The 69,355-nt window shown below is 62.9% G+C and overlaps 1 protein-coding gene across 1 annotated transcript; it reads left to right on the top strand.

Annotated features, from left to right (window-relative positions):
- Positions 1–45,355: 45,355 nt before the first annotated feature.
- LOC122100674 (translation initiation factor IF-2-like) lies at positions 45,356–50,395 on the top strand. The gene is made up of 2 exons (XM_042671009.1): positions 45,356–47,285; positions 50,262–50,395. Exons 1-2 carry the CDS (start codon positions 45,356–45,358, stop codon positions 50,393–50,395), a joined length of 2,064 nt encoding a protein of 687 aa, XP_042526943.1.
- The last annotated feature ends 18,960 nt before the right edge of the window (positions 50,396–69,355 follow it).

The following is a 69,355-nucleotide window of genomic DNA, read 5'->3' as shown; positions in this document are numbered from 1 at the left end:
ACTGCCTTCCAGAAAACTTCTTCTGTTGGTTTGAGTTCTAAATGGTGGCTGTAGCTACTGTAAAATTGCCTGTGTGTGTCTAACATATGACCACGTGTGCCTGAGGCAGTTACGTGTGGTGTTGCTGTGTGTTACGTGCCCTTCAGTGGGGCAAAGCCCATGAGGAGGCCGGTCTGAGCACCCGCTCTCCCGGTTCCCCTGGCAGCGCAGAGCCCGGCCTGACGCAGTCAGTCTCTCTGTCCCTTACTGGCAGCTTCCGGCTCTGCTCCATCTGCAGGTCTGCAAGGTCCTTTGTGGGAGCTAGGTTCTCAGAAAGTGTTCCCCAGGCTTTCCCACAGAGTAGGTGAGGGCTGGGGCAGGCTGGCACGGGGGACTGGGTCCTGGAGGAGAGAAAAGGGGTCAATGGGAAAAACAGGTGAGCGCCAGCCCTGGCGGGCAGCTGGGTGCTGGGGAGGGGGAGGGGAGTGTCCCCCCAGTCACGCCCTACCTTGGCTTCCTGTACATCTAAGATGATGACAGAGTAAAACCTCTACTGAGATACCCTGGTGGAATGAACGTACCGACCGACACCTATGTTGCATTAGTTTTCATGCCAAGGCTGCGCACGGTTATTTCTGCAGGTAACATAAAAGCCCTGTTTGTTTTGTGTGCTATTACAGATCATGGTTGGCTGTTGCCCCTGGGATCCAGTGCTCTCTTCCAGTGTGACCGTTGGGGCCCTGTGGAGGGAGGGCTGGATGGACCGGCGGGTACAGTGCGACCTCTCCACCGCCTCGGGCTGTCGGGCTTTTCTATGACTTGGCCCAAAGCAGCCCTGGCCTTTTCTGGTGATAAAGAGTCAGAACGGAGGAAAAGTGCAAAGGAGCCAAGACACGTCCCGCAGCAGTCAGGACGCGGTGCGTCCGGCCAGCTCCGCTCCAGAGCTTTGTGTTGGCACAGGAGACTGTGTAATCGGAGTCACACACACACACACACACACACACACACAGAAGTCTGCCACGAGGCCGGTTGCCGCTCGCTCCCTGGAGGACACCGCTGAGCACTGCTTGGCTGTCCCTCTTCAGGAGAAAAGGGAGAAGGTTTGCAGGAAAAGAAGGGACATCCAGAGCCACACGCCACCCCCGCTTTTGCGTCCTCCCTGGGAGGTGGGCAGGGCAAGTCCCGGTCCCTGGACACTTCCCTTAATGAACACCGGTCATGCGTGGTCCTGCTGGGAGGGCCTTTGTCCTGGGTCATTTCATTGTAATAGGTTGAAACCCCTATTATAAGACACAAAGCTTCAAACTTACGCAAACACAGGCGCAGGGTGGGCTGGCTCTGCGCCCTCACTACGCTCAGCATCTCTCAGCGCTTTGTCTCTAATGCTGGGTCCCCCGGAGCATTCTAACGCACAGCTCCCATGTTCCACAGCTCTATCTGCAAGTACCCGAGACAGGAAAGAGCAACCTATATACTGAATGGAAAGAAAAATGAACCTATCTCTGTGAAGATGACAAAGTCGTCTGTGAAAAACACAGGGAATCTGCAAGAAAAGTGCCAAGACCTAGGCCAGCCAGGCCTGAGCAGCTGGACGGCAGGCGGACGAGCAGGGTTATTGGAAAAAGGAACTTAGAGATGGGAAGCCGACAGAAGCCGGGTGAGGATGCCCGCTGCTCGTGGCTGTCTGAGCTCCGTGCGCAGGCGCGGCACTCCCCCACGGCATGTGTTTGCCACACCTGGGCCTCACCCTGTGGTCTGTGGGTTGTGAGGGTCTTCCCCTGCTCATTGGATGCTCATTCTGGCTTAGATTTGCTGGTATGTTGTGGGAGATTTTTGCCAAAAAAAGTATTGCTCCATCGTTTCTTTCCTTGTAGTTGCTTTGACTGGATTTGAAAATAGGGCAATGCTGGCCTCATACAAGCAGCTGGAAAGCAGCCAGACATGGTGGTACATGACTGTAATTCCAGCCATCCTGTGGCCAAGCCAGCAGCCAGGGAGAACAGAAGGAGAAAGCAAGAGGAGCCTGGCACGCTTTTTAAAAAAATTTTTTATTTTTTGCCAGTCCTGGGTCTTGAACTCAGGACCTGGGCGCTGTCCCAGAGCTGCTTTTGCTCAAGGCTAGCGCTCTACCACTTGAGCCACGGGACCACTTCCAGCTTTTTCTGCTTATGTGGTGCTGAGGAATTGAACCCAGGGCCTCAGGCATGCAAGGCAAGCGCTCTACCACTGAGCCACCTTCCCAGCCCCTCATTTTTTTTTTTTTAAATCTTTCCTCCTCTCTGTCCTCTAGGCTGGATAATTTCCATCTAGATAAAATTTCATCAACTCTCCCTGTTTCATTTCTCCTCTTGTTTAGAGCTCTTCCGGCGAATCTTAACCTGCTTGTACTTTCCTTTTCCAGCCTTTCCATTTACTTCTTTTATGAAATGGCTTTCCTTTTTCTGCCAGGTCTGTCAGTCTTTCCATTTCTTCTCTGTCACAAGATGACAGCAATGACTGTCTTGAACCCTTGGTCCTCCGGTTGACGCTGCAGGTTGGCTTTCCGCTTGAGAGATTCGCAGACTTCTTTGGTTCTTTGTATGTTGAACATTTTGGGGTAAAGCTTGGCCATTTTGACACTACATTGTTTTGCTTTTTGTTTTGGTCAGTGGTAGAGCTTGAACTCTGGGCCTGGGCGCTGTCCCTACATGCTTCAGCTCAAGGCTAGCACTCTGCCATTTGAGCCACAGTGCCACACTCTGTTTTCTGGTGGTTAACACGGACTTTCCTGCCCAAGCTGGCTTTGAAACATGATCCTCAGATCTCAGCTTCCTGACTAGCTAGGATGACAAGCGTGAGCCACCAGCACCTGACTCAGGTTGTTAGATTTTTTTTTTTTTTAAAGATAGAGCTGGGGTTGGGAAGGTGGCTCAGTGGTAGAGCGCTTGCCTTGCATGCATGAGGCCCTGGGTTCCATTCCTCAGCACCACATAAGCAAAAAGAAAAAAGCCGGAAATGGTGCTGTGGTTCAAGTGGTAGAGCGCTAGCCTTGAGCTGAAGAGCTGAGGGACAGCGCCCAGGCCCAGAGTTCAGGCCACACGACCGGACCTAAAAATAAATAAATAAAGATAGAGCTATTGAATAAAGCGATTGACACAATCCACACACCATTGAATCCAGCATTTAAAGTGGACAATGCATGTTTTACTACACTCACAGGCATAGCTGTCCTCCGACTTTCATTGCTGCAGAGAGAAATGGCTTCAAGGAGGAGGGTTTGTTTTGGCTCAGTGTTGGGGGTTTCAGTCCACTGTGGATGCACTGCCGTGGGCCTGTGGCCAGACACAGGCAGGGGGCTTAGCTCCTCTTTCATAAGGCTGGATGGCTGTGGACAAGAGTCAGTCCTTCCCGGGCATGCCTCATGACCTCCTTTTCCTAACCAGGCCCTCCTCCACCTCTACCACCTCCCACTAGCACTACCAGATGCTGGATCTGTGGAGGTTTGGTAAAGCCATCGGATTCTGGGTCCATTGATTAAGTCAGAGCCCTTGGGATCCAATCATCTGGTCAGTGATGAATCAACCCACCTACAACATTTGAGCTTTCCAGGCTGCTTCACAGCCAAACTATAACAATAGTCCTCATCATAGTTGATTCTAGAACCCTTCCATCATCTCAGAAAGAAGCCATAAGCATTGGCTACCAATCCCTCCATCTCCCCACTCGGCCTTGGAGCAGCCACTGGTGACTGGCCCCTGCCGGATCCCTCCCGAGCCCCTCCGTAGTTCCAGCACTGAGCATGAGGCTCACCGTGTGCTGGAGAAGTCCTCTCCTCAGCCTCTGAAGACGCTGCTGTGTAGACACACTAGATTCAGATTTTTCAATCACCTGTTGGAACATTGGGTTGTTTTAAATTTGGACCATTATGAACAATGGTGCTATGAACAATCATGCATAAGATTTTGTGTGGACTTGAGTTAGCGTTTCCATGCATACCTGGAGGGGCTGGGCCAGAAGGGCCTGTTACAGGCAACTGTCCCAGGAGCTTTTGGAATTTTCAATGTCTTTGTAGCATTATTATTATTAATTAGTTCTGGAGTTTGAACTCAGGGTCTCCCCCTGTACTCTACCACTGGAGCCGCTCAACAGCCCTCTTCCATGCTCAAAAAGTCTTGCTAACTTTTTCCTTGGGCTGGCCTCAAATAACAGTTCTCTTTGCTTCACTTCCCGGGTAGCTGGGGTTATAGGCATGAGTCACCATGTCCAGCTTTATCTGACTTGATTCTCACGCCGTGAGAATGTGACTGGTGTCTCCGGTGGTTTTATGGCACAAACCTGATGCTGGACAGCATGAAGCATGGTTCCAGGTCCTTCCAGGCTGCTTTGGCATGCTCTTCGATGAGAGGCCTGTCCACAGTACACCCTCACTCTAGTTTGCTCTTTGGAAGTCCTGGGGTGGGCCCGGCCTTCCCTCGCCTCACACACCACAGAGCTCCTCACTTCATGAAGGCATAACTTGGTTTCCTCATTCCTGAACAGCTAAGAGTCTTTGTCTATTACATATGTAAATTCCTTATTATTTATGTGCTTTTTTGTAAGTCTCTCTTTTTTGTAAGTCATGGGGCTTGAAGTCTGGGCCTGGGTGCTGTCCCTCAGCTCTTCAGCTCAAGGCTACCACTCTACCACTTGAGCCACAGCACCATTTCCAGCTTTCTGAGAGGTTTATTGGAGATAAGAGTTTCACAGACTTTCTTGCCTGGGCTGGCTTTGAACCATGATCCTCAGATCTCAGCCTCCTGAGTAGCTAGAATGACAGGTGTGAGCCACTGGCACCTGGCTTTCTCATTCTTTAGGTTGTCTTTGCATTTAAAAAAATCATGCCATTTGGGGTTGGGAATGTGGTTTAGTAGTACAGTGCTTGCCTCGCATGTATGAAGCCCTGGGTTCGATTCCTCAGTACCACATACACAGAAAAAGCCAGAAGTGGTGCTGTGACTCAAGTGGTAGAGTGGTAGCCTTGAGCAAAAGAAGCTCAGGGACAGAGCCCAGGCCCTGAGTTCAAGCCCCAGGACTGGCAAAATAAAAAATAAAAATCATGCCATGTGGCTGGGTGCCGGTGGCTCATGCCTGTCATCCTAGCTGCTCAGGAGGCTGAGATCTGAGGATCACGGTTCAGAGCCAGGAATGTCTGTGAAACTCTTATCTCCAATCAACCACCAGAAAACTGGAAGTGGTGCTATGGCTCAAGTGGTAGAGCGCTTGACTTGAGCTGAAGAGCTGAGGGAGATGCCCAGAGTTCAGTGCCCACAACCAACAAAAAACAATCATGCCATGGAAGCCCACCGTTGTGACTTTAGTGAAGCCCAGGTCATCGGAGTTGCTTTGCTGTGGTCACCAGATCTGGCCAGGAGGACATATCACTCTAGTTCTTACCTGCGGTTGATCCGTGGCCTGAGGCGAGAGCTCAGCGTCGCCCTCCTGTGTGGGTGTGCAGCTTTCCTAGCTCAGTGGGTTTGAAGAGGATTCTTGCCCTTGGGGGTCCCCGCGCCCTTGAGCACAACTATGGACTGTTTATTGGCTTTGTTCTAGCCACTGATCTATGTGTTTGTAAGCGTGCTTGTGTGTGTGTACACGCTGGAGTTGGGCCCAGGGCTTCGCGCATGCAGGCAAGATCTGTGTCTCCTTTGTCTGCATGTCTGTCTGCCATCACTGAAATCTGAATGTTCGCCAACCCTGGGTTCAAGGCTTGGTCCCCAGCCTGTGGCACTGTTGAGAGGTGGTAGAGCCATTAGCAGTTGTGATCTCAGGGGAGGAAGTGAGGTCATAGAGTGGTGTTCTGGGAGGAAGTGAGGTCATGGGGGTGTTCTGGGAGGAAGTGAGGTCATGGGGGTGTTCTGGGAGGAAGTGAGGTCATGGGGGTGTTCTGGGAGGAAGTGAGGTCATGGGGGTGTTCTGGGAGGAAGTGAGGTCATGGGGGTGTTCTGGGAGGAAGTGAGGTCATGGGGGTGTTCTGGGAGGAAGTGAGATCATTTAGTGTTGTCTGAGGAGGAAGTGAGGTCATGGGGGTGTTCTGGGAGGAAGTGAGGTCATGGGGGTGTTGGTACCCGTGTTGCCTGGCACTCTGTCTGCGACACCGGTGCTGCCAGCAGCCCCCGGCCGGGTGCCGCCACGTATCGGCTTCTCCCTCCCTGTCCCACAGACCTGTGTGGCTTTTTGTGTGGTTTTCAGAGTACACGTCTTGCAATTCTTGTAATTTATTCCTAAAATATTTTATTCCTTTTGATGCTGTTGTAAATGGAATTGCTTCTTTAATTTCATTTTCGGATAGTTTATTGAGTTGCTGAGGTTTAAACTTCATTGCTTGGATTTGCAACTTCATCTTTTCCCCCCTCTTACCTTGGTTCCTAATGATAGTAACATAATTACTTTCATGTTTCACCCTATGATATACTTGTAATAACTTCAAAATAATAATGCCAACATTCCTATTAGAATAGGATCACCTAATGCACTTTAAGATAAAGATAATACCTTGAAGAAATCCTTTTTTGTGTGTGGTTCAGGTCATTTGTTCCAGTTACTGTTGCCTTTTTGGGTTGTCCGAATGCCCCAGTCCTCTCTGCTCCCGAGTGGAGCTAGGCTCCATGGAGTCAGGTGGCAGAGTCTCCCCGTGGCCGTGGCCCAAAAGGCCAGGCCGTGGCTGTCAGGAGAGCCGAAGCCCGGGCTGGCGCCTGCCGGCTGGAGCCTCACGCACTTGCTGCCCCGGGTCAGTGGAGGAGGGACGCCTAGTGGGCCAGCAACCTTTCTGGGGCACAGAGGCAAGCTGGACAGGACCTGGGTACCGCCAGGAGCACGCTTGGTAGGTCCTGCTTGTGTTCCACCTTGGGGAAAATAGATAACCAGACTAGGACCATGGCCCCTGCAGCGGGTGTGGGGAGATGACCCGTCAAGGCCACAGCTGAGCAGATGCTGAAGAAGCACTCGGCAGCTCAGGTGGCCGGAATGACAGCCAGCACCTGCCATGGCAAGTCCTCAGCCCGTGACGCCAGCCTGGAGCCGGCCGCTGGGATGGAGGAGCTGGGGGTTGGTGGGATGGATGGAGTGGGGTTGGTGGGATGGATGGAGTGGGGTTGGTGGGATGGATGGAGTGGGGTTGGTGGGATGGATGGAGTGGGGTTGGTGGGATGGATGGAGTGGGGTTGGGATGGATGGAGTGGGGTTGGTGGGATGGATGGAGTGAGGTTGGGATGGATGGAGTGGGGTTGGTGGGATGGATGGAGTGGGGTTGGGATGGATGGAGTGGGGTTGGGATGGATGGAGTGGGGTTGGGATGGATGGAGTGGGGTTGGGATGGATGGAGTGGGGTTGGGATGGATGGAGTGGAGTTGGTGGGATGGATGGAGTGGGGTTGGGATGGATGGAGTGGGGTTGGTGGGATGGATGGAGTGGGGTTGGGATGGATGGAGTGGGGTTGGGATGAATGGAGTGGGGTTGGTGGGATGGATGGAGTGGGGTTGGGATGGATGGAGTGGGGTTGGGATGGATGGAGTGGGGTTGGTGGGATGGAGTGGGGCTGGGATGGATGGAGTGGGGTTGGTGGGATGGATGGAGTGGGGTTGGTGGGATGGATGGAGTGGGGTTGGGATGGATGGAGTGGGGTTGGGATGGATGGAGTGGGGTTGGTGGGATGGATGGAGTGGGGTTGGGATGGATGGAGTGGGGTTGGTGGGATGGATGGAGTGGGGTTGGTGCGATGGAGTGGGGTTGGGATGGATGGAGTGGGGTTGGTGGGATGGATGGAGTGGGGTTGGGATGGATGGAGTGGGGTTGGTGGGATGGATGGAGTGGGGTTGGTGGGATGGATGGAGTGGGGTTGGGATGGATGGAGTGGGGTTGGGATGGATGGAGTGGGGTTGGGATGGATGGAGTGGGGTTGGTGGGATGGATGGAGTGGGGTTGGTGGGATGGATGGATGGAGTGGGGTTGGGATGGATGGAGTGGGGTTGGTGGGATGGAGTGGGGTTGGGATGGATGGAGTGGGGTTGGTGGGATGGATGGAGTGGGGTTGGTGGGATGGATGGAGTGGGGTTGGGATGGATGGAGTGGGGTTGGGATGGATGGAGTGGGGTTGGGATGGATGGAGTGGGGTTGGTGGGATGGATGGAGTGGGGTTGGTGGGATGGATGGATGGAGTGGGGTTGGGATGGATGGAGTGGGGTTGGTGGGATGGAGTGGGGTTGGGATGGATGGAGTGGGGTTGGTGGGATGGATGGAGTGGGGTTGGTGGGATGGATGGAGTGGGGTTGGGATGGATGGAGTGGGGTTGGGATGGATGGAGTGGGGTTGGTGGGATGGATGGAGTGGGGTTGGGATGGATGGAGTGGGGTTGGTGGGATGGATGGAGTGGGGTTGGTGGGATGGATAGAGTGGGGTTGGGATGGATGGAGTGGGGTTGGTGGGATGGATGGAGTGGGGTTGGGATGGATGGAGTGGGGTTGGTGGGATGGATGGAGTGGGGTTGGGATGGATGGAGTGGGGTTGGGATGGATGGAGTGGGGTTGGGATGGATGGAGTGGGGTTGGGATGGATGGAGTGGGGTTGGTGGGATGGATGGAGTGGGGTTGGGATGGATGGAGTGGGGTTGGGATGGATGGAGTGGGGTTGGGTGGGGATGGAGCGGGGGCTGGCAAGCACGCTGAGCACACGCAGACAGCGCAGGGCAGGCCCGAGGGCTGACACACACGCTGAGCACACGCAGACAGCGCAGGGCAGGCCCGAGGGCTCACACACACGCTGAGCACACGCAGACAGACAGCGCAGGGCAGGCCCGAGGGCTGACACACACGCTGAGCACACGCAGACAGCACGGGGCAGGCCCGAGGGCTGACACACACGCTGAGCACACGCAGACAGACAGCACGGGGCAGGCCCGAGGGCTGACACACACGCTGAGCACACGCAGACAGCACGGGGCAGGCCCGAGGGCTGACACACACGCTGAGCACACGCAGACAGCACGGGGCAGGCCCGAGGGCTGACACACACGCTGAGCACATGCAGACAGCACGGGGCAGGCCCGAGGGCTGACACACACGCTGAGCAAAGCCAGGCATGTGACTAGCACTTGGCTAAGATGAACACACACTCACTGAGATAAACACCCTCAGACTCTGCACACCTGGATGAGCCTGGCTCTCAGGGGCTTGCCTACCAGAGGAACACTCAGACACACATGCAGGGGAGTGTGCATGCTCACGAGCAGGGTCACACGATCCTGAACACACAAGTGCGCAGGCACAGCTCAGGGTCAGACAAGGAGCCCAGCAGAGCCCACTCAGCCCATCTCCACGGCTCTGGACCTCCACGGCTCTGGACTTCCATGGGCTGCGGCACCAGCGGGGACAATGGGAAGGACAGAGGCCTGGGGGGTGGGGGTGCTGGGGATGGGGGAGCTGGGGGTGGGTGCTAGGTTACTCCCAGGAGTGGTCTGGGGGGACTCGGGGAGCTCGAGGAAAGGGTAAGGGGGGTGCTCTCCTTGGGTTCTCTGCAGTGTGGAGCGCCAGGGTGTTGGGCAGGGTAGCTCTGGTATGGGGTCACTAGAGCTGGGGGCTGCTCGCTGGTGGAAGTGGCTGGAGCAGGGGATGGGAGCCTGGGGGACGGGGAGGCTTGGAGGGTGGGACACCTCCACCCCAGGGGCTTTGGTGAAGGCTGGATTGTCTGATGCGTCAGCCTGAGCTGACCGGGCACTGCCGACCGGACCGGGGTGGGGGTGTCTCCAGGTGGCAGAGCTGGGGCTTGGGCCTGTGTCTGGCAGTGGTGTGGAGGGGTCACCAGCCACCCTCTCCAAGTCCTGCGCAGCGAGTTGATCTCTGCTGTTCCTCCTCTTCCCTCTTCTCCCTGTGCCAGGGCCGGGGCCGGCCTCCTCTGCTGTGGCCACGGGCAGGGCCTCCAAGAAGGCCCCAGAGCGGCTCCTTACAAACTGCCCTGCAGAAGCCGCTGTCATTTCCTGCTGGATATTTAGACGTTCCTCCCAGGCCGGGAACCTTGCTTTCTCTGCGCAGTGGCTCAGGGTTGTGATTCTTTTTTCCTCTTTGGTCTGGATTTCCCTGGACGTCCAGGGGTCTTAGTTTTCAAGTTTCTCCATGCTGCTTGGTCTGTCCATCCCTTTTCCAGGCAGCCATGTCTCCCTCCCTCCCTTCTCTGCAGCGGTACGAGGCAGGTGCTCTACTACGTGAGCCACACCCTTGGCCTAGTGCTTTTCTGCTTCCATAATTTTTCAGATAAGGTCTCATATTTTGCCCACATGTCTGGACAGTGATCCTCCTATCCAAGGCCTCCATCAAAGCTGGGACCACAGGCTTACATCATAGCGCCTGGCTTGTGGATTAAACTGGTGCCTTTTTGCCAGGGGCTGGCCTTGAACGTCAGTCCCTCTCTCTGCTTCCTGAGTAGCTGGGATTACAGCAGGGATTACAGCAGGTGTGTATCATTATGATTGGCCTACGTTTTTCTTTAATATTGGAGTTTGAACCTGGGGCCCCATGATTGCTAGGCAGGAATTCTACTGTGGAGTCATGCCTCCATGTTTTCTTTAACATAACAAAATTCTTTTAGAATTCCTTTGAGGACTTGGAGGTGTGGCTCATGTGCTAGAGCACTGGCCTTGAGTGAAAAAGCCAAGAAGCCCTGAGTTCGAACCCTAGCGCCTGCACCAAAAATAAACATTCCTGTGAGCTTCGGTTCCGCCGGCTCTTGCCTCGCTGGCTCGCAGCACCTGTGTCCGCGTTGGCCCTGTCGCCTGTCTTCCTGTCTGCCAGCTCTCCTCCCCGCCCCATTCACTTACGGTTTCTCAGAACGTCTCTGCCTCTGGTCTCTGGCCGTGGGCTCGGGCTCCATCCTCCATCCCAAGCTGTCCCAAGCCGTCCGGACCGTCCAGAGCTCTCCAGAGCCAGCAAGTCAGCCTGCTCACGTAATGGCGTGTTTCCACGTCTGTCCTGAGATCTGTCAGCTCCTTTGCCATTTTTTTCCCCTGTTGTCTTCTTTCTTTCTTTAGCTTTTGTGTTTCTATTCTAGGCTCTTGATTCATCTCACAAGGGCCATTTTATCTGTAAGCCCACTGATTTATTTATTTGGTCGGTCGTGGGGCTTGAACTCTGGGCTTGGGTGCTGTCCCCTCGCTCTTCAGCTTAAGGCGCGCTCTACTGCTTGAGCACTTCGGGTTTTCTAGTGGTTTATTGGAGATAAGTCTCATGCACTTTCCTGCTTGGGCTGGCTTTGAACCTCGATCCTCAGGTCTCAGCCTCCTGAGTAGCGAGGATTGCAGGCGTGCACCGCCGACGTCCGCCCACTGACTTGTATAGGAAGCTTGTCACATTTTCTCTCTTCGGTGGGTAAGCGTTCCTGTGCTCCTGCATGTGCCCCGCGTCTCTGCATCTCTGTGCCGTGGGACCCCACACTCTCCACCCTCTTGGTTACTGCCACCCGCCCTGCCACCCCGCAGCCTCACCCAGGAGTGGAGGCCCGTGGGGTCCAGAAGGCAGGCCTCTCGGAGGCCCGGTGCTTGGGGTGTTTGTGAGATGTGGGGTCACAGCCTCCTGCCTCATGGGGAGGTCTTGACCCGGGACACAGGGTGCCCCCAAGCTCACAGCCTGGCCTCACCTGGGATTTCCTCCCTTTGCTCTGAGTGGAAAGGAGCAGAGCGCACGGGCCTGCCCACAGCCGCTTCTAAGCTGTGTCGTGGCTTTCTTCATTAGGGGAAGGAAAGCACCCACTCACCAGCCCCTGAGGGGCACCCAGGAGCTGAGCATGTAAATGGGAACTTCCACAGCCCGCCCCTCACCCCAGCGTTGCCCAGTGCCCTGAGGGTCTCCCAGCACCTGGTCCTGCCCCTGAGCGGCCACCAGGAGCCGTACTGCCTGCTGGGGTTCCTCGGGGAGTTCTGGAGGGTTCTGGAGGGAGGGCAGCACACCATGGGGGAAGGGAGAGGGGAAGATGGTGTAGGTTTCCACCGCGGTTTGGCTGTCTCAGGACAGGACAGGCTACTCCCATGTGAAGGCCTCCGGTCCCGGCCCTGGGTGGAGTGGCCCCCACCTGTGGGTGGAGCCTGGGCTCTTTAGCCTGCGCTGCGCTCTGATTCGTTGTCCCTGTTTGGTGCTGTGGAAGGTGAGGTTTTATTGGTTGGGTCTCAGAGCACTCTGACTGGCTGTTGACTCCTATTGGCTCCCTTCTGCACGCCCTCTCCAGGCCAGGGGAAAGACAGGGACAGGACATTTCCCTGCCAGGTCTCGGAGGTCCCAAGTGGTGCCTAAAGAGCTGCAACCTCCCCTCTTAGAGGCTCTGCACCCCGGGCCCCCCACAGCCACGCCGCCACGCAGGCTTTAGGAGGGCATTCGCAGTCCAAACCCTGGGGACAAGGGTGGGCCACGTCCCTGCCACAGTTCCCGCTGGCTCTTCTCTGTGGGGAGGGGTGGAGGGGAGGCTGGGGGCTCTCTCTGTGGGGAGGGGTGGAGGGGAGGCTGGGGGCTCTCTCTGTGGGGAGGGGTGGAGGGGAGGCTGGGGGCTCTCTCTCTATGGGGAGGGGTGGAGGGGAGAGCTGACACCTCTCTCTGTCTGTCTCTGTCTGTCTGTCTCTGTCTCCCTCTGCTTCTGTCTCTCTCTGTCTCTGTCTCTCTGTGGGGAGGGGTTGGGGGGGAGTGCTGGCACCTCTCTCTCGGTCTCTGTCTTTATCTGTCTGTCTCTCTCTCTGTGGGGAGGGGGGGAGGGGGGAGGGCTGGCACCTCTGTCTCTCTCTATCTTTCTCTGTTTCTCTCTGTCTGTCTGTCTGTCTGTCTGTCTCTCTCTCTCTGTGGGGAGGGCTGGCACCTCTCTCTCTCTCTCTCTCTCTCTGTCTTTCTCTGTTTCTCTCTGTGTCTGTCTGTCTCTCTCTCTGTGGGGAGGAGGTGGAGGGGAGGGTTCGCCACACTGGGCTGTGCTGGGTCTTCAGAGCCTGGAAGCCTTGTGTCCCCCCCCCCCCACTCTCATAACTATTGTTAATTAAGACTGTCTCCATTATGGGGCTAATTAACAATTAGCATAAACATAATTAGCCAGCACTGACATTTAACTCATTACATTGTTTCAATAATTTTCCGAAATTGCCCCGAGTGCATTCTGTCAGCCTGCAATAATGGCACCACTTTGTCATGTAAATTAAATGACATGTGTGTTGTTCTGTCCCGCACACGGGGATCTTGTCACCCAGGGGCCAGGCTGCTCAGGCTCAGCCTGGGGACGGGGACAGGGAGAGGAGTCCCAGCCCCGGCCCCCCACCCCGGCCTGGCGCAGAAGCCATGAACCTGTGGCGGATTTCCTGCTCTCCTCTGCGGTGGGCCCAGCGTCTGAGGTGTGAGGGGGTGTTCCCAGAGTGGGAACGGGAGCTCTGCACCTGATTCCAGAAAGTTCTGGGTGCCAGCACTTGAGTTTGGCATCATACTCGTTTCCCTGTTCAGAGAGGACGCCACCAGGCTCTGGCCCCCCACCTCTCCTGTGCCCTTGAAGCTCACTGGGTGCCGGGTCTGCAGGCCCTGGGGAGCTGAGGGGCCCCAACTACCACCAGGCCAGGGGTCACCCCTGTCGGGGCCAGGGGGCCGGGCTAGACAAGCGCGGGCCTTGGGGTCAGCCTGGACTCCAGCATGGGTCGTACCTGCAAGGGCCAACTTCCTGCTGCCCTGGGGCTCTGCCCTGGGACCTGAGGTCCAGGCCCAAGGTGGCCTCCTCCGCCCTGTCTTCCCGCAGTGCCTTCGCTCCCGCCTCCCCTCCCCCTGCCTTGCCACCCAGCCCTGTCCCTGGAGGGGATGGGCCACGGCTGGGCAGGGGCTGTCTGTCCCCCGCCCCCCGCCCCTCAGCCTGCCCTGCTCTTTTCTGCTGTGGGAACTGAGCCCAGCCCTTTCACACCAGTCAAGTGCTCTTCGGCCTGAGCCAGGCCTCCAGCACTTTGGTTTTTGAGGCAGGGCCTCATTCATTTTGCCTGGGCCGATCTTGGACTCCGTGCGCTGCCGGTGCCTCCAGGGTACCTGGGATCCATGCCCGGCCCAGGACGCGCCCCATCTCCACTTGGCCTCAGACGTCGGTGGGTCAGGACTCGGGTCTGAAGGTCTCTCCTCTGCTAGCTCTGCCTCTGGCTCACCGCTCCCCTCTTCCTTCTTGCTTCATTGCTGACCTTCCCCTTCTCTCTACCTCCTTCTTTCTCTGTGTCCTTCCAGGTGTTTTGACTCAGTGGACAGCGTGGAGCAGGGCTCTGGGTTCACAGTCCCCTGCGAGTCCTGCCATGGGGTGGGGACTGCCAGCGAAGCCAGGGCAGCGTCTGTGGGCCTCTGCCGTGGGTCCGGGCCACCGCCCCGTGGCTTGGGCAGGTGAGGGCCCGGGTGTCTGCCCTCTGCCTGTGTGGAGGAGGCCTTGGGGCCCTCAGAAGGCCGAGGCCTGGAAGACAGGCTGGAGCCAGCCCTGCTGCCTGGCCTCTGGGTGTCCCCAACCCAGGAGAGTCTACACTCCGGAAGTGTCTGCCCAGCCTCACTTCCAGGCTGAGTGGCCAGCAGCGGCCCGGGGCTAAATCACAGGGCCCGGGAGCTGCTGGGGACTCGTTCTGGCTGTTAAGTGCTTGTCAGCGTGCACAGGCCCCTCACGACTCTATAAAATCCCCGAGAATTATAGGAGCACCAGGGTCACATAATTCATCGCACAGCAGATTTAACCTGGCGGCCAGTAATTCATATTTGTGGCGATAATATTGTTTTCCACTTTCCGAGAGTTATCGCCGTGTCTCCCTTCCAGGTCACTATGGATATCAAAAATCAATTTGGAAAGATGGATACTGTCAGGAATAAAGCATGAAGCTCCCCTGCCCCCGCGACCACACGGAGCCCCGAGGGGCCTCTGTCCCTGCTCTCCTGAACCCTGGCGGGGCGCGGCTTGCCTGCCGGAGGGTCCACTGGAGCTGGTCAGCTTTCTCCAGCCCGGTGCCCGGTCCCTGTCCCACCCCTCAGCCTGTGGCTCTCTGAGGCAGGCCGCCCCTTTCTGGCCATCTTGGGGTGCGCGCAGGGTGTCCTGCCCCTAAGACCTCACTGAGCTGGGCCCCCGGACTGGGTGCCCAGTGACTGGCCACTGGGGTTCCCAGTACTGGACACGGGTTCAGAAACACCAGCGTCCATGCCCCACGGAAGCCACTAGGTAGAGGAAGGTCTCCAGGCCTGGCTCAGCAGGGGGCAGAGGTGCCTGCGCCATCCCGCCCGGGGCAGGTGACCCACGCTGAGCGCCACGTGACCCACACTGAGCGCCAGGTGACCCATGCTGAGCGCCAGGTGACCCACACTGAGCGCCAGGCCCTCTGTGCCCGGGGCCAGGGCAGGTGACCCACACTGAGCGCCAGGTGACCCACGCTGAGTGCCACGTGACCCACGCTGAGCGCCAGGTGACCCACACTGAGCGCCAGGTGACCCACACTGAGCGCCAGGTGACCCATGCTGAGTGTCAGGCCCTCTGTGCCCGGGGCCGGGGCAGGTGACCCACGCTGAGCGCCAGGTGACCCATGCTGAGCGCCAGGTGACCCACACTGAGCGCCAGGCCCTCTGTGCCCAGGGCCAGGGCAGGTGACCCACACTGAGCGCCAGGTGACCCACACTGAGCGCCAGGTGACCCATGCTGAGCGCCAGGTGACCCACACTGAGCGCCAGGTGACCCACACTGAGCGCCAGGTGACCCACGCTGAGCGCCAGGTGACCCACGCTGAGCGCCAGGTGACCCACACTGAGCGCCAGGTGACCCACACTGAGCACCAGGTGACCCACGGTGAGTGCCAGGTGACCCACGGTGAGCGCCAGGTGACCCACGCTGAGCGCCAGGTGACCCACGCTGAGCGCCAGGCCCTCTGTGCCCAGGGCCAGGGCAGGTGACCCACGCTGAGCGCCACGTGACCCACACTGAGCGCCAGGTGACCCACACTGAGCGCCAGGTGACCCACACTGAGTGCCAGGCCCTCTGCCCGGGGGCCGGGGGGGGGGTGGAGAGGGACGCATGCTGTGACCCGCCATGCTGTGACCTGCCATGCTGTGACCCGAGTGTTGTGACCGCTCTGGCTCTGCTCTAGGTCCCCGTGGGACAGCAGCCCTGGCTCTGGGGACACTCGGCGAGGGGTCCTGCTGCAGATCTGGGCAAGCTTCCAGCCACTGCTGCGGGAGTTGGGGCGGCCCAGGTGGCCTGGCGGTTGGGAGGGCTGGGAGGAGGGCCGGTGGACCTGGGCCCAGAGTCCTCCGGCTCTGGGGTCCCCGGGGCTCTCACCTCAGCCTCACCTCCCTGCCCCGTCCTTGCCCAGGGCCTTTGCACAGCTCTGGGCAGCCGCTCTGCTCCTGCTGCAGCCCACCGCTGTCCCTGGGCCCCGCTGCTCCGGAGCGCGCTGCCCACCCCAGCTCCCCTCCGGGGCCTGGCCCTGCCAGCTCCGCAGGCACCAGTGGTGGGGCCGGGCTCTGTGGGGCCCAGGCTCCAATCCAGATGGCCTTTGCTGGAGGAAGTTGCTGGAATCCCCAGGCACATGGCTGAAGGTCCATACCTGACCCCATACCTGCAGCGCCCCCTCCCCACCCAGGCCCCTCCCCTCCCAAGGGCCCTCCCCTCCCAGGCCCCTTCCTCTGCCAGGCCCCCTCCCCTGCCAGGCCCCCTCCCCTGCCAGGCCCTCCCCTCCCAAGGCCCCCTCCCCTCCCAAGGCCCCCTCCCCTGCCAGGCCCCCTCCCCTCCCAAGGCCCCCTCCCCTGCCAGGCCCCCTCCCCTCCCAAGGCCCCCTCCCCTGCCAGGCCCCTCCCCTGCCAGGCCCCCTCCCCTCCCAAGGCCCCTCCCCTGCCAGGCCCCTCCCCTGCCAGGCCCCCCCCCCCTCCCAAGGCCCCTCCCCTGCCAGGCCCCCTCCCCTCCCAAGGCCCCTCCCCTGCCAGGCCCCCTCCCCTCCCAAGGCCTCTCCCCTGCCAGGCCCCCTCCCCTCCCAAGGCTCCTCCCCTGCCAGACCCCTCCCCTGCCAGGTGCCCTCCCCTCCAGGCCCTCTCCCCTCCAGGCCCCCTCGCCTCCCAAGGCCCCTCCCCTGCCAGGCCCCTCCCCTCCCAAGGCCCCCTCCCCTGCCAGGCCCCTCCCCTCCCAAGGCCCCCTCCCCTGCCAGGCCCCTCCCCTGCCAGGTGCCCTCCCCTCCAGGCCCCTCCCCTGCCAGGCCCCCTCCCCTCCCAAGGCCCCCTCCTCTGCCAGGCCCCTCCCCTGCCAGGCTCTGCCCCTCCCCTGCCAGGCCCCCTCCCCTGCCAGGCCCCTCCCCTCCCAAGGCCCCCTCCCCTGCCAGGCCCTGCCCCTCCCCTGCCAGGACCCCCCTCCCCTGCCAGGCCCCTACCCTGCCAGGCTCTGCCCCTCCCCTGCCAGGCCCTGCCCCTCCCCTGCCAGGCCCCTCCCCTGCCAGGCCCCTCCCCTGCCAGGCTCTGCCCCTCCCCTGCCAGGCTCTGCCCCTCCCCTGCCAGGCCCCTCCCCTGCCAGGCCCCTCCCCTGCCAGGCTCTGCCCCTCCCCTGCCAGGCTCTGCCCCTCCCTTGCCAGGCTCTGCCCCTCCCCTGCCAGGCCCCTCCCCTGCCAGGCTCTGCCCCTCCCCTGCCAGGCCCCTCCCCTGCCAGGCCCCTCCCCTGCCAGGCTCTGCCCCTCCCCTGCCAGGCCCCTCCCCTGCCAGGCCCCTCCCCTGCCAGGCCCCTCCCCTGCCAGGCTCTGCCCCTCCCCTGCCAGGCCCCTCCCCTGCCAGGCTCTGCCCCTCCCCTGCCAGGCTCTGCCCCTCCCCTGCCAGGCCCCTCCCCTGCCAGGCTCTGCCCCTCCCCTCCCAAGGCCCCTCCCCTGCCAGGCCCCTCCCCTGCCAGGAGCCCTCCCCTGCCAGGCCCCCTCCCCTGCCAGGCTCTGCCCCTCCCCTGCCAGGCCCTCTCCCCTGCCAGGCCCCTCCCCTGCCAGGCTCTGCCCCTCCCAAGGCCCCTCCCCTGCCAGGCCCCTCCCCTGCCAGGCTCTGCCCCTCCCCTGCCAGGCTCTGCCCCTCCCCTGCCAGGCCCCCTCCCCTGCCAGGCCCCCTCCCCTGCCAGGCTCTGCCCCTCCCCTGCCAGGCTCTGCCCCTCCCCTGCCAGGCCCTCTCCCCTGCCAGGCCCCTCCCCTGCCAGGCTCTGCCCCTCCCCAGCCAGGCCCCTCCCCTGCCAGGCCCCTCCCCTGCCAGGAGCCCTCCCCTGCCAGGCCCCCTCCCCTGCCAGGCCCCTCCCCTGCCAGGCCCCTCCCCTGCCAGGCTCTGCCCCTCCCCAGCTCCAGCAGAACTGGGCATTCTCTCAGTGCTGTGGTCCAGGTCCTGTGGGACCCAGAAGTGAAGGGGAAATGTGGGATGGGGTGTAGGGGAGGATGGGGTGTAGGGGAGGATGGGGTGTAGGGGAGGATGGGGTATATGGGAGGATGGGGTGTAGGGGAGGATGGGGTGTAGGGGAGGTGGGTGTGTGTGTGTCCGTGGTGTGTGTGTCCGTGGTGTGTGTCTGTGGTGTGTGTGTCTGTGGTGTGTGTCTGTGGTATGTGTCCGTGGTGTGTGTCTGTGGTGTGTGTCCATGGTGTGTGTCTGTGGTGTGTCTGTGGTGTGTGTCCGTGGTGTGTGTCCGTGGTGTGTGTCCGTGGTGTGTGTCCGTGGTGTGTGCCCGTGGGTGTGTGTCCGTGGTGTGTGTGCCCATGGGTGTGTGTCCGTGGTGTGTGCCCGTGGGTGTGTGCCCGTGGGTGTGTGTCTGTGGTGTGTGTGTCCGTGGTGTGTGTCTGTGGTGTGTGCCCGTGGGTGTGTGTCTGTCGTGTGTGTGTCTGTGGTGTGTGTCCGTGGTGTGTGTCCGTGGGTGTGTGTCCGTGGTGTGTGTCCGTGGTGTGTGTCTGTGGTGTGTGTCCGTGGGTGTGTGTCCGTGGGTGTGTGTCTGTGGGTGTGTGTCTGTGGTGTGTGTGTCTGTGGTGTGTGTCCATGGGTGTGTGCCCGTGGGTGTGTGTCTGTGGTGTGTGTCCGTGGTGTGTGTGTCCGTGGTGTGTGTGTCCGTGGTGTGTGTCTGTGGTGTGTGTCCGCGGGTGTGTGTCCGTGGTGTGTGTCTGTGGTGTGTGTCTGTGGTGTGTGTCCGTGGGTGTGTGTCCGTGGTGTGTGTGTCCGTGGTGTGTGTCTGTGGTGTGTGTCTGTGGTGTGTGTCTGTGGTGTGTGTCTGTGGTGTGTGTGTCTGTGGTGTGTGTCTGTGGTGTGTGTCTGTGGTGTGTGTCTGTGGTGTGTGTGTCTGTGGTGTGTGTCTGTGGTGTGTGTCTGTGGTGTGTGTCTGTGGTGTGTGTCTGTGGTGTGTGTCTGTGGTGTGTGTGTCTGTGGTGTGTGTCTGTGGTGTGTGTCTGTGGTGTGTGTCTGTGGTGTGTGTGTCTGTGGTGTGTGTCTGTGGTGTGTGTCTGTGGTGTGTGTGTCCGTGGTGTGTGTCTGTGGTGTGTGTCTGTGGTGTGTGTGTCTGTGGTGTGTGTCTGTGGTGTGTGTCTGTGGTGTGTGTGTCTGTGGTGTGTGTCTGTGGTGTGTGTGTCTGTGGTGTGTGTGTCTGTGGTGTGTGTGTCTGTGGTGTGTGTCTGTGGTGTGTGTGTCTGTGGTGTGTGTCTGTGGTGTGTGTCTGTGGTGTGTGTCTGTGGTGTGTGTGTCCGTGGTGTGTGTGTCCGTGGTGTGTGCCCGTGGGTGTGTGCCCGTGGGTGTGTGCCCGTGGGTGTGTGCCCGTGGGTGTGTGTCCGTGGTGTGTGTGTCCGTGGTGTGTGTCTGTGGTGTGTGTCTGTGGTGTCTGTGGTGTGTGTCTGTGGTGTGTGTGTCTGTGGTGTGTGTCCGTGGTGTGTGTCCGTGGTGTGTGTCTGTGGTGTGTGTGTCCGTGGTGTGTGTGTCCGTGGTGTGTGTCTGTGGTGTGTCTGTGGTGTGTGTGTCCGTGGTGTGTGTCCGTGGTGTGTGTGTCCGTGGTGTGTGTGTCTGTGGTGTGTGTCTGTGGTGTCTGTGGTGTGTGTCTGTGGTGTGTGTGTCTGTGGTGTGTGTCCGTGGTGTGTGTCCGTGGTGTGTGTCTGTGGTGTGTGCCCGTGGGTGTGTGTCCGTGTTGTGTGTCCGTGTTGTGTGTCCGTGGTGTGTGTCCGTGGCTGTGTGCCCGTGGCTGTGTGTCCGTGGTGTGTGCCCGTGGCTGTGTGTCCATGGTGTGTGTCCGTGGTGTGTGTCCGTGGTGTGTGCCCGTGGGTGTGTGTCCGTGGTGTGTGTGCCCATGGGTGTGTGCCCGTGGGTGTGTGTTCGTGGTGAGTGCCCGTGGGTGTGTGTCTGTGGGTGTGTGTCCGTGGTGTGTGTCCGTGGTGTGTGTCCGTGGAGTGTGTGCCCGTGGGTGTGTGTCCGTGGTGCGTGTCTGTGGTGTGTGCCCGTGGTGTGTGTGTCCTGGTGTGCCCAGCTTGTTCACGTTGCCCTGCCGGTGGGCTCCAGCTGGGACATCCCCGGCCCTTCCTCTGTGCCTGGCGGCTGCTCCAGATGGCGACCCTGCCCCCTTCCCAGCCCTACCGCCCTCTCCTCACACCCGGCCCATTTCTGCCTTGAGTTGTCTTCCAAATCTGTCTTCAGCCCTCCTCTTCGTCCCCCTGCTGGCCGCCTGCCCAGTGCAACGGGACTTCCTGTCCCACCCAGGCCACTCCCAGGGTGGAGGGCCCCCCCCACCCCCCCCCCCCCCCCCCGTGGGCAGGCCCACCTCCTCAGCGGCAGCCAGGCCCAGGTAGGATGTTGCTGGGCAAGGTGGGGGGGGGGGCTCCTGGGGGCTCTGGGAGGGGCAGAGGGAGGGGCGGTGGGAGGGCCGGCTCTCCTCTGGCACCGGGGCGGGGCGTCTGGAGTCCTGTCCTCAGGACCCGGCCCCTGGGCCTGGGGGGCGCGGTGGGGCTCTCTGAGGAGTTCACCTGTGAGGCGGGAGGTCTGCCAGGAAGACCCTATTGATTTTAATTACCCAGAAACAGCCCACAGGGACAAAGGACTTTGGCTGTTTACTTAGCAGAGCTGTGCTGTGTTATTGTGCGGAGAGATCAAATCAGCTGCCTCCTTATTACTGTAATAATACGGCCAAAAAGCTGCTTGGGGCTGAGGGCATTTTTTAAAGCAATAACCTCACCGCTGGCCCACCCCCGTGGCTCACGCAGCAAGGAGCAATTACACGCTGTCAATATTAATTCAATTAAATCCAGATTGTTTATTGGGTATTATGGAAAAGGATTCTCTGGTCTTACAGAGACAGGCCACGACAGGGAGTGAGAAGGATCAGGAGCCTCAAGCAAAATTGATGCGGGCGCAGGCCAGAAAGTCAGGGTGCCTGCGGCGGGGTGGGGGTGGGGGTGGGGGGGATGGAAGGGGGTGGGGTTGCAGCGGCCCGGTAGCATGCTCCCAGGACGGGTGGAAGTCAGCTCAGAAGGTGTTGGAGCGCTGTCTGGGTGGCCTTGGCCAGTCTGCCACTGCCCTCCACCCTTGACAGTGCAGCTGAGAAGCCGATCCTGAGGAAAGAAAGGGAGATCTCAAAGAGACTGACAGCAGTAACAATGGAGGTGCCGCCGTTGGTGGTGAAGCTGCTAGTGTGGTGGTGGTGGTGATGGTGGTGGTGGTGGTGGTGGTGAAGATGGTGATGATGGTGGTGGTGGTGATGGTGGTGGTGGTGGTGGTGGTAGTGGTGGTGGTGATGATGGTGATGATGGTGGTGGTGATGATGGTGGTGGTGATGGTGGTGATGGTGGTGGTGGTGATGAGGGTGGTGGTGATGGTGGTGATGGTGGTGGTGGTGATGAGGGTGATGGTGATGGTGATGGTGGTGGTGGTGGTTGGTGGTGGTGGTGATGATGGTGGTGGTGGTGATGGTGGTGGTGATGGTGATGATGATGGTGGTGATGATGGTGGTGGTGATGGTGGTGATGATGGTGCTGGTGTGGTGGTGATGATGGTGGTGGTGATGGTGGTGATGATGGTGCTGGTGTGGTGGTGATGAGGGTGGTGATGGTGATGGTGGTGGTGATGGTGGTGGTGATGGTGTAGTGGTGGTGGTGGTGATGGTGGTGATGATGGTGGTGATGATGGTGGTGGTGATGGTGTGGTGGTGATGATGGTGGTGATGATGGTGGTGGTGCTGGTGGTGATGATGGTGCTGGTGTGGTGGTGATGAGGGTGGTGATGGTGATGGTGGTGATGGTGGTGGTGATGGTGTGGTGGTGGTGGTGATGGTGGTGGTGATGGTGGTGATGATGGTGGTGGTGATGGTGTGGTGGTGGTGTGGTGGTGGTGGTGATGATGGTGGTGATGATGGTGGTGGTGATGGTGGTGGTGATGGTGTGGTGGTGGTGTGGTGGTGGTGGTGATGATGGTGGTGGTGATGGTGTGGTGGTGATGATGGTGGTGGTGATGGTGTGGTGGTGGTGGTGATGATGGTGGTGGTGATGGTGTGGTGATGATGGTGGTGGTGATGATGGTGGTGGTGATGGTGGTGATGATGGTGCTGGTGTGGTGGTGATGAGGGTGGTGATGGTGATGGTGGTGGAGGTGGTGGTGGTGATGGTGTGGTGGTGGTGGTGGTGATGGTGGTGGTGATGGTGGTGATGATGGTGGTGATGATGGTGGTGGTGATGGTGTGGTGATGATGATGGTGGTAGAGGTAGTGGTGGAGACAGCAGTGGTGGTGCCGTTGCACACAGTTCCTTCTCCTGGTGCCGGCTGACTGGCCTGAGAGCAGAGCATGACCCAGAAAGCCTCCATGTGGGACAACAGGTAATGCAGAGCCACGTGGCCTGGTTGGGTGAGCACACCTGAGCAGGTGGGGACAGCGCATCTGAGCAGGTGGGGTGAGTGCATCTGAGCAGGTGGTGTGAGCGCATCTGAGCAGGTGGGGTGAGCGCATCTGAGCAGGTGGGGACAGTGCATCTGAGCAGGTGGGGACAGCGCAACTGAGCAGGTGGGGTGAGTGCATCTGAGCAGGTGGGGTGAGCGCATCTGAGCAGGTGGGGTGAGCGCATCTGAGCAGGTGGTGTGAGCGCATCTGAGCAGGTGGGGACAGCGCGCATCTGAGCAGGTGGGGACAGCGCATCTGAGCAGGTGGGGACAGCGCATCTGAGCAGGTGGGGACAGCGCATCTGAGCAGGTGGGGTGAGTGCATCTGAGCAGGTGGGGTGAGCGCATCTGAGCAGGTGGGGACAGCGCATCTGAGCAGGTGGGGACAGCGCATCTGAGCAGGTGGGGTGAGCGCATCTGAGCAGGTGGGGTGAGTGCATCTGAGCAGGTGGGGACAGCGCATCTGAGCAGGTGGGGACAGCGCATCTGAGCAGGTGGGGTGAGCGCATGTGAGCAGGTGGGGACAGCGCATCTGAGCAGGTGGGGTGAGTGCATCTGAGCAGGTGGGGTGAGCGCATCTGAGCAGGTGGGGACAGCGCATCTGAGCAGGTGGGGACAGCGCATCTGAGCAGGTGGGGTGAGCGCATCTGAGCAGGTGGGGTGAGTGCATCTGAGCAGGTGGGGACAGCGCATCTGAGCAGGTGGGGACAGCGCATCGGAGCAGGTGGGGTGAGCGCATGTGAGCAGGTGGGGACAGCGCATCTGAGCAGGTGGAGTGAGCGCATCGGAGCAGGTGGGGTGAGCGCATCTGAGCAGGTGGGGTGAGTGCATCTGAGCAGGTGGGGACAGCGCATCTGAGCAGGTGGGGTGAGCGCATCTGAGCAGGTGGGGACAGCGCATCTGAGCAGGTGGGGTGAGCGCATCTGAGCAGGTGGGGTGAGCGCATCTGAGCAGGTGGGGACAGCGCATCTGAGCAGGTGGGGTGAGCGCATCTGAGCAGGTGGGGACAGCGCATCTGAGCAGGTGGGGTGAGCACATGTGAGCAGGTGGGGACAGCGCATCTGAGCAGGTGGGGACAGCGCATCTGAGCAGGTGGGGACAGCGCATCTGAGCAGGTGGGGTGAGTGCATCTGAGCAGGTGGGGACAGCGCATCTGAGCAGGTGGGGTGAGCGCATCTGAGCAGGTGGGGTGAGCGCATCTGAGCAGGTGGGGTGAGCGCATCTGAGCAGGTGGGGACAGTGCATCTGAGCAGGTGGGGTGAGCGCATCTGAGCAGGTGGGGACAGTGCATCTGAGCAGGTGGGGTGAGTGCATCTGAGCAGGTGGGGACAGCGCATCTGAGCAGGTGGGGTGAGTGCATCTGAGCAGGTGGGGTGAGCGCATCTGAGCAGGTGGGGACAGCGCATCTGAGCAGGTGGAGTGAGCGCATCGGAGCAGGTGGGGTGAGCGCATCTGAGCAGGTGGGGTGAGTGCATCTGAGCAGGTGGGGACAGCGCATCTGAGCAGGTGGGGTGAGCGCATCTGAGCAGGTGGGGACAGCGCATCTGAGCAGGTGGGGACAGCGCATCTGAGCAGGTGGGGTGAGCGCATGTGAGCAGGTGGGGACAGCGCATCTGAGCAGGTGGGTACAGCGCATCTGAGCAGGTGGGGACAGCGCATCTGAGCAGGTGGGGACAGTGCATCTGAGCAGGTGGTGTGAGCGCATCTGAGCAGGTGGGGACAGTGCATCTGAGCAGGTGGGGTGAGCGCATCTGAGCAGGTGGGGACAGCGCATCTGAGCAGGTGGGGACAGCGCATCTGAGCAGGTGGGGACAGCGCATCTGAGCAGGTGGGGTGAGCGCATCTGAGCAGGTGGTGTGAGCGCATCTGAGCAGGTGGGGACAGTGCATCTGAGCAGGTGGGGTGAGCGCATCTGAGCAGGTGGGGTGAGTGCATCTGAGCAGGTGGGGTGAGTGCATCGGAGCAGGTGGGGACAGTGCATCTGAGCAGGTGGGGTGAGCGCATCTGAGCAGGTGGGGACAGCGCATCTGAGCAGGTGGGGTGAGCGCATCTGAGCAGGTGGGGACAGCGCATCTGAGCAGGTGGGGTCAGTGCATCTGAGCAGGTGGGGACAGCGCATCTGAGCAGGTGGGGACAGCGCAACTGAGCAGGTGGGGTGAGTGCATCTGAGCAGGTGGGGTGAGTGCATCTGAGCAGGTGGGGTGAGCGCATCTGAGCAGGTGGGGACAGCGCATCTGAGCAGGTGGGGACAGTGCATCTGAGCAGGTGGGGACAGCGCATCTGAGCAGGTGGGGACAGCGCAACTGAGCAGGTGGGGTGAGTGCATCTGAGCAGGTGGGGTGAGTGCATCTGAGTAGGTGGGGTGAGTGCATCTGAGCAGGTGGGGTGAGCGCATCTGAGCAGGTGGGGACAGTGCATCTGAGCAGGTGGGGACAGCGCATCTGAGCAGGTGGGGACAGCGCATCTGAGCAGGTGGGGTGAGTGCATCTGAGCAGGTGGGGTGAGTGCATCTGAGCAGGTGGGGTGAGCGCATCTGAGCAGGTGGGGTGAGTGCATCTGAGCAGGTGGGGTGAGCGCATCTGAGCAGGTGGGGACAGCGCATCTGAGCAGGTGGGGTGAGCGCATCTCAGCAGGTGGGGTGAGCGCATCTGAGCAGGTGGGGACAGCGCATCTGAGCAGGTGGGGTGAGTGCATCTGAGCAGGTGGGGACAGCGCATCTGAGCAGGTGGGGTGAGTGCATCTGAGCAGGTGGGGTGAGCGCATCTGAGCAGGTGGGGACAGCGCATCTGAGCAGGTGGGGACAGCGCATCTGAGCAGGTGGGGACAGCGCATCTGAGCAGGTGAGATGAGCGCATCTGAGCAGGTGGGGTGAGCGCATCTGAGCAGGTGGGGACAGCGCATCTGAGCAGGTGAGATGAGCGCATCTGAGCAGGTGGGGTGAGCGCATCTGAGCAGGTGGGGACAGTGCATCTGAGCAGGTGGGGACAGTGCATCTGAGCAGGTGGGGACAGCGCATCTGAGCAGGTGGGGTGAGTGCATCTGAGTAGGTGGGGTGAGTGCATCTGAGCAGGTGGGGTGAGTGCATCTGAGCAGGTGGGGTGAGCGCATCTGAGCAGGTGGGGACAGTGCATCTGAGCAGGTGGGGACAGCGCATCTGAGCAGGTGGGGACAGCGCATCTGAGCAGGTGGGGTGAGCGCATCTGAGCAGGTGGGGTGAGCGCATCTGAGCAGGTGGGGTGAGCGCATCTGAGCAGGTGGGGTGAGCGCATCTGAGCAGGTTGGGTGAGCGCATCTGAGCAGGTGGGGTGAGTGCATCTGAGCAGGTGGGGTGAGCGCATCTGAGCAGGTGGGTGAGCGCCTCTGAGCAGGTGGGGTGAGTGCATCTGAGCACGTGGGGACAGCGCATCTGAGCAGGTGGGGTGAGCGCATCTGAGCAGGTGGGGACAGCGCCTCTGAGCAGGTGGGTGAGCGCCTCTGAGCAGGTGGGGTGAGTGCATCTGAGCAGGTGGGGACAGCGCATCTGAGCAGGTGGGGTGAGCGCATGTGAGCAGGTGGGGACAGCGCATCTGAGCAGGTGGGGACAGCGCATCTGAGCAGGTGGGGTGAGCGCATCTGAGCAGGTGGGGTGAGCGCATCTGAGCAGGTGGGGTGAGCGCATCTGAGCAGGTGGGGACAGCGCATCTGAGCAGGTTGGGTGAGCGCATCTGAGCAGGTGGGGACAGCGCATCTGAGCAGGTGGGGTGAGCACATGTGAGCAGGTGGGGACAGCGCATCTGAGCAGGTGGGGTGAGCGCATCTGAGCAGGTGGGTACAGCGCATCTGAGCAGGTGGGGACAGCGCATCTGAGCAGGTGGGGTGAGCGCATCTGAGCAGGTGGGGACAGCGCATCTGAGCAGGTGGGGTGAGCGCATGTGAGCAGGTGGGGTGAGCGCATGTGAGCAGGTGGGGTGAGCGCATGTGAGCAGGTGGGGTGAGCGCATGTGAGCAGGTGGGGACAGCGCATCTGAGCAGGTGGGGACAGCGCATCTGAGCAGGTGGGGACAGCGCATCTGAGCAGGTGGGGTGAGCGCATCTGAGCAGGTGGGGTGAGCGCATCTGAGCAGGTGGGGACAGCGCATCTGAGCAGGTGGGGTGAGCGCATGTGAGCAGGTGGGGACAGCGCATCTGAGCAGGTGGGGTGAGCGCATGTGAGCAGGTGGGGTGAGCGCATGTGAGCAGGTGGGGACAGCGCATCTGAGCAGGTGGGGTGAGCGCATCTGAGCAGGTGGGGTGAGCGCATCTGAGCAGGTGGGGTGAGCGCATCTGAGCAGGTGGGGACAGCGCATCTGAGCAGGTGGGGACAGCGCATCTGAGCAGGTGGGGACAGCGCATCTGAGCAGGTGGGGACAGCGCATCTCCGGAGGTGGGGTGAGCGCATCTGAGCAGGTGGGATAGAAGCAGGAGCCACAGGGAGCCTCTCTGGTGAGTGGCTGGGCCTGGGAGAAGATTCTGGATGCAGATAGGCAGAGGAACAAGGTGGTGTGGAGTGGGAAGGTGCTCAATCAGTGAACTGTTTGTGGCCTCAGAGGGTCCAGGATGCCCGGTGGCGGAAGGGGGAAGGAGGGCAGAGGTCAGGAGGGCGTGCACAGCAGGACGGAGCAGTGGCTCCCAGGCCCAGACAGCAGAAGGCCCTTCCCCCCCACTGCAGCCCAGCCGTCCACACCCCCTCCCCCCACACTGAAGCCCAGCCGTCCACACCCTCCCCCCACTGCAGCCCAGCCGTCCACACCCCTGGCTCTCCTGGGAGTCCGGGTCCCTCGCCTCTCCCAGCGTCCCCTGTGTCCGCCACTGGTAGTGCTGCCGTGTGTGGGGGACCCACCCCCTCCTCGGTGACCTCCTCTTAATTGGCTACAAAGTCCCAAGAAAGCCGGTGGCAGGCTCTGGTGGGTGTGGATCTGGAGGGGCCCTGCTCAGTGATTGGGGCCACCCCACAGCCAGGAGGCCCACAGAACTGCAGAGTGACCATCCCAAGGTCGTGGGTGGCCTTCTGAAGGTCATGGGCCCTGCACGCTCAGACCACATGCGGGTACGCAGCCTGGAGCCCACGCCCGCACCACGGGGGGGGGCGGGGATGGATGGACGGAGGGCAGCCGAGCCCCCGGCCCCGGCCACATGTCCACCTCTGGTTCTCGGGGCGGGCTGCGTGCGGCCTCACGCTGGACACCGTGTCTAACCGGCCGAGATTGACCTGTTTGGGGCTCCTCACTGCAGCGGAGCGATTTGATCCGAGCTCCAGACAGCAGCGGGGCAGTAATTGGATGTTATGAGATCGGAGGCCCCTCGGGCAGGGACGCTGGGGGAGGGGCACGGCCCGCAGGCGGCCTGGGCTGTCTGGAGGAGATAAGCACCGGTGTCCTCCCCCGTCCACCTGCTGGACGGCGGGGCACCGCGCGGCCTGCGGCAAGGTGGAGAGGCGCAGCCCTCTCCCCCTCCACCGGCCAGCTGCCCAGGGAGCCATACAATTAGTTTTAAATATCAATTTCACGGCTGCTCTGGGAGGAGACAGCGGGGCGGCCTCACCCACCGCAGACCTGGGCGCTTCTAGCTGGCTCCACCTGTGAGAAAGAGCAGCTGTCAACGAGGGGCCAAGTGCATGTCTGAGCCCTCCTCCCTGGCCCTCCACCCCTCCTCCCTGATCCTCCAGCCCCTCCTCCCTGATCCTCCACCCCTCCTCCCTGATCCTCCAGCCCCTCCTCCCTGGCCTCCACCCCTCCTCCCTGATCCTCCAGCCCCTCCTCCCTGGCCCTCCAGCCCCCTCCTCCCTGATCCTCCAGCCCCTCCTCCCTGGCCCTCCACCCCTCCTCCCTGATCCTCCAGCCCCTCCTCCCTGGCCCTCCACCCCTCCTCCCTGATCCTCCAGCCCCTCCTCCCTGGCCCTCCGCCCCTCCTCCCTGATCCTCCAGCCCCTCCTCCCTGGCCCTCCGCCCCTCCTCCCTGATCCTCCAGCCCCTCCTCCCTGGCCCTCCAGCCCCCTCCTCCCTGGCCCTCCGCCCCTCCTCCCTGGCCCTCCGCCCCTCCTCCCTGATCCTCCAGCCCCTCCTCCCTGATCCTCCAGCCCTCCTCCCTGGCCCTCCACCCCTCCTCCCTGATCCTCCAGCCCCTCCTCCCTGGCCCTCCACCCCTCCTCCCTGATCCTCCAGCCCCTCCTCCCTGATCCTCCACCCCTCCTCCCTGATCCTCCACCCCTCCTCCCTGATCCTCCACCCCTCCTCCCTGATCCTCCAGCCCCTCCTCCCTGGCCCTCCACCCCTCCTCCCTGATCCTCCAGCCCCTCCTCCCTGGCCCTCCACCCCTCCTCCCTGATCCTCCAGCCCCTCCTCCCTGGCCCTCCGCCCCTCCTCCCTGATCCTCCAGCCCCTCCTCCCTGGCCCTCCGCCCCTCCTCCCTGATCCTCCAGCCCCTCCTCCCTGGCCCTCCAGCCCCCTCCTCCCTGGCCCTCCGCCCCTCCTCCCTGGCCCTCCGCCCCTCCTCCCTGATCCTCCAGCCCCTCCTCCCTGATCCTCCAGCCCTCCTCCCTGGCCCTCCACCCCTCCTCCCTGATCCTCCAGCCCCTCCTCCCTGGCCCTCCACCCCTCCTCCCTGATCCTCCAGCCCCTCCTCCCTGATCCTCCACCCCTCCTCCCTGATCCTCCACCCCTCCTCCCTGATCCTCCACCCCTCCTCCCTGATCCTCCAGCCCCTCCTCCCTGGCCCTCCACCCCTCCTCCCTGATCCTCCAGCCCCTCCTCCCTGGCCCTCCGGCCCCCTCCTCCCTGATCCTCCAGCCCCTCCTCCCTGGCCCTCCGGCCCCTCCTCCCTGATCCTCCGGCCCCTCCTCCCTGGCCCTCCGCCCTTCCTCCCTGATCCTCCGGCCCCTCCTCCCTGATCCTCCAGCCCCTCCTCCCTGGCCCTCCGCCCCTCCTCCCTGATCCTCCAGCCCCTCCTCCCTGGCCCTCCACCCCTCCTCCCTGATCCTCCAGCCCCTCCTCCCTGGCCCTCCGGCCCCGTCCTCCCTGATCCTCCAGCCCCTCCTCCCTGGCCCTCCGGCCCCTCCTCCCTGATCCTCCGGCCCCTCCTCCCTGGCCCTCCGCCCTTCCTCCCTGATCCTCCGGCCCCTCCTCCCTGATCCTCCAGCCCCTCCTCCCTGGCCCTCCGGCCCCTCCTCCCTGGCCCTCCAGCCCCTCCTCCCTGGCCCTCCAGCCCCTCCTCCCTGATCCTCCAACCCCTCCTCCCTGGCCCTCCGGTCCCTCCTCCCTGATCCTCCAGCCCCTCCTCCCTGATCCTCCAGCCCCTCCTCCCTGATCCTCCAGCCCCTCCTCCCTGGCCCTCCGGCCCCCTCCTCCCTGATCCTCCAGCCCCTCCTCCCTGATCCTCCGGCCCCTCCTCCCTGGCCCTCCGGCCCCCTCCTCCCTGGCCCTCCGGCCCCTCCTCCCTGGCCCTCTGGCCCCTCCTCCCTGGCCCTCCAGCCCCCTCCTCCCTGATCCTCCAGCCCCTCCTCCCTGATCCTCCAGCCCCTCCTCCCTGGCCCTCTGGCCCCTCCTCCCTGGCCCTCCGGCCCCTCCTCCCTGATCCTCCAGCCCCTCCTCCCTGGCCCTCCGGCCCCTCTTCCCTGGCCCTCCAGCCCCTCCTCCCTGGCCCTCTGGCCCCTCCTCCCTGGCCCTCCGGCCCCTCCTCCCTGATCCTCCAGCCCCTCCTCCCTGGCCCTCCACCCCTCCTCCCTGATCCTCCAGCCCCTCCTCCCTGGCCCTCCACCCCTCCTCCCTGATCCTCCAGCCCCTCCTCCCTGGCCCTCCAGCCCCTCCTCCCTGGCCCTCCGGCCCCTCCTCCCTGGCCCTCCGGCCCCTCCTCCCTGGCCCTCCGGCCCCCTCCTCCCTGGCCCTCCGGCCCCTCCTCCCTGGCCCTCTGGCCCCTCCTCCCTGGCTCTCCAGCCCCTCCTCCCTGATCCTCCGGCCCCTCCTCCCTGATCCTCCAGCCCCTCCTCCCTGGCCCTCCGGCCCCTCCTCCCTGGCCCTCTGGCCCCTCCTCCCTGGCCCTCCGGCCCCTCCTCCCTGATCCTCCAGCCCCTCCTCCCTGGCCCTCCGGCCCCTCTTCCCTGGCCCTCCAGCCCCTCCTCCCTGGCCCTTTGGCCCCTCCTCCCTGGCCCTCCGGCCCCTCCTCCCTGATCCTCCAGCCCCTCCTCCCTGGCCCTCCACCCCTCCTCCCTGATCCTCCAGCCCCTCCTCCCTGGCCCTCCAGCCCCTCCTCCCTGGCCCTCCGGCCCCTCCTCCCTGGCCCTCTGGCCCCTCCTCCCTGGCCCTCCGGCCCCCTCCTCCCTGGCCCTCCGGCCCCTCCTCCCTGGCCCTCTGGCCCCTCCTCCCTGGCTCTCCAGCCCCCTCCTCCCTGATCCTCCAGCCCCTCCTCCCTGGCCCTCCGGCCCCTCCTCCCTGGCCCTCCGCCCTTCCTCCCTGATCCTCCAGCCCCTCCTCCCTGGCCCTCCGGCCCCTCCTCCCTGGCCCTCCAGCCCCCTCAACTTGCCCTCCCTCCTGGGAGGCCTGCCACCTCCGGCCCCAGGGCTGGCACCTGCAGGGCCCCCGTGTCTCCCCACTCTCTCCTTCCATTGGGGAGCTGCAGGCTTGCTCTGGGGAGGGCTGCACCACAGCCCAAACACAAGATGGGGGAGTGGGGACCATGGGGTGCAGTATAAATATCGGGGAGTGGCAGGGGGGTCCCGGTGTGAGGAAAGCCTGGCAAGGAGCAACCAGAAGTGTGGTGAGGAGCTGAGGCGGGTACCGGGAAGGAGGGGTGCTCGTTTGGGGTCCTCTGGGTGGGGCGGGGCTGCAGGCTGAGGTCCCTAGCAAGGCCATGCTGCGCCCCCGGGCATCTGGCCCAGTTGATGACCCCTCTCACCTGCCCTCTATCTGGGGCTGGCTTAGCTGTCTTGGGGTCTGCAGTGTGTTGTCGGGACTCCTGGGCCCACAGCGAAGGCCTCGCTGCCTCTTTTGGGGACCAGGTGCCTGATCCCCCCAGGGGTCCAGGACAACCCCCCACAGGGGAACCCAGAAAGACTTGTTCTGGGAGGGGTCTACCAGAGCTGCCGCCAGGGCCTGCCCGTGTCCACCAGTGCCCTCCTGTGCCCTGGGGATGGGGCAGAGCCCACAGATCACTCCCGCAGTGTGGCCACACGCTGGCCAGCAGCTGGTCCTCTAGGCCCCAGCCCAGGTTCACTGTGTGTGGCACTGGGTGGGGGTCTGTCCACCTGCCAGGCTGATGGAGGGTCCCTGGGCATCACCGCAGGAAGCCCTACCCAGAGGGGGTGGCTCAGGTGTACCGGTGGGATGACCCAGCGTCCACAGGAGGGGCGGTCCAGCGTCCACAGGAGGGGTGGCCCAGCGTCCACAGGAGGGGCGGCCCAGCGTCCACAGGTTCACGGTCATGGTGACCTTGGCCCTCGGTCATGGTGATCCAGGTTCACGGTCATGGTGACCCAGGTTCGTGGTCATGGTGACCCGGGTTCACGGTCATGGTGACCCAGGTTCGTGGTCATGGTGACCCAGGTTCGTGGTCATGGTGATCCAGATTCATGGTCATGGTGACCCAGGTTCATGGTCATGGTGACCCAGGTTCGTGGTCATGGTGACCCGGGTTCGTGGTCATGGTGACCCGGGTTCGTGGTCATGGTGACCCAGGTTCGTGGTCATGGTGATCCAGATTCATGGTCATGGTGACCCGGGTTCATGGTCATGGTGACCTGGGTTCGCGGTCATGGTGACCCGGGTTCACGGTCATGGTGACCCAGATTCGTGGTCATGGTGACCCAGGTTCATGGTCATGGTGATCCAGGTTCATGGTCATGGTGATCCAGGTTCATGGTCATGGTGACCCGGGTTCGCGGTCATGGTGACCCGGGTTTGTGGTCATGGTGACCCAGATTCGTGGTCATGGTGACCCAGGTTCATGGTCATGGTGACCCAGGTTCATGGTCATGGTGACCCTGGCCCTTGGTCATGGTGACCCAGGTTCATGGTCATGGTGACCCAGGTTCATGGTCATGGTGACCCAGGTTCGTGGTCATGGTGACCATGGCCCTTGGTCATGGTGACCCAGGTTCATGGTCATGGTGACCCAGGTTCCCAGGTTCACGGTCATGGTGACCCAGGTTCATGGTCATGGTGACCCAGGTTCATGGTCATGGTGACCCAGGTTCACGGTCATGGTGACCCCGGCCTCGGGCAGGATGACCCGGCGTCCACATCTGCCATGGTGCTCGCCGGCAGTACGCGCAGCGGCAGGCAATTTATCTCCATCTCCCCGCTCTTAAAACACTTTTATCAAAATTGGCGGTCACACGGCGCTGAACCGCGGTGGCCTCAATCTTAAACGCCGAGCTGCAGATTTTAATTTGGGGAAGATTAATGTGCCGGCGGCGGTGGCGTCCAGCCTGCTATCACCTGACACACGTTGGTGGCCTCTCGCCCGGCTCAGCGCGGCCTGTGTGTGAGTGCGCCCCAGCCCGGGTGGGCGCGGGTCCTGGGGGAGAGCAGAAGCGGCCCCTGGCTAGGGCCCGTCCCTCATGCCAAGGCCTCGGCCCCAGCGTGGATTCCACTCAGTCCAGCCCTGGGGTGCCCTGTGCTCAGGTCCTGAGCTGCTGCTCCCCGCTCCCCTGGGCCTGGGCCTCCCCCAGCTGGGACCCCTGGGGCCCTCCCGCCTGCCCCCCTCATCCCCCCCCATGCCACACCGCGTCCTGGTCTCTTGCCAGCCACAGAGGCCCCCTGTGCACCCCGCTCAGAAGGCCTGGCCAGCTTGTGCCTGCTCCCTTCGGGGCCTGCGGGAGCCCTCCCTCCCTTCTCCCCCTCCCCGCCCTGCCCCCACTGCTCTGGAGCACACCATCCTCTCTGACACTGTGTTTGTCTCCAACAGGGCCTGAAATCCAGGGTGCACTCTGTCCTCGGCTAGTAAGAATAGTGAACACGCGGCGTGTGGGCCGCTAGTCCCGGAGTCCCAGTGCTAGAGGCGCACACTCATCCGGGAGCCGCCGTCTGAGTCGCCCAGGCTGCGCACAGGACAGGGACGGGCAGGGCGCTCGGACGGGCAGGGCTGGGCCAGGAGGACCGTGGGCGGAAGTGGCCACATCGTCCAAGCTGTGAAGAACACGGCCCTTCCTCGGAGGCCGTGTGTGCTGTGGAGGCCCCGTGTGTGGTGGAGGGCCTGCGTGCGTTGGAGGCCCCGCGTGCGGTGGAGGTCGGTGTGTGGGGTGGAGGCCCCGCGTGGGGTGGAGGCCCCGTGTGCGGTGGAGGCCCCGCGTGGTGTGGAGGTCGGTGTGTGGGGTGGAGGCCCCGTGTGCTGTGGAGGGCCCGCGTGCGGTGGAGGCCCCACGTGGGGTGGAGGCCCCACGTGCGGTGGAGGCCCCGCGTGCGGTGGAGGCCCCGCGTGCGGTGGAGGCCCCGCGTGCGGTGGAGGTCGGTGTGTGCGGTGGAGGTCGGTGTGTGGGGTGGAGGCCCCGCGTGGGGTGGAGGCCCCGCGTGCGGTGGAGGCCCCGTGTGCGGTGGAGGCCCCGCGTGCGGTGGAGGCCCCGCGTGCGGTGGAGGTCGGTGTGTGGGGTGGAGGCCCCGCGTGGGGTGGAGGCCCCGTGTGCGGTGGAGGCCCCGCGTGCGGTGGAGGCCCCGCGTGCGGTGGAGGTCGGTGTGTGGGGTGGAGGCCCTGCGTGCTGTGGAGGGCCTGCGTGGGGTGGAGGCCCCGCGTGCGGTGGAGGCCCTGCGTGCTGTGGAGGGCCTGCGTGGGGTGGAGGCCCCGCGTGCGGTGGAGGCCCTGCGTGCGGTGGAGGCCCTGCGTGGGGTGGAGGCCCCTCGTGTGGTGGAGGCCCCGCATGGGGTGGAGGCCCCGCGTGGTGTGGAGGCCGGTGTGCGGTGTGGAGGCCCCGCGTGGGGTGGAGGCCCTGCGTGCGGTGGAGGCCACGCGTGGGGTGGAGGCCCGGCGTGGGGTGGAGGCCAGTGCATGGGACCCCAGGACCCCGCGGTGGTCCAGGGAAGAGAGGGCACAGGGGTCATGGCCAGGGTCACGGCGGGTCACGGCGCACAGGCCTGAGCAGTGCACACTTGAGCCCGCGGGAGAAGCCGTCTGGGGCTCAGACAGGACAGAGGGGGAGGGGAGGCAGCCCCGGCTCACCAAGCTGTGGGGGGGCTTCCCCTGCTCTTCAGACACACGAGGCCCCGGGGCTGGAGGCAGGGGACACCAGAGCAGAGCAGGCAAATCCTAGGTCCATGGCGCCACCTGCCAGACGGCCCCTGGGGTCACCTGGACATGGGTGGAGGCCGGGCTGCCTGGTCACCTGGAGATGGGCAGCCCAGGGTGAGGTAGAGCAAGCCGCCAACTCAGGCCTGTCCCCCCAGAAAGCCACACAGCCACCCTCCTGACCTCAGGTAACCCCGAGCAACTCCCCAAGGTCCCGCCTCCAAAGGCATCGCCCAATGGCTGGAGATTAGGCTCAGGACTGGCACCCACGGCACCCTCTGGTCACCCGGCTCCCGGCGGCTTCTCCACACCAGCCCCTCCCACCTCTCTCCTCTCCTCGGACTGTTGTTCTAGCGTCGCCCTCTGGTGAGAACCTGTCCTTGCACAACACCCTCACAGCGTGTTGATAACAAACACCCTCACAGCGTGTTGATAACAAACACCCTCACAGCGTGTTGATAACAAACACCCTCACAGCGTGTTGATAACAAACACCCTCACAGCGTGTTGATAACAAACACCCTCACAGCGTGTTGGAACACCTCACAGCGTGTTGATAACACCTCACAGCGTGTTGGCAGCACCCTCTCAGCGTGTTGGAACACCTCACAGCGTGTTGGAACACCTCACAGCGTGTTGGAACACCTCACAGCGTGTTGGCAATACCCTCACAGCGTGTTGGCAATACCCTCACAGCGTGTTGATAACAAACACCCTCACAGGGCGTTGGAACACCCTCACAGCGTGTTGATAACACCTCTCAGCGTGTTGTCAGCACCCTCTCAGCGTGTTGGAACACCTCAAAGCGTGTTGGCAAGACAGTTTACCTTTTAGGAACTAATTTTCTTACTTCCTTTCTCACCTGACAACCTTGCCTGAGGACGTGGAGGCATGAGGGTGCCGGGAACCTGCCCACCCTGCTCCCTGTTTGGGCTCAGGCCGCTCCTGTGACAGCACCCAGCGTGTGCTTTCTGTGACTAGGTGTATGGATGGTGGATGGACGCAGGGCAGATGGGTGGCTGAGTTTCTGAGTGGAAGGATGGATGGGTGCATGGATGGGTGGGAAATGGCTTTGTAGAAGGAAGAGCAGATGGAGATGTATGGATGGTGGATGATGGATGAAGGGTAAGCATGAATGGATGAATGGAGAGTTGGGTGGTGGAGAGGTGGATGACAGATGGGTGGTGGATACATGTCGAGATGAGTGACAGACAGATGCGGGTGGATAGCTGCATGGTCATCTGCATGGATGCGGGTGGATAGCTGGATGAGCATCTGCATGGATGCGGTGGGTAGCTGCATGGGCATCTGCATGGATGCGGTGGATAGCTGGATGAGCATCTGCATGGATGCGTGTGGATAGCTGGATGGTCATCTGCACGGATGCGGTGGATAGCTGCATGGGCATCTGCATGGATGTGTGTGGATAGCTGGATGGGCATCTGCATGGATGCGGTGGATAGCTGGATGGCCATCTGCATGGATGCAGTGGATAGCTGCATGGGCATCTGCATGGATGCGGTGGATAGCTTCATGGACATCTGCATGGATGCGGTGGATAGCTGCATGGTCATCTGCATGGATGCGGTGGATAGCTGCATGGGCATCTGCATGGATGCAGTGGATAGCTGGATGGTCATCTGCATGGATGTGGTGGATAGCTGGATGGGCATCTGCATGGATGCAGTGGATAGCTGCATGGGCATCTGCATGGATGCGGTGGATAGCTGCATGGGCATCTGCATGGATGCGTGGGTGTGCAGGTTCTGGTGGGCGTGGGGTGGCTGGTAGGCAGATGCATGGATGGATGGATGGATGGGTGCGTGGGTTGGCGAGAGAGGGGATGGATGGATGGACAAGTGGACAGGCAGATCTCCCTCAGGCTCCCCAGGGAGGTGCGGAGGCCGTCCTGGGGTAACCAAGAGCCCGGCTCTCGCAGTGAGAAGGAAGGCACATCAGTGGGTCTCCCGGGCTGTCTTAGAGGCGGACTCGGAGAAGAGGCTACAGCAAAATGGGGTCTCCCTGCTCATTCCGTGGAAGCCTTCCACTCAGGCAGGCTCAGAGCCTGCTCAGTGCGATCGCCTCCCACGGCACCGCCTTCCTCCCCTGCCTCTCCTGCGGCCTCTGCCTCAGCATCTTCACCAGCCAGCCCACGGCCCGACGTGGACGCCCGCGTGGGGCCTGCGACCGGCCGCGTGGGGGCCTGCGACCGGCCGCGTGGGGGCCTGCGACCGGCCGCGTGGGGGCCTGTGGGCCAGCCGCGTGGGGGGGGCCTGCAACCGGCCGCGTGGGGGGGGCCTGCGACCGGCCGCGTGGGGGCCTGTAGGCCAGCTGCGTGGGACCTGTGACCGGCTGCGTGGCGCCTGTGGACGCCCTCGTGGGGTGGTTCAGAACACCAGACATTTTATCTTTGTGGGCCAGCACCATCCCAGGCGGCTGGGTGCTCCCAAAGGTTCCCGCAGCCTGACCCAGGTGCTGCCCGAGCTCTGGAGAGGCTCACGGGGACTGGAGGGTATCCACTCCGTGGAGGAGCCCGAGCACCTCAGAGCCAGCCCCCCGGCCCGCCTCCACACCGCCCCACCAGCACCCTGTCCACCCCGGGCCTGGCCCAGCGGGACTCTCTGCCCTGGCTGGGTCACAGCCCCAGCCTCCTTACCTCTTGCTCCCCTAGGGGAACGGTGGATCTGGCCTGTTATGGCTGGCATGGAGTCCCAGAGTGCCCGCGGCCCCCCAATGGCCCCCAAATCCCCCTGGCCCTGCGGTGGAGGGGCCTTCCCCAGGGACCCCTCGGCGGGCTCTGTGTTTGTGCCCAAGGCTAAGGCCTCGGCTCCCGGGCTTTGGGGTAGTGCTTGCGCGACCTCCACCTCTGCTCCGAAGACCTCCGGGACGCTGGGCTGGCGGCGTGGCGGCCGCAGGAACACACGCGCCAGTCACAGGCTTGATTGGACGGAGAAAGCCCGTTGGTGAGTTCCAAGATTATCGACGAACTCTCGAGGACAATCTGGGAACCTAGTAACTGGCTGGTGAAGTAATGAACGTGTCTGCGGGGGCCCTGAGGGCCGGCACACACGCCCCGGGCCGGGGGGCGGGGTGAGGCCCTCTTTGAGAGCAAGGCAGAGTGGGAAAAGGAACTTGGCATCTTCCAGGGAACAAAGTCATTGAGCTTACAGACTGAATTTAGCAGCCACTAGAAACACGCAGGTGAAGGTACAATTAATTTTAATTACTAGACTATACATTGTTGGTTGCACAGCCATGAGTAAAATTAAAATGGCAATCACAATTAGAAAATTGCAACCTCATTGTGCACAAATTAGTCACAAATTAGAAGTGCGGGTGGCGCGTGGCTTCCCTGGCGCTTTGCGCCCCTCCCCCACCAGCCTCCTGCGGCCTTTGTTTCCTGCCGGCCATCGGCGCCAGGCCCAGCTCTGCCCGGACCGCTGGCCGGCCTGGGCACCCGAGTGGCCCTGGCAGACTGCGCCCGTGGCTGCCCCACAGCGAGCCCTACCATCACGTCGGCTGAGGTATTTGGGGTGACGTGAGCTCAGGTGCTGGGGGCCTGCCCCCCCCCACGTGTCTAGGAGGGAAGGAGACATCTCGGGCGCACTCAGCTTGTGTCCCGCAGGGTGGTGCTCCCCCAGGCGGGGTGGTGCTCCCCCAGGCGGGGCGGTGCTCCCCAGGCGGGGCGGTGCTCCCCCAGGCGGGGTGGTGCTCCCCCACGTGGGATGGTGCTCCCCCAGACGGGGTGATTCTCCCCCAGGTGGGGTGGTGCTCCCCCAGGCGGGGCGGTGCTCCCCACGTGGGTGCTCCCCAGGCGGGGTGGTGCTCCCCAGGCGGGGTGGTGCTCCCCCAGGCGGGGTGGTGCTCCCTCACGTGGGATGGTGCTCCCCCAGGCAGGGTGGTGCTCCCCCAGGTGGGGTGGTGCTCCCTCACGTGGGATGGTGCTCCCCCAGGCAGGGTGGTGCTCCCCCAGGCGGGGTGGTGCTCCCTCACGTGGGTGCTCCCCAGGCGGGGTGGTGCTCCCCCAGGCGGGGTGGTGCTCCCTCACGTGGGATGGTGCTCCCCCAGGCGGGGTGGTGCTCCCTCACGTGGGATGGTGCTCCCCCAGATGGGGTGATTCTCCCCCAGGCGGGGTGGTGCTCCCCCAGGCGGGGTGATGCTCCCCACGTGGGATGGTGCTCCCCCAGGTGGGGTGGTGCTCCCCAGGCGGGGTGGTGCTCCCTCACGTGGGTGCTCCCCAGGCGGGGTGGTGCTCCCCCAGGCGGGGTGGTGCTCCCTCACGTGGGTGCTCCCCAGGCGGGGTGGTGCTCCCCCAGGCGGGGTGGTGCTCCCCAGGCGGGGTGGTGCTCCCTCACGTGGGTGCTCCTCAGGCGGGGTGGTGCTCCCCCAGGCGGGGTGGTGCTCCCTCACGTGGGTGCTCCCCAGGCGGGGTGGTGCTCCCCCAGGCGGGGTGGTGCTCCCCACGTGGGGTGGTGCTCCCCCAGGCGGGGTAGTGCTCCCCCAGGCGGGGTGGTGCTCCCCACGTGGGTGCTCCCCCAGGCGGGGTGGTGCTCCCCACGTGGGTGCTCCCCCAGGCGGGGTGGTGCTCCCTCACGTGGGTGCTCCCCAGGCGGGGTGGTGCTCCCCCATGGTGGGCGCCTGTGTGCCCACAGGAAGGCTCTCGGGAGCCTTCTCCTCTGCTCTCGGAGGCCAGCAGAGACAGGGTGCTCACAGGGCACACACAGCAATCCCACGCCCGGCACACACAGCAATAACCCCCCCACCCCATCCCCACGCACAGCAATAACCCCCCCATCCCATCCCCACGCCCACGCACAGCAATAACCCCCCCCATCCCATCCCCACGCCCACGCACAGCAATAACCCCCCCCATCCTATCCCCACGCCCGGAACACACAGCAATAACCCCCCCACACCCGGCACACACAGCAATAACCCCCCCATCCCATCCCCACGCCCACGCACAGCAATAACCCCCCCATCCCATCCCCACACACAGCAATAACCCCCCACCCCACCCCACGCCTGGCACACACTGAGACTTTGCGGTGAGCTGAGATTTCAAGACGGCCTGAGAGGAACTTTCAAGGCCGTCCCATGCTCCGGCGCGGTCCCTGCTGGCAGGTTAACCGTGAAAAGCGGCAGCAGATGGGAAGGTTTGGGAATCTTGCATTTGGTCCGAAAAGCCTGAATCACGTTAGAGCTGCGGAAGGCAGTTTCTGAAGAGATCAGTGCTCTTCTTTTTAAAGCCATGCCAGTTTACACTGCAGTAACGGCAAGAGGCCTTGAAGGCACCTCCGGCCTGGGACAGACCCCATCCATCGTAGCTCGGGGCATGGAAGGGTAAACTCTCGCAAGACTGGCCTTTGAGCAGGGAGCGGATCCAAGGCTCCGTGTTCACTAGGGGTGCCTGGAAGGTTCCAGAGACTCCTCCACTGTGAGGAGCTGCGCCAGCAGCACAGAGCTGGCTGACCTCGGCCTGGGCTGGGGAAGACGCTGGTGTCCTCCCGTGATGCAGAGTGCAAGGTTGTGGGGTGATGGAGGCTCCCCCAGCCTTTCAGAGGCAGGTCTGGGGTCAGGAGTCCTGGCGGCGGCCCCCGGAGTCATGCTAATGTGGGCGGTGAACCCAGCTTGCCTGGACCTGTGGATGCCAGGAACACGGGCCGTCTGCCACCAGCAGGGCCACGCACCAGATGGGTCAGCCCAGGAGAGGGCCCGAGGCCGGGGGCAGCCAGGCCGTGGGTGAGCTGCCCAGGCCCTCGGGCGCACCACCCCACCGCCAGGAGCCTCAGGGCGTGCACTGCTGGCGGGGTTCGCGAGCGGCTCTCCGGCTTTGGTCTGGCTTTGCTGTGGTCTCTCCTTGCTCTTCCTTTTCGAACTCTTGACTCTGGGCCGCTGTACATCAGAGGGATGTAGCTTGCTTTTCTAATTTACAAGAATGTCCGAGGGGCGTGGAGCTTAGGCTTTTGCATTACACCGGAGCGGTCACGACTTCTGGGGTCCTCAGAGCTGCACAAATGCATTTTATGTTCTGAGGGGGCCGAGCGCTCGGACTGGGAGTGGGCTGTTCCGGTTGGAACAGGAAATGTCCGCAGGCTGGTGTGTTGAGTGCTCGGGCGGGGCGGGAGGGGCTGCTCCCGGGCTGGGGCGTCAGGAGCCCAGCCAGGCTGGAGGAAGGGCCCACAGGAGCGCCCTCTTGAAGGGCTCACCGGGGCCCGGCCTGCCTCTCTCTGCTTCCCGTCTCGCCACCCGCTCCAGCGGCAGCACGTTCCGTCCCGCCGCAGTCCCCAAGGCCAAGGCCGGAGACTATGGATGGAAACATTTGCAAAATGTCCTTTCCGACACAGCTCCTCACGGCCCCGTTTACTCCCGGGGGCTGGCGAGGCTTCCTGGCATGCATGAGCTCTCCTGGTTTTAGAGGGTTTGTGTGTGTGGTGTCAGTTCTCTCAATTGAAGAATTTCCCTGTGTGTTGCTTGTGTGTGGATGTGTTTGGGCACGTGTCCACCTGTGCATGCGTGTGTGCGTGTGTTTCTGGGAACTGAACCTGGTACCCATGTTTACCACCTCAAGATGTTTTGGGTTCTCGGTCACAGCCATGAGAACTCCGTGTGATTGGAAGCAACGCTCAGGGGACACGGCCCCCGGCCCGGCTGAAGCTGCGGTGTCAGTCGGGCCACCCATTTTCACCCGTTCTGGAGACTTTGCTGGGTAGAATGCACCTGTCTGAGCAGCCATTGTTACCGTGGCCACGGAATTAGTAGCATAGTATTATGCTACCAATAAAGCTTTAGTTCTTCCTTTATAATTTTGGTGCTTTATAACTTCGGCTTTGATGAACTGGCTATAATACTCTAGAATACTGAACGGAAAGGTGAAGAGACATCTTCACCTTTTTCTAATCTTAGGGGAAGGCTTATAGTCTTTGTCATTAAACATGCGTTAGCTGCAGGTTTCTCAGACGTGCTTTTACCAAGTTGAGGAAGTTCTCTTCTAGCCCTATTTTTCAGACGGATTATGATTCCTTTTTTATTTTTTTATTGTGAAAATACCGCGCAGAAGGGTTGCAGTCACAGGGCCAGGCGCGGGTCTACCAAGCGCCGGCGCCTCAGAAGGATTGTTTCAGAAACGCGGCCTCTCACCTTCTGGGAAGGGCGCCGCAGCGCGTGTGCCCAGGCCTGTGCTGTCGCTGTGTTCTGCAGTTTCTTCTGTATGATCTTCCATACTATTCCACGTAGAATTTTATTTTGTTACATGATCCACAAGAAGTTCTCTAGGAATGAAAAATTTAATTCTAACTTTATTTTTTCTTTTGGTAAGGGTCCTGCAACCTTCCCAGGAGTAGAATCTCCCTGGATTACCGAGAGTCGTCCACCCTCCCCTGGCTGGAAGGATTCCGGGGGCCCCGGGGCTTCAGGCTGCTAAGCAGGTGCTCTGCCGCTTGACACGTCCAAACCCTTTTGTCTTTATTTCGTCATGGAAACAGGTTGTCCCTCACCTGAGATCCTCCTACGTCTGCCTTCGGAGTGGCTGGGATTGTAGGTATGTAGCATCACTCCTGGCCGGAAAGTTTGTTGCTAGAACAATGGTTGGATGTGTGTTTGCCGGCTAGCTGGCGAGTCCCATTGACTTTTAAATGGTGAATCAGTTTTGCCTCCCTTGAGCTTCACCTGATCGTGACACGTGACTCTCCCGCACTGGTAGCTCGGCTCGAAGCCACGACAGTATTGCTCTCACGCTCACAGCTGGTACTCTCCCACTTGAGCCATACTTCCAGCCTGGAACTTTTGCTGGTTAATTGAATATTGAATTTCACAGACTTTTCCACCCGGGCTGGCTTTGAACCTCAGTCCTCCAGGTCTCAGCCTCCTGGTAGCTAGAATTACAGATGCAAGCCACTGGCACCTGGCTTGTGATTTCTTTTTGGTCCTGGGGCTTGAACTCAGGGCTGGGAGCTGTCCCTGAGCTCTTTTGTTCAAGGTGAGCGCTCTGCCACTTGAGCCACAGTGCCGCTTCTGGATTTTTAGTGGTTAATTGGAGATAAGAATCTCAGAACTGGGCATCAGTGGCTCACACCTATAATTCCAGCTACTCAGGAGGCTGAGATCTTAGGATCATGGTTCAAGGCCATCCTGGGTAAGAAAGACTATGATACACTTTTTTTTTTCTGGTTGTGGGCTTGAACTCTGGGCCTGGGCGCGGTCCCTCAGTTCTTCAGCTCAAGGCGAGCGCTCTACCACTTGAGCCACGGCACCACTTCTGGCTTTTTCTGCTTATGGGGTGCTGAGGAGTTGAACTCAGGGCCTCATGCATGCAAGGCAAGCGCTCTACCACTGAGTCACCTTCCCAGCTCCAACCATGAGACTCTTATCTCCAATTAACCACTAGAAAACCAGAAGTGGTGCTGTGGCTCAAAGTGGTAAAGTGCTAGCCTTGCTGGAAGAGCTCAGGGACGGCGCCAGGCCTGGAGCTCAAGCCCCACGACCTCCCCTCCACCCACAACTCACATGGAAAGGAATCACACTGCCTTTCTTGCCCGGGCTGTCTTGGAGCGCAGTGCTCACGTTGTGCCCGGTTACAGGCAGGCGCCAGCCTGCAGCCTGCTCCTTTAGAAGCCTGTTGGCCATGACCGAGATGGTTTGTTCTCACCTTCTGACTTTGTACAACTACTGGGAATGATTTAATTTGAAGGCCAGTTGGCTTTGGGAAAGTGTCTAGTACAAATTCGATCATTAATAGTTATCGAACTGTTCATTATTTTTATTTCTTCTTGAATGAGTTTTGATAGTTTGTATCACTGAGAAACTTGTCTGTCTCTGTCTCATTCGTCTAAGTTGTTGGATTTGTCGGTGTAAAAAGCCAGCAGCTTCCCCTCCTCATCCTCTCAGCGTCTGGAGGACTGAACCACCTCTCCCGAGTCCTGAAACTGGCCGTCAGCGACCTTCAGCGTTGACCCCTGTCTGATCTGGACTGTCAGCCTTTCCGTCTTCTCAGTTTTCCTGATTTCTGGTTGATTAATTTCCACGCTGATGTTTATTGTTGTTGGTTTTTTTCTGTTTGAGTTTTATTTTACTTTTCCTACTCATTTATTTTTGTTGTGTTTTGTTTTTGCGATACGGTCTTGCTATGTATCCCAAGCTGGTTATAACTCGTGAACCTCCAACCTCACCCGAGAGCTGAGATTATAGCTTCGCACTGCCATGCTCGGCTCATTTGTTTATTTTTTTCTCACATAGGTGTTTAATGCTCTACATTTCCCTCTAAGTAGTATATGCTTATTTTCATCCAACAGTTGTTGATGTTATATTTTCACCTACATTCAGTTCAAAATGCTTCCTTTCAATTTCCTCCTGAGACCCAGGCATTATTAGAGGCATGTTAAATATTTAGGAAATTTCCAGGTGTCTTTCTGCCATTGATTTCTAGTTTAGTTCCATGTGTGTTACTTACTATATGATTTGCACATTTTTGTGTGTTTGGACTTTTTTAGTATTGGGGTTTAAACTCAAAGCCTCTCATCTCTTTGACTTGGATTGCTCATCTGGTGCTCTGTCACTTAAATGAGGCTTCTAGCTCTGCTTTTTGTTGGTTATTTTGGAAAAAGAGTCTTGGAGACATTTCTGCCTAAGCTATCTTTGAACTGCAATGCTTGACTTTCTAGACCTCCTGAGTAGCTATGATGACAGGCGTGAGCCACCAGCGCCCCCCTTGAGAATTATTTGATGGCCCAGAATGTGTCTTTCTTTCTAAGTATTCCTTGCATACTTGAAAAGAGCAGCTGGTGGTCACATCGGCCAACATCTCCCACAGGATTCTCATTGCCTGAGAGAGAGAGAGAGAGAGAGAGAGAGAGAGAGAGAGCGAGAGAGAGAGAGAGAGAGAGAGAGAGAGAGAGAGAGAGGGAGGGAGAGGGAGAGGGAGAGAGAGAGAGAGAGAGAGAGGGAGGGAGGGAGAGGGAGAGAGGGATGTGAGATGTGAAATCTCCAGTTATGGATTTGGGTTTCCTTGCCAGTTTTTAGGTGTTCGTTTATGACTTTTGTGGTTTTGTTCTTAGCTGAGTGAGTGTTCGGTGTTCTCGATTCTCTTGATGAAATGCTCCTTTCCTGTGTGTCCTGGGGAGGCAGACCTCTTTCTTTTTCAGCCTGCCTCGCCGGTGTTAATGCGGTGCCCCACCGGTCTCAGCCCGGCTGTACCTTTGTGTGTGGCTTTGCATTTAAGGTGTGCTCTCATTGTGGCGTGTAATTGGCCTTAACGTTTTAGTCCTATCAGGATATTGCCTTTTAGTTAGCGCATTGGATTTGGTGTGCTCATGACGGTGCCCCAGTGGCCCGTGTCCGTTTTCTCTGGGACTGCGCGTCTTCCGCCCTGTTCACTCTCCACGGTCTGGCCCTCGGCCTTCCTGCTGCGTTCACGGCCGCAGCAGCGCTGCGCTTCCCTCGGTCAGGCCCACGTGGCTGTCTGTCCGTGCTCTCGGTGCTCCCGGGCTGAGGGCGCAGGCTCGTCTGTGCCCTGGCGGGGCCGGCACACGGTGGTGCGAGGAGAGGGAGCCGGACCAAGGCGGAGCTGCGCGCCGGCGGCCCTGCCTGCCTGTCCGGAGGGGGTTGAGTCCGGCTGTAAACGGGCCAGCCAGCCGGGCCGCACACAGCGCCTCGGCCCAGAGACCAGAGACGCAGCCGGGCCGCACACAGCGCCTCGGCCCAGAGACCAGAGACGCAGCCGGGCCGCACACAGCGCCTCGGCCCAGAGACCAGAGACGCAGCCGGGCCGCACACAGCGCCTCGGCCCAGAGACCAGAGACGCAGCCGGGCCGCACACAGCGCCTCGGCCCAGAGACCAGAGACGCAGCCGGGCCGCACACAGCGCCTCGGCCCAGAGACCAGAGACGCAGCCGGGCCGCACACAGCGCCTCGGCCCAGAGACGCAGCCGGGCCGCACACAGCGCCTCGGCCCAGAGACGCAGCCGGGCCAGGGAGCGGCCAGCGCAGACGGCGGCGGGGCCTGTGCGCACCCATGTGGTGCTGGAGCCCGCACGGCGCCCGGGCCTGGAGCCTGGAGCCCGGAGCCCGCACGGCGCCCCGGCCTGGCGCCTGGAGCCCGCACGGCGCCCCGGCCTGGCGCCTGGAGCCCGGAGCCCGCACGGCGCCCCGGCCTGGAGCCTGGAGTCTGGAGCCCGCACGGCGCCCCGGCCTGGCGCCTGGAGCCCGCACGGCGCCCCGGCCTGGCGCCTGGAGCCCGCACGGCGCCCCGGCCTGGAGTCTGGAGCCCGCACGGCGCCCCGGCCTGGAGTCTGGAGCCCGCACGGCGCCCCGGCCTGGCGCCTGGAGCCCGCACGGCGCCCCGGCCTGGAGCCTGGAGCCCGCACGGCGCCCCGGGCCTGGAGCCTGGAGTCTGGAGCCCGCACGGCGCCCGGGCCTGGAGCCTGGAGCCCGCACGGCGCCCCGGCCTGGAGCCTGGAGCCCGCACGGCGCCCCGGCCTGGAGTCTGGAGCCTGGAGCCCGCACGGCGCCCGGGCCTGGAGCCTGGAGCCCGCACGGCGCCCCGGCCTGGAGTCTGGAGCCTGGAGCCCGCACGGCGCCCGGGCCTGGAGCCTGGAGCCTGGAGCCCGCACGGCGCCCCGGCCTGGCGCCTGGAGCCCGCACGGCGCCCCGGCCTGGAGCCTGGAGCCCGCACGGCGCGCCGGCCTGGCGCCTGGAGCCCGCACGGCGCCCCGGCCTGGAGTCTGGAGCCCGCACGGCGCCCCGGCCTGGCGCCTGGAGCCCGCACGGCGCCCCGGCCTGGAGCCTGGAGCCCGCACGGCGCCCCGGCCTGGCGCCTGGAGCCCGGAGCCCGCACGGCGCCCCGGCCTGGAGCCTGGAGCCTGGAGCCCGCACGGCGCCCGGGCCTGGAGCCTGGAGCCCGCACGGCGCCCCGGCCTGGAGCCTGGAGCCCGCACGGCGCCCCGGCCTGGAGCCTGGAGCCTGGAGCCCGCACGGCGCCCCGGCCTGGAGCCTGGAGTCTGGAGCCTGGAGCCCGCACGGCGCCCCGGCCTGGGCAGCGCAGCGCCCGCAGCTTTTCCTGCGGTGAGACCAGGCTGGGCTCAGGCGGCAGCCAGGACCCCTTCGGGGCCTCTGAGCCCACCGCTGAGTCGGGGCCCCTGGGCACCAGGAAGGATCAGGGCTGCGCGGACGGCGTCCGGCCCGTGTTGCTTGTGACTCGCGGGGATGGCAGTCAGGAGGCCGCAGGGGTCCGGGGCGGGTGCGGTGGGTAGAGGCGCCGGCGGGGGCGGGGCTGGGGCGGGGCTGGGGGGCGGGGCCTGGGGCAGGGTGCGGTGGGTAGAGGCGGGGGCGGGGCGGGGCTGGGGCGGGACTGGGGGCGGGGCCTGGGGCAGGGTGCGGTGGGTAGAGGCGGGGGGCGGGGGCGGGGCTGGGGCGGGGCTGGGGGGGCGGGGCCTGGGGCAGGGTGCGGTGGGTAGAGGCGGGGGCGGGGCGGGGCTGGGGGCGGGGCCTGGGGCAGGGTGCGGTGGGTAGAGGCGCCTGCGGGGGCGGGGCTGGGGCGAGGCGGGGCGGGGCTGGGGTGGGGCCTAGGCCGGGCTGGGGGCGAGGCTGGGGGGCAGGGGCGGGGCTGGGGCGGGGCTTGGGGGCTCGGGGTGGGGCCTAGGCCGGGCTCGGGGCGGGCCTGGGGGCGGGGCCTGGGGTGGGACTGGGGGCGGGGCCTGGGGCAGGGTGCGGTGGGTAGAGGCGCCGGCGGGGGCGGGGCTGGGGCGGGGCCTGGGGTGGGGCTGGGGGCGGGGCCTGGGTGGGGCCTAGGCCGGGCTCGGGGCGGGGCTGGGGGGCTCGGGGCGGGGCTGGGGGGCTCGGGGCGGGGCTCGGGGCGGGGCTGGGGCCCGGGCGGACCAGCACTGGAGCTGGATCCTGGGAAGCCAAGCGGGAGGAAGGTGGGTCAGAGGCGGGACTGGGAGGACCCCTGTGATGAGTGCCTGAGGACTCCATCCTGAGCTCCAGACAGGCCCTGAGGCCTCTCTGCGGCACCGTCCGGGGCCTCCCGGCCCTGACCTCGCCGTCCGGGCCCCACTGCCCCCAATCACGCTGTTCTGGGGCTTGTGAGCCCCCCAATCAGGCCGCCCCCCAATCAGGCCGTCCCAGGCCCCACCGAGCCCGCAGGTCAGGAACTTGGCCATGGGGTCCTGGGCCCTGCCTGGCCCCGGGCCTCAGCGCCCCGCGTCCGTGAAATGGGCCTACGGAGCCGGGGGAGGGTCCCCACCCCTGCGCGGCCCCGCCCGGCGCGCGCACGCCCGCACGCGCACGCACACTAGTATTTAATTCTGCTCTGGCAGGGAATAATAGGGCTGGTGTGTCTATTTCAGATGTGGGGAGATTGGGCTGTGCGGCCGCCCGCGCGAGAGGCCAACAAAGCCCCGCACTCGCCCGGGCCTGCCATTATCCATTCAGCGGTGTAATAAATGAGCGGGGCGCAGCCTGCCATATACCACCCGGCCCAGATAACGGCTGAAAGGAGAAAATTAAATTTTGCTTTTGTTGAAACATTATGATTTATGTATTTGTAATATAGGCTGTGGTGGGCAATTGGGGGAAAAAAAGATTGCTGAATATCCTTCAGGGTTACTGATGGCCCAGCGGCCACTCAGGGCTGAGCCCGGCCCACTGCTCGGGGCAGGGATAATAGGAAACCAGGGTCCCTATTAACCTGGGCCTCTGCGGGAGGGGGGGGGAGGGCTGGCCGTGGGGGAGGGCGCCCGAGCCAGCACAGCCCCCAGAAGGAGCGGGCGCAGGGCAGCGTCCTTGCGGCTTGGACCAGGCTGGGCATTCTGATGGCCCGAGCCCTACCTGGACCCATAAAAATAATTAACTTCTCTTGCAGGCCCCGGAGAGGCAGACGCGTGAGAACATGTCCTGTAATTTATAAGCTGCCGTCCTGCCCCTAATGCAGCCATCAGAGGGCTTATCACATCACGCGTAGACGGTAATGAACTCAAGAGCTCCCAGCCAGGTCTAGAGAAGGGGGGGGTCTCACCCAACAGACCACCGGGGAGCCGAGGGCCGGGCCTCGGGGGGCAGTAGCCTGGGGTGAGGCCTCCCCGGGCCCCTTCCCCTCCCTCCCCCCACCAGTCTGGGCTGTAGGAGTCCCAGGCCTGCCCAAGGGCCTGGGGCTGGTGGAGCCTGGGGCCAGGCCTGGGATTCCTAGGGAAGCCTCCCGCCCAGGGCCACCACACACGTGTTGGAGATCTGAGCTGGACCCGGGTCCACTGCTGCCCCCACCCATGCTGCCCTTCAGAGCGCCGGTGTGCAGTGACCTTTGCCCCCTCGCGAGGGGTGACACAAGGCTGCAGGCTGGGTGGCCCCAGGGTGCTCCGGTCCACTCCTGGGAAGGGTTGTTGTGACTGGGGCCCCTCTGAGCCTGTGGCTCACCTCAGTCCCCCTCTGCTCAGATCTGTGCATCTGGGAGCAGAGGCTGGCATCTCCCTGGGGATCAGCCCCGTGCTGGGGGCCATCTGCTCCCGGAGGGGTGTGAGCCAGCCCGGCTCTCCGCACTCTCCCCGCAGGGCCTGTCCCGGTTCCCAGAGTCCCAGGCGCCTCCCAAGTCTCCACGGGCAGAGCAGGGGCAGCCTCTTGAGGTGCTGAGTGGAGTCCCACGTGGCAGACATCCCTGGCTGAGGGCGCGGTGTGGCCCTGGCAGTGTTCAGAGGCTCCGAAGCCCCAGTCCCTGCTGCATGGGGGCGGGGGGGGGGCGCAGTGCTGTCTCCCTCTGGAACAAGTCTCCTCTGGCCGATGCTGGCCTCTCCTCTGCTCGCTGCCTCCCTGCTCTGGGACCAAACCCACGGCATCAGCAAGTGTGCCTGCAGGGGCCCTGGGCTGCTCCTGGGCCTGGGCTGGCAGGGCGTGTTCCCACATGTGTGTGCATGCATGTGTGTGCCTGTGTGTGCACTTGTGCATGTGTGTGCGTGTGTGCGTGCCCCCTTGGGGCTTTCTTTGGGCTGGGCAGTGCTGGCATTCCCATTTTGGCTGGGAGGAATGAAGTCAGATGTGGTGATGTCACAGGTCCCTGTCTGCAAGCCAGCGATCCCCTTCTTCCCTGATCCTCTCCACTCTCCCTCCTCCCCACCACCGGGCTGGTGCTCCCTCCTCCATGCCTAAGCTCAGTTACTCAGTGAGAGACTCACTGGGGCTGGCATGTGGTTTGACCGCAGCAGGTTTCTTTGCCCCTTGTCCACCCCACAGTGGCCAGCAATCTCCATATTCCACGGGGTCACATGGACCTAGTACCCAGCTACCTGGCCCTCACTGAAGGCGTGACACCCCTTGGGGTCAGTGCCGGTCTCTGGCGGCTGGCGTCCACGGGCCGTCACAGCTGAGGGACTGAGCTGGGAGACTTTGGTGCATGATTTGGGGAATGAAGTGGAGCCCGCCGCAGGCCACTTCCCCAGGGGGCCACTGAAGGGCTGGTGGCTGCTGGTGGCACAGGGCATCCGGACTAGGCCCCATGGCTCCAGCTGCTGTGGACGCCAAGGACGCTGCAGTTCATTCCACTGCCCTCCACGCGGGGGCTTCCTGCAGGGCCTCTGTGGCCAGAGCCGGGGCCGCCCTGGGCAGCCGCGGCCCCACATCAGAAGACTGCCGGCCCTCGTGGGCCTGAGGCCACCCCAGTTCTGCTGATTGCCCCTCGGGCTGGAAAGAGGGTTGGAGCTGGGCATGGTGGCCAGGGAGAGGCAGGATGACCACATGTCCAGGGCCAGCCAGAGCTGCATCTTGAGACTCAGCAAATAATAATAATGCCATAAAAAGAGCAAGCTGGGCTGGGGGGTGACGCGTAGAGAGCATGCCTCACACCCAAGACCCTGGCTCCATCCCAGCTCCGCAAACAAAACCAGAGCAAGAGCCTCCCTTGGTCTGGCCCCTAAGAAATCTCAGGCTTGCCCTGTTCTCAGCGAGATCCGGGGTTTCCATTTCTGCCAGTCTTGTCTGTTCAGCGTCGTTTTGTCTGGCTTGGTGTCCCGGTCGCCGAGGACTCGGCCCTGCGCACCACAGCCCCCCTCCACAGGCCCGTTGCCCCCGCTCCCCTCCCGGACGCTGCCCTGGACTTCTTTCTGGGCCGACCACAGGATTCGCACCCGCACCCTCCTGCAGGCAGCCCCAGGGCGCAGCAGCCCCTCTGCAGCTCTCTGGAGCACCCTCCGGGCCCCTGCCCCCACAGCCCCAGGCCCGCCTGCGGGGCTTGCCATCCTGGGCCTTCTGTGTATGTGCCTTTGATGAGATGTCAGTAGTGGGAGTCTGAGGAGAAGCGGGTGAGGTGGGGTTTGGGGTCTAGGAGATTTGGGGGAGTGGGGTGGGTCTGGAAGCCCCCGGCGGTTGTGAGGAGAGCTGGGAGCAGATTGTGGGTGTATACAGCACAGTGTCTCCTGCGCTCCACTCTTCCGGTATTTCAAGGTCACCGTGGGGAAGCGAGGCTCCAGAGGGAGGCCAGGGTGAGGGTAGACGGAGGCTGTGGGCACCGAGTCAGGGACCTGGGGCCTGGAAGGCCGGAGCTCTTGGTGCCATAAGAAAAGCTAAATGGAGTTAGCCTAGGAAGGGCAGCCAGAGCCAGGGCCAGGCAGGGAGCAGGTCCTGGCAGGTCAGGGACCAGTGCAGAGAGCCTGGGACGGCCACCAGACACCAACGGGATTTTCCGTTCACAGGACAATGAGCAGCACCTGTTCCCCTCCCTGCACAGCTGCCCAGGGGCGGTGGGCCCCAAAGCCGGCACCAGGGCTGCCGCTACCACCTGCCTGGCCAGCGACGCTGAAGACACCAGGTAAGATCTGCTTCCTTAGCCATGACCACCACCCCAGAGCCATCATCACGCCAGAGCCATCATCACCCCAGAGCCATCATCACCACCCCAGACCCCATCACCACCACCCCAGAGCGATCACCACCCCAGAGCCATCATCATCACCCCAGAGCCATCATCACCACCTCAGAGCCATCATCACCACCCCAGAGCCATCACCAACCCAGACCCATCATCACCCCAGAGCCATCACCACCCCAGACCCATCATCACCCCTGAGCCATCATCACCACCCCAGAGCCATCATCACCCCAGGGCCATCATCACCACCCCAGAGCCATCACCACCACCCCAGAGCCATCATCACCACCCCAGAGCCATCATCACCCCAGAGCCATAACCACCACCCCAGAGCCATCATCACCCCAGAGCCATCATCATCACCCCAGACCCATCATCACCCCAGAGCCATCATCACCACCCCAGAGCCATCATCACCCCAGAGCCATCATCACCACCCCAGACCCATCATCATCACCCCAGAGCCATCATCACCCCAGACCCATCATCATCACCCCAGAGCCATCATCACCCCAGACCCATCATCACCCCAGAGCCATCATCACCACCCCAGAGCCATCATCATCACCCCAGAGCCATCATCACCCCAGAGCCATCATCACCACCCCAGAGCCATCATCACCCCAGAGCCATCATCACCACCCCAGAGCCATCACCACCACCCCAGAGCCATCATCACCACCCCAGAGCCATCATCACCCCAGAGCCATCACCACCACCCCAGAGCCATCATCACCCCAGACCCATCATCATCACCCCAGACCCATCATCACCCCAGAGCCATCATCACCCCAGAGCCATCATCACCACCCCAGAGCCATCATCACCCCAGAGCCATCATCACCACCCCAGACCCATCATCACCACCCCAGAGCCATCATCACCCCAGAGCCATCATCACCACCCCAGAGCCATCATCAACCCAGACCCATCACCACCCCACAGCCATCACGACCCCAGAGCCATCATCACCCCAGAGCCATCATCACCCCAGAGCCATCATCACCACCCCAGAGCCATCATCACCACCCCAGAGCCATCACCACCCCAGAGCCATCATCACCCCAGAGCCATCACCACCCCAGAGCCATCATCATCACTCCAGAGCCATCATCACCACCCCAGAGCCATCATCACCACCCCAGAGCCATCATCATCCCAGAGCCATCATCACCCCAGAGCCATCATCACACCAGAGCCATCACCACCCCAGACCCATCACCACCCCAGAGCCATCATCATCACCCCAGAGCCATCATCACCACCCCAGAGCCATCATCACCACCCCAGAGCCATCATCACCACCCCAGAGCCATCATCACCCCAGAGCCATCACCACCACCCCAGAGCCATCATCACCACCCCAGAGCCATCATCACCCCAGAGCCATCATCATCACCCCAGAGCCATCATCATCACCCCAGAGCCATCACCACCACCCCAGAGCCATCATCACCACCCCAGAGCCATCATCAACCCAGAGACATCACCACCACCCCAGAGCCATCATCACCACCCCAGAGCCATCATCATCACCCCAGAGCCATCATCACCCCAGAGCCATCATCATCACCCCAGAGCCATCATCACCCCAGAGCCATCACCACCCCAGAGCCATCATCACCACCCCAGAGCCATCATCACCACCCCAGAGCCATTATCACCCCAGAGCCATCACCACCACCCCAGACCCATCATCACCACCCCAGAGCCATCATCACCCCAGAGCCATCATCACCCCAGACCCATCATCATCACCCCAGAGCCATCATCACCCCAGAGCCATCATCACCACCCCAGACCCATCATCACCACCCTAGAGCCATCATCACCCCAGAGCCATCATCACCCCAGAGCCATCATCACCACCCCAGAGCCATCATCACCCCAGACCCATCATCATCACCCCAGAGCCATCACCACCCCAGAGCCATCACCACCCCAGAGCCATCACCACCCCAGAGCCATCATCACCCCAGACCCATCATCATCACCCCAGAGCCATCACCACCCCAGAGCCATCATCACCCCAGAGCCATCATCATCACCCCAGAGCCATCATCACCACCCCAGAGCCATTATCACCCCAGAGCCATCACCACCACCCCAGACCCATCATCACCACCCCAGAGCCATCATCACCCCAGAGCCATCATCACCCCAGACCCATCATCATCACCCCAGAGCCATCATCACCCCAGAGCCATCATCACCACCCCAGACCCATCATCACCACCCTAGAGCCATCATCACCCCAGAGCCATCATCACCCCAGAGCCATCATCACCACCCCAGAGCCATCATCACCCCAGAGCCATCATCACCCCAGAGCCATCATCACCACCCCAGAGCCATCATCACCACCCCAGAGCCATCACCACCCCAGAGCCATCATCACCCCAGAGCCATCATCACCACCCCAGAGCCATCATCATCACCCCAGAGCCATCATCACCCCAGAGCCATCACCACCACCCCAGAGCCATCATCACCACCCCAGAGCCATCATCACCCCAGAGCCATCACCACCACCCCAGAGCCATCATCATCACCCCAGACCCATCATCACCCCAGACCCATCATCACCACCCCAGAGCCATCATCATCACCCCAGAGCCATCATCACCACCCCAGAGCCATCATCATCACCCCAGAGCCATCATCATCACCCCAGAGCCATCATCACCACCCCAGAGCCATCATCATCACCCCAGAGCCATCATCACCACCCCAGACCCATCATCACCCCAGAGCCATCACCACCACCCCAGAGCCATCATCACCATCCCAGACCCATCATCATCACCCCAGAGCCATCACCACCCCAGAGCCATCATCACCCCAGAGCCATCACCACCACCCCAGACCCATCATCATCACCCCAGAGCCATCATCACCCCAGAGCCATCATCATCACCCCAGAGCCATCACCACCACCCCAGAGCCATCATCACCACCCCAGACCCATCATCACCACCCCAGAGCCATCATCATCACCCCAGAGCCATCATCACCACCCCAGAGCCATCATCATCACCCCAGAGCCATCATCATCACCCCAGAGCCATCATCACCACCCCAGAGCCATCATCATCACCCCAGAGCCATCATCACCACCCCAGACCCATCATCACCCCAGAGCCATCACCACCACCCCAGAGCCATCATCACCACCCCAGACCCATCATCACCACCCCAGACCCATCATCACCACCCCAGAGCCATCATCATCACCCCAGAGCCATCACCACCCCAGAGCCATCATCACCCCAGAGCCATCACCACCACCCCAGACCCATCATCATCACCCCAGAGCCATCATCACCCCAGAGCCATCATCATCACCCCAGAGCCATCACCACCACCCCAGTGCCATCATCACCACCCCAGACCCATCATCACCACCCCAGAGCCATCATCACCACCCCAGAGCCATCATCACCCCAGAGCCATCATCACCCCAGAGCCATCATCACCACCCCAGACCCATCATCACCCCAGAGCCATCATCACCCCAGAGCCATCATCACCCCAGACCCATCATCACCCCAGACCCATCACCACCCCAGAGCCATCATCACCCCAGAGCCGTCATCACCCCAGAGCCGTCATCACCACCCCAGAGCCATCATCATCACCCCAGAGCCATCATCACCACCCCAGAGCCATCACCACCCCAGAGCCATCACCACCCCAGAGCCATCATCACCCCAGAGCCATCACCACCCCAGAGCCATCACCACCCCAGAGCCATCATCACCCCAGAGCCATCATCACCACCCCAGAGCCATCATCACCCCAGAGCCATCACCACCCCAGAGCCATCATCATCACCCCAGAGCCATCATCACCCCAGACCCATCATCACCCCAGAGCCATCATCACCACCCCAGACCCATCATCACCCCAGAGCCATCATCACCCCAGAGCCATCATCACCCCAGACCCATCATCACCCCAGACCCATCACCACCCCAGAGCCATCATCACCCCAGAGCCGTCATCACCCCAGAGCCGTCATCACCACCCCAGAGCCATCATCATCACCCCAGAGCCATCATCACCACCCCAGAGCCATCACCACCCCAGAGCCATCACCACCCCAGAGCCATCATCACCCCAGAGCCATCACCACCCCAGAGCCATCACCACCCCAGAGCCATCATCACCCCAGAGCCATCATCACCACCCCAGAGCCATCATCACCCCAGAGCCATCACCACCCCAGAGCCATCATCATCACCCCAGAGCCATCATCACCCCAGACCCATCATCACCCCAGAGCCATCATCACCCTAGACCCATCATCACCCCAGAGCCATCACCACCCCAGAGCCATCACCACCCCAGAGCCATCATCACCCCAGAGCCATCATCACCCCAGAGCCATCACCACCCCAGAGCCATCATCACCCCAGAGCCATCATCACCACCCCAGAGCCATCATCACCCCAGAGCCATCACCACCACCCCAGAGCCATCATCACCACCCCAGAGCCATCACCACCCCAGACCCATCATCATCACCCCAGAGCCATCATCACCACCCCAGAGCCATCATCACCACCCCAGAGCCATCATCACCCCAGAGCCATCATCACCACCCCAGAGCCATCATCACCACCCCAGAGCCATCATCACCACCCCAGAACCATCATCACCCCAGAGCCATCATCACCCCATTCTTCTTCTCCTCTGTCCTCAAACTGCCAACTGTGCTGGGTCTTCAGTCTCACCCGCACCTGTGTGGTGTGAAAGAGAACTCCCTACTCCCTCTCCCAGGACCAGCCCTGCAGGCCATGTGCTGCCACTCTGGGTCCGCACCACCACTGTCAGCTCCTGGGATGGGCTGGCCCTCCTGTGTGTGTGTGCATGTGTGCACGTGCGATCTCCTGGGAATCCATGTGTGCACACACATGTGTGCTCCTGGGATGGGCTGGCCCTCCTGTACCGCCCCCTCCCGTGTGTGTGCATGTGTGCACGTGCAATCTCCTGGGAATCCATGTGAGCACACACATGTGTGCTCCTGGGACTGGCTCCCCCACCTGCGGGCACCAATGTCCAGGCCCCCATAGGGATGAGTCTGTTGATGGATGGAAGGATGGAGGCTTGGAGAGGCTGCTGGGCTGCTGGCCGGCTGCATGGATGGATGTGGATGTCGAGAGGCGGATGGGACTCACATGTGGACACGCAGGCACAGAGCTGGGCTGTGGACAGGTGGGCGGGAGAACTCGTGTTTGGATGGACGAGTGAACGGCTGTGGACAGGTGGGCAGGAGAACTTGTGGTTGGATGGACGAGTGAACGGGGAAGAATGGATAGGCATGAGCGTGGGGTGGATGAAGGGAGGGAGCAGGATAAATCCACAGCAGGAAGCTGGCAGCGTGGCTCGCCCCTGCCTGGAGCGGGCGGGAATGCCTGGCCCCAGGCCCGGGTTGGGCCCCGCCGCCGCCGGGCTGCACTGGGTGCCACACTCCTCTGTCCCCATGGCCCAGGGGCTTCCGGACCGCGGCTGCCTCCGGCAGCCTGGACCTCCAGCCTCGATGAGCTTCAGTCACAGGCTACAGGCAAGTAAGGAAAAGGGACTTGGGTGTGCACACTTGCGTGTACATAAATGTGTGCACGTGTGTGCATACACGGCTGCCTGCATGTATCTCTGTGTATACAAATATACCATACACATATACCTATGCATGTGCACACATATTTCACACATGTCCAGGGTATGTTGTGCACTTAGGATGTGCACACTGGATGATAGCACTGTGTGCAGAATGTGTAAGTGTGCATGTATGGAGTGCACATGGCGCTGAGCATGTGTATATAGGGGTGCATGCATTTAATGAGCACGCATACCCAATGTGCACAGATGTAGTGGTGTGCTTAAACCTGGTGTGCACAGCCACATGCATATGCACAGGTGTACATGTGTGATGAGCATTAAGTGCAGATACAGTTGTGTGCATCTACAGAGGTGTGAGAGCACGTGTGTACAGGTGTGCACTGTGCTGAGCATTGTGAGCATGTGTGAGAGAGAACATGTGTGTAGGCACGCTTGTGTGTTTAGCATGTGTGTGCAGGGGTGTAAGAGAGCATCAGCATACACGGGCACATTGTGCTGATCATGCAAACACATGTGCTGGACATATATTGCAAACGTGTGCAGAAACACATTGTGCTGAGTGTGCGAGGTGTGTACATGCATGAGCATGTGCAAGTAGGCGTGCAAGATCACATGTACATTCATGTGCTCAGCACATGTATACTTGTGTGATCACACACGTACTTGTGTGCATGTGTGCCGAGCATGTGTGTACATGTTTGTGAACGCATTGTGTACAGGAGTGCGTTTGGATGTGCTGAGCATGTGTGCACAGGTGTGTTTGAGAAAGCATGCATGTCCACATGTGCATGTGTGTAGGGGTGCACTGTGTGGTGCTGAGCATGTGTGTGTGTGTTCATAGATGTAGTCATGCATGCAGACCTGTGTGTGAACGCTGTGTGTACAGGGATGCAAATGTGTGCTGATCATATGTGCACAGATGTTTGCAGGAGAGCACTGTGTGCTGGTGTGTGTACGGGAGTGTGTGTGAGTGCTAAGCGTGTGTACAGGCCTGTGAGAGCACTGTGTAGAGGTGTGCATGTCTGTGTGGAGCTTCTGTATGCAACTGTGTGAATGTGTATGTGCAGGCATGTGTGTGAGGCCCTTGCCCTTGGCTTCCCTGGGGAAGCTTTGGGGAGCCCAGCGCTGATGGCCAAGTGCGGCTGAGTGCGGTCACCTGACGGAGGACCCAGTGTGGCCACCCAGGCACGGGGGGGGCACCCGGCCCCACAGGCCAGCACAGTGAGGAGACCCAGGGCACAAAGGCCCAGAGCTGCTGTCTCCTGAGGAGGACGGGCCTGAGCCCTCTGCTGTCCCTGAGGACGGGCCCGAGCCCTCTGCTGTCCCTGAGGACGGGCCCGAGCCCTCTGCTGTCCCTGAGGACGGGCCCGAGCCCTCTGCTGTCCCTGAGGACGGGCCCGAGCCCTCTGCTGTCCCTGAGGACGGGCCCGAGCCCTCTGCTGTCCCTGAGGAGGACGGGCCCGAGCCCTCTGCTGTCCCTGAGGACGGGCCCGAGCCCTCTGCTGTCCCTGAGGAGGACAGGCGCGAGCCCTCTGCTGTCTCCTGAGGAGGACGGGCCCGAGCCCTCTGCTGTCCCTGAGGACGGCCCCGAGCCCTCCGGAGCTGCGTTTGGTGCTGATCTGACAGCCGTGCCTGTGACGGTCAAGGGTGGCCGCGTGGCAGCTGGCAATTATGTGATTTCCTAGCGAATCATTCTGGGTTGGGCCCAAACTCGACTCGGAACGGGAGGCGCCACTGACATTTCGGAGTCTGTGGCAGTAATTGAGGTCCCCACGTCCGAGCGCTGTGCCGTGCCGGCCCCTGCACGCCGCGGCCTCAGACAGCCCTCACGGAGAGGACCTGCTCCCCACTCAGACCTCCCAAGGAAACTGACCCTCACCCCAAAAGGCGGGCCACAGCGTCCTCAGACTGGCCACAGTGTCCTCAGACTGGCCACTGGCCACAGCGTCCTCCTCAGACTGGCCACAGCATCCTCCTCAGACTGGCCACAGCGTCCTCCTCAGACTGGCCACAGCATCCTCCTCAGATTGGCCACAGTGTCCTCAGACTGGCCACAGTATCCTCAGACTGGCCACAGTGTCCTCCTCAGACTGGCCACAGTGTCCTCCTCAGACTGGCCACAGTGTCCTCCTCAGACTGGCCACAGCATCCTCAGACTGGCCACAGTATCCTCAGACTGGCCACAGTGTCCTCCTCAGACTGGCCACAGTGTCCTCAGACTGGCCACAGCGTCCTCCTCAGACTGGCCACAGCGTCCTCGGACTGGCCACAGTGTCCTCAGACTGGCCACAGCGTCCTCAGACTGGCCACAGTGTCATCCTCAGACTGGCCACAGTGTCCTCCTCAGACTGGCCACAGCGTCCTCCTCGGATTGGCCACAGTGTCCTCAGACTGGCCACAGTATCCTCAGACTGGCCACAGTGTCCTCCTCAGACTGGCCACAGTGTCCTCCTCAGACTGGCCACAGTGTCCTCCTCAGACTGGCCACAGCATCCTCAGACTGGCCACAGTATCCTCAGACTGGCCACAGTGTCCTCCTCAGACTGGCCACAGTGTCCTCAGACTGGCCACAGCGTCCTCCTCAGACTGGCCACAGCGTCCTCGGACTGGCCACAGTGTCCTCAGACTGGCCACAGCGTCCTCAGACTGGCCACAGTGTCATCCTCAGACTGGCCACAGTGTCCTCCTCAGACTGGCCACAGCATCCTCCTCAGACTGGCCACAGCGTCCTCAGACTGGCCTCAGCGTCCTCCTCAGACTGGCCACAGCGTCCTCAAACTGGCCTCAGCGTCCTCCTCAGACTGGCCACAGCGTCCTCAGACTGGCCACAGTGTCCTCCTCAGACTGGCCACAGCGTCCTCAGACTGGCCACAGCATCCTCCTCAGACTGGCCACAGCGTCCTCCTCAGACTGGCCACAGCGTCCTCAGACTGGCCACAGCGTCCTCAGACTGGCCACAGCGTCCTCCTCAGACTGGCCACAGCGTCCTCAGACTGGCCACAGCATCATCCTCAGACTGGCCACAGTGTCCTCCTCAGACTGGCCACAACGTCCTCCTCGGACTGGCCACAGTGTCCTCCTCAGACTGGCCACAGCATCCTCAGACTGGCCACAGCATCCTCCTCAGACTGGCCACAGCGTCCTCAGACTGGCCACAGCATCATCCTCAGACTGGCCACAGCGTCATCCTCAGACTGGTCACAGTGTCCTCCTCGGACTGGCCACAGCGTCATCCTCAGACTGGTCACAGTGTCCTCCTCGGACTGGCCACAGCGTCATCCTCAGACTGGCCACCCTGGTTCCCAAACACCCTGGGCCAGGTTCTCCTCTTCAGCCGGCTGAGGTCCCAGCTCTGCTCTCCAAAGATGCCCTGAGCCGCTTTCCCCTCTTCTCGGCCTTTCCTCCCCCAGCCTTTCCCTCCAGAAGCCTGGAGGCTTGGTCCCTCCTGTGTCTTCTGTAAGGTGGCACTGACCGCTGGCCTGAGGCCCTCCTGGCTGGGTGACCAGGTACCAGGACTCACAGAGGCCTCCCCAGCCGGCCGTGGGCAGCGGCGGGGGGGGGGGGCGGCGGCGGCAGGGGGGCTGCAGGGGGGGCGGCAGGGGGGGCGGTGGGGGGGCGGCGGCGGCGGGGGGGGCGGTGGCGGTGGGGGGGGCGGTGGCGGGAAGGGGCGGTGGCGGTGGGGGGGCGGTGGCGGGGAGGGGGGGCGGCAGGGGGGCGGCAGGGGGGGCGGCGGGGGTTGGTGGCGGGGAGGGGGGGCGGCAGGGGGGCTGCAGGGGGGCGGCAGGGGGGGCGGTGGGGGGGGCGGCGGCGGCGGGGGGGGCGGTGGCGGGGGGGTGGCAAGGGAGGGCGGCGGGGGGTTGGTGGCAGGGAGGGGGGGCTGCAGGGGGGCTGCAGGGGGGCGGCAGGGGGGGCGGTGGCGGGGGGGCGGTGGCGGGGAGGGGGGCGGCGGGGGGGCGGCGGGGGGGGGTGGTGGCGGGGAGGGGGGGCGGCAGGGGGGGTGGCAGCTGGGGGTGGTGCAGGGGGGGCGGAGAGGCCCCCCCCCCCCCTGCGCGCTGGCGGCCCTGCTCCCTGAGCAATGGGAGCCGGGCGGGGCCAGCACGGGAGCAGCGAGGACTCGGAGCGGTCGAAGCTATTTAAATGCTCCATTGGAGAGGGATTAAAGTTTACGCAAGGTCACGGAGGGCGTGATAATTATAATCACAGGTTTTTGGCTCCACAATGACAGCCATTTGTTATTTCCGCTCGGGCGGCTCCCACGGCCCCGAGCTGGTGACAGGCATGGACTGATTTAGTGGCCCGGCAGCGCCCCTCCCTCCCACCTCCATCCTGGAAGGCCCTCTGCGGGGGCTGCTGCAGGCTCCACCCGGGCAGCTATTATGGGATGGGAGGAGTGGGGGCCCAGGCTGGTGCCCAGGGGCAGAGGCAGGCCCAGCGGGCGCCCGGCCCCCCTGGGGGAGGAGGGACTGTGGAGGAGCAGGCTACAGGCCCTGAGGCGCCCCGTACCTCAACGCTCTGGCCGGGCTGGAGACGCCCGGCTCCTCCGTTGGTGAAACTGGCAGCCTTGTCTCTACTGCCCCCATGAATGGCGCAGGTGCCAGAAAAAACAAGAAAAAGCATCCGCCCACACGTGGGAAGGCTATGATGTCAGTGTTTCCTGGAAAGCCGCCACAGATGTGCCTCAGTTTCCTTCTCTGACCTGGGCCTGGCCTTGATAGACAGATGGGCCACCTGCACACCAGGCTGTGAGGGCCAGGAGAGGCTGCGTCCTCCAGAGCCTGGGTGGGGACCAGGGGCCCTGAGAGGCATCGGGGCCCTGAGAGGCATCGGGGCCCGGCCGGGAGCAGGAGTCTCCGGCCCCGCCTGTTGCCACCATGGTTAATGCCCCTTTTTTGTTTGTTTTAGCCATGGAGGTGAGAGGGCTTTAATATACATTAAATGGTGATAAATAGGGTGTGGGCCAGCCTGATGCATGTTGTCTTTGAGGGAGTGGAGACTGATAACTCATGGGCAGCATTAAAAAAACCAAGGCAAAGCCCAGTGCTGCTGGCCACCCAGCTTCCATCAGATCAGGGCTCGGAGACTGACCGCTCGGCCGCAGACCCCCCGGACTCACCGCTCGGCCGCAGACCCCCCGGACTGACCACTTGGCCGCAGACCCCCCCGGACTCACCGCTCGGCCGCAGACCCCCGGACTCACCGCTTGGCAGACCCCCTGGGCTGACCACTCGGCCGCAGACCCCCCTGGACTGACCGCTCAGCCGCAGACCCCCTGGACTGACCACTCGGCCACAGACCCCCCCGGACTGACCGCTCGGCCGCAGACCCCCGGACTGACCGCTCGGCCGCAGACTCCCGGACTGACCGCTCGGCTGCAGACCCCCCTGGACTGACCGCTCGGCCGCATACCCCCCTGGACTGACTGCTAGGCCGCAGACCCCCCTGGACTGACCACTTGGCCACAGAACCCCCGGACTGACCGCTTGGCTGCAGACCCCCTGGACACCACCGAGGCCTCCATCCCAGCCAGCCAGACCCACTGCCCTGGCAGCCGCATGTGGCCCGTGGGCCTGGAATAGCTCCCTGGGTCCTGGGTGCTGAGCCGTCACTCTGGGGTCCATCAGTGCCCGGGCTGCCACCCTGTGTCCCTCATCTCCTGGCTCATCTCCGCCTGTAGCCAGCACGCCGCTCTGCCCCCGCCCCGCCCCGCCCCGCACCTCTGTGGGGCAGAGCGTACTTGCCAATCCTTCTCAGGTTGTGTCCTTCCCAGGGCCAGTACTGGGTAGGACCGACTCCAAACCCCTAGCCATGCTGACCTGCAGAAGACTCCAGACCCCTAGACGTGCCTCTGTGGATCTCTGTCTCCGTCACAGCTCTGTCTCCTGACAGCTGCCGGGCTGTGCCCATGGGGATGGCAGAGCACCCCAGGCCTGCCCAGGGTGCCAGGGCCCCCTCCTGCCCTCCACCTGGAGAACTGGCTACACAGCGGGCTACAGCGGGGGTCCCAGGGTGGACACCGGCGGGATGCTGGTGTTGGCCATGGGGTGGGTCCTGGAAGGGCACTGGGTGGATTTTAGAGGCTGATGGATAGATGCTAGGCTGCACTGGGGAGAGGAGCAGGCACTCAGAGCTGTGGGGAGCCAGAGATGGAGAAGAGGATCCTGAGTCCAAAGGGCCCAGGAGGCCCAGGAGGCCCAGGAGGCCAGGCCCGACAGGGTGAGGAGAGGGATCTGAGCTGCGTGTGTGGGTGTGTGTGCGTGCATCACTGGGATTTGAACTTAGGGCCTCCTGCTTGCTAACAGGTACTCTAACAGCAGAGCCACACCCTCCCAGGTGTTTGCCTTTGGCTGGTTTTCACACGAGGTCTCTGGTTTTGCCATCCTCAGACCTCGATCCCCCACATTGCCTCCCTCGCACTGAGATGATGCTGTGCCGCGGCGCTGGGCTGAGTTCACCTCCTGCCTCCCCACCTGCAGCGGGCAGAGCCTCGGGTGCTGTTCTTTTAAGAAGCTGGGCCGTGGCAGGGCTCTGGGGTTGGACGCTGGACACAAAGGGAAGTGCCATTCCCCAACTTTGCTGCAGACTGCGAATGGCTTTGTGGGCCAGGACCTGGGGGAGCCAAGCCCACGCCCGTCCTGTGAGGCCCCGGCTGGACACACGCCCCCAAATATAAATGCTGCGTGCTTTTGTCAGCATGCCGGACCTCCCCCCACCATGGCCTCCAGAGAGCAATCCCCCGCGGGCAGAAACGGGGGAGCAGGTGCTCACTCAGGTCTGGCCTGGCAGAACTGATGGGCGGAGGGCTGCCGGCCCACCCCACTCTGCTCAGTGAATCCAAGGAAAGCGGAGTCCGTAGCAAGGCTGGCAGCCTTCCCCCTGTGGCAGGGCTGGGGCGGGGCCCCCATCCTGAGGTGTGGCTGCAGGGCCTCCCCCGGACCCCCCTTCTGGAGGCCCTCTCTCCAGCTAGGTCAAGGGTGGGGGGTTGGGGGCTCCACATACAAAGCGGGCACATGGTTCTCAGGACCCGTGGGCCAGCGGCCTGCCCCGAGGACTTCCAGCTCACTGGAGTCCCGAGGAGGGAGGCCTGGCCTTTTGGAGAGGCTGGCTGCCCTTGACCTCCGAGGACCTTGTCGGGGGACACGAGCCCCTGCCCAGCTCTGCCCACTTCAGTTCTCCAGGCCCAGGGGGTGCCCTGGCTGGCAGGCCTGGGCGGGTGGGGCCCCTGCCTCGGGAAATGCACTATATAAATGTAAATCCTCTGCTCCTTCAACCAGCAGTGCAGTGCTGTCACTCCAATTTGTCACACCGTGTCTCTGTTCTCTGTCTGGTGATTGTGCTCCCGGGCAGGGCCGTGGACCCTAGCCCCACCCGAGACCCAGCTGGAGGGCGGGCCCTCAGGGAGCTGCCCGGCCAGGTCCTGAGCCAGGCTGGAAACGGGTGGGCTGGGGCCTGCGGGCCCAGGAGGGACCACAGGCAGGCAGGTGTCCCCGAGCGGTGACAGCTCCTTCAGCCTGCACGGCTGGCTCTTACAGATGCCGGTGGGCAGCTCCCAGCCTCATCTGAAAGCACAGAGGCCCAGAAGGGACAGCGATATCTAGGGCTTGCAGAGGAGCTGGGCGCAAGCCAGCCCTGTGAGGGCCTCAGTGTGAGGAGGGACAGCAGGCGGGGTCCAGGGTGACCCGCACTGCGGAGCCTGGGCCTCCGCCCCAGAGCCCCACACACCAGGCTGAACCCTCCAGGCCTTCAAGCCCATCCCTCCCCGGCAGTCCCATCGGAGGGACAGCCCGCCCCTCCCAGCACAGCCCCGCCCATCCCAGCACAGCCCCGCCCCTCCCAGCACAGCCCCGCCCCTCCCAGCGCAGCCCCGCCCCTCCCAGCGCAGCCCCGCCCCTCCCAGCGCAGCCCCACCCCTCCCAGCACAGCCCCATCCCAGCACAGCCCCGCCCCTCCCAGCACAGCCCCGCCCCTCCCAGCACAGCCCTGCCCCTCCCAGCACAGCCCCGCCCCTCCCAGCACAGCCCCGCCCCTCCCTGATAGCCCCGCCCCTCCCTGACAGCCCCGCCCCTCCCAGGACAGCCCCGCCCCTCCCAGCACAGCCCCGTCCGAGCACAGCCCCGCCCCTCCCCGCACAGCCCCGCCCCTCCCAGCACAGCCCCGCCCCTCCCAGCGCAGCCCCGCCCCTCCTAGCACAGCTCCATCCTAGCACAGCCCCGCCCCTCCCAGCACAGCCCCGCCCCTCCCAGCACAGCCCCGCCCCTCCCAGCACAGCCCCGCCCCTCCCAGCACAGCCCCTCCCCTCCCAGCACAGCCCCGCCCCTCCCAGCACAGCTCCGCCCCTCCCAGCACAGCCCCGCCCCTCCCAGCACAGCCCCGCCCCTCCCAGCACAGCCCCGCCCCTCCCTGACAGCCCCGCCCCTCCCCTGCTGCCCGTCCCTCCCCGCAGCCCTCCCTCCCGGGCCGCGCCTCCCCCGCTCCCCAGCACAGGAGGAGCCAGCCAGGCTTGGGGACTTCTGAGGGGTGGGGTACACACAGCCAGGCTGTCAGCTGCCACACCTGGAGGACACAGGTGGGGAACAGGGGCCAAGCCAGCCCCAGGGTGGGCTTCGGCCTTATAACCACGCCTGTAACCCCAGCTCGGGGAGCAGAGGCAGGGACCATGGGTTCTAGGCCAGCCTGAACTAAATAACAAGAAGCAGTGGCGGAAAAAAAGATGAAACAGCTTTATTGAGATAGAATTGATGTACAACACGCCGCACGTGTTCCAGGGGCTGCTTTGACCTTCGATCCTCCTGAGTATCTGGGCTCATGGGTGTGAGCCATCAGTGCCCAGTTTACCCCACCTTTTCAAGAACAGGCAGGTCATTCTGCTAAGCTGGCTGTGCTGCTGGAACTCCAGCTGCCGGGGGGATCCCCTGCGCGCTGTCAACATGAGTTGGGGCCCGGCTTTCTGGCTACGGCAGTCCAGTGGGGTGCATTGCATCTGACGGTGGCATTAGTCTGCATTTCTGCCGTGATTAAAGTTGTGAAGCATCTGTCCGTGTCTTTTTCACTTATCCACTGCCAGTGTGACATCTTTGTGTGCATGCCTCTGTGTGTGTGTGTGTGTGTGTGTGTGCACCAGTCCTGGGGCTTGAATTCAGGGCCTGGGCGTGGCTCCTGAGCTTTTTGCTCAAGGTTAGTGCTCTACCACTTGAGCCACAGCTTTACTTCTAGCCTTCCTGCCCGGGCTGGCTTTGAACTGCGATTCTCAGCTCTCAGCCTCCTGAGTAGCTAGGATTATAGGCGAGAGCCACTGGAGCCTGGCTGTAGCACGTTCTTCATTTTGAGTTTTGAACTCAGGGCCCTGTACTTGCTAGGCACTTGGGACACTTTTCATCCCCTTTTGCTGTATTTTTTTAAAAGTTCAATCTTCTGCTTTTGTCTAGTCCTTCTACCTACCTACCCCTGAGGAGTGGGTCAACAGCAATGAACACCAACCACTCTTGGTTTATTCTTTGAGATAGGGTTTTACTTTTGAGATGCAGCTAATAAAAGATAAAAGTGAGCACTTCAGTGTGTATATTCTGTGAATCTGAGGTTTGTTTTCAAGCTGCACAGTCACGGTCACGGCTGACTCCCCCCTTTCCTATGAAGGCTCCTCGCTCTGCCCTTTAACTGCTGTCCCGGGCTGCTGAGGAAAGCCTCCAGCCACCCTGTGTTTCCACCATGCCGGTGCTGTGTGCCTTTTCCTGGCTGGAGAGTGCTCCTCAGCACATGGTCACCTTCCTTGTTCAGCTTTCCTGCATTCAGCGAGTGCGCCTCCATCTCCCACCAGAGCCAGCTGACCCCAGTCCCTTGACCCCAGTCCCTTGACCCCCGCCCCCCCAGGACATACCTGCCCGGCCCTGCCGTCAGCCAGTGCCCAGCACACTAAGGCTGCCCAGGGATTTTGTCTTTCACCTGTCAGGAGCTGGCCTGGATCCCCCAGCACCCCCAGCAGTGGCGTGGGCCTGTGACATAGCCTGCGGCAGCTGCGAGTGGGCCCAGGCCTCCCTGAGCCAGCCCCCGGCCCCGGCCCCCAGCCCCGGCCCCGGCCCCAGCCCCGAGCCCCAGCCCCAGCCCCAGCCCCAGCCCCGGGCCCCAGCCCCGGGCCCCAGCCCCCGGCCCCCAGCCCCCGGACCCCGGCCCCCAGCCCCAGCCCCCAACCCCAGCCCCAGCCCCAGCCCCAGCCCCAGCCCCGGGCCCCAGCCCCGGCCCCGGCCCCAGCCCCGAGCCCCAGCCCCAACCCCAGCCCCAGCCCTGAGCCCCAGCCCCCAACCCCAGCCCCCGGCCCCCAGCCCCAGCCCCCGGCCCCCAGACCCAGCCCCAGCCCCAGCCCCCGGCCCCCAGCCCAGCCCCCGGCCCCAGCCCCCGGCCCCCAGCCCCAGCCCCAGCCCCAGCCCCCAGCCCTGAGCCCCAGCCCCAGCCCCAACCCCAGCCCCGGGCCCCAGCCCCCGGCCCCCGGCCCCCAGCCCCCAACCCCAGCCCCAGCCCCAACCCCAGCCCCAGCCCCAACCCCAGCCCCAACCCCAGCCCCAGCCCTGAGCCCCAGCCCCCAACCCCAGCCCCCAGCCCCAACCCCAGCCCCCGACCCCCAGCCCCAGCCCCCGGCCCCCAGCCCCAGCCCCAGCCCCAGCCCCAGCCCCAGCCCCCAGCCCTGAGCCCCAGCCCCAGCCCCAGCCCCAGCCCCAGCTCCCAGCCCTGAGCCCCAGCCCCCAGCCCCAGCCCCAGCCCCAGCTCCCAGCCCTGAGCCCCAGCCCCAGCTCCCAGCCCTGAGCCCCAGCCCCCAGCCCCAGCCCCAGCCCCAGCTCCCAGCCCTGAGCCCCAGCCCTGAGCCCCAGCCCCCAGCCCCAGCCCCAGCCCCAGCTCCCAGCCCTGAGCCCCGGCCCCAGCCCCGGGCCCCGGGCCCCGGCCCCAGACCCCGGCCCTAGCCCCGGCCCCCGGCCCCAGGCCCCCGGGCCCCCGGCCCCAGACCCAGACCCCAGCCCTGGGCCTGCTGGTCTGCCGGCTCCGTGGGCGGGGCCTGCTGGCTCGGTGGGCGGGGCCTGCTGGTCAGCCGGCTCCGTGGGCGGGGCCTGCTGGCCCAGTGGGCGGGGCCTGCTGGTGGCCTAATCGGAATATCGAAGTCAATACGCATGGCCACTGGGGACACCACCTCCGTCTGATCTGTCTCCAGGGCAGATTAATTAAGTGCATCAGTGAACAGCTGGTTCTGGGCGCAGCCGCCCCCCCACCCCACTGTCCTTCCAGACCCATCCCCACGAGAGAGCAGCCCCGTGGCCAGCCGGGTGGGAGGGGCCCCAGGCTGACCCGCCCCGCCCTGCCCCGCCCAGGTCCAGGCCCGGCCCCGCCCCGGCCCCGCCCCGCCCCGCCCAGGACCAGGCCCGGCCCCGCCCCGCCCCGCCCAGGCCCAGGCCCCGCCCCGCCCCGCCCAGGACCAGGCCCCGCCCCGCCCCGCCCAGGACCAGGCCCCGCCCCGCCCCGCCCAGGACCAGGCCCCGCCCCGCCCCACCCCAGCCTCCAGGCAGGGCCGACCGGTCCACCCCACGAGGGGAGCGCCGGGAGCCGCTGCCCACCGTGGCTCGTGGCCATGGGAGGGGGAGCAGCCTGGGACTGCCCAGACCGCGTCGCCTGCCCTGCGCCCCAGCCTTTCCAGGGCCGCCTGCCCTGCGCCCCAGCCTCTCCCGGGCCGCCTGCCCTGCGCCCCAGCCTCTCCCGGGCCGCTCCTCCCCCGCCCGCAGCTCCATCCGCTCGCCCGGCCGCCCTGGGGCTCCTGCGAGATGGACGGTCCCCAGGCTGGCCCACAGCAGACCGAAGCGGACAGGGA

The sequence above is a fragment of the Dipodomys spectabilis genome, unplaced genomic scaffold, assembly GCF_019054845.1.
Source record: "Dipodomys spectabilis isolate Male_0828 unplaced genomic scaffold, ASM1905484v1 ptg000594l, whole genome shotgun sequence".
Classification (NCBI taxonomy): Eukaryota; Metazoa; Chordata; class Mammalia; order Rodentia; family Heteromyidae; genus Dipodomys; species Dipodomys spectabilis.
The sequence above is the reverse complement of the archived record's forward strand: the minus strand, read 5'-3'. Positions and strand labels throughout refer to the sequence as shown.

Coding starts and splice junctions, on each gene's coding strand:
- LOC122100674 (XM_042671009.1), top strand. CDS start 45,356: ATGACGGTGCCCCAGTGGCCCGTGTCCGTTTTCTCTGGGACTGCGCGT. Junction 47,286..50,261: donor AGGGGTCCGGGGCGGGTGCG/GTGGGTAGAGGC, acceptor TCCACCCCACAG/TGGCCAGCAATCTCCATATT.